The 71,908-nt window shown below is 40.7% G+C and overlaps 2 protein-coding genes, 1 non-coding gene and 1 pseudogene across 8 annotated transcripts; 2 read left to right on the forward strand and 2 right to left on the reverse strand.

The window, feature by feature from the left end:
• Nucleotides 1–9,487: 9,487 nt before the first annotated feature.
• Nucleotides 9,488–13,104, forward strand: PNRC2 (proline rich nuclear receptor coactivator 2). Its single transcript, XM_032495475.1, has 3 exons — nucleotides 9,488–9,629; nucleotides 10,555–10,760; nucleotides 11,056–13,104. Exon 3 carries the CDS (start codon nucleotides 11,074–11,076, stop codon nucleotides 11,491–11,493), a length of 420 nt encoding a protein of 139 aa, XP_032351366.1. The 5' UTR covers nucleotides 9,488–9,629; nucleotides 10,555–10,760; nucleotides 11,056–11,073; the 3' UTR covers nucleotides 11,494–13,104.
• Nucleotides 13,105–15,410: 2,306 nt separating this feature from the next.
• On the reverse strand, nucleotides 15,411–27,533 carry SRSF10 (serine and arginine rich splicing factor 10). Of its 6 annotated transcripts, XM_032495470.1 has the most exons (7): nucleotides 27,317–27,526; nucleotides 25,750–25,854; nucleotides 22,026–22,129; nucleotides 20,570–20,732; nucleotides 20,279–20,332; nucleotides 20,044–20,145; nucleotides 15,411–16,712 (listed from the first exon to the last, which is right to left on the reverse strand). In XM_032495470.1, exons 1-7 carry the CDS (start codon nucleotides 27,379–27,381, stop codon nucleotides 16,652–16,654), a joined length of 654 nt encoding a protein of 217 aa, XP_032351361.1. In that variant the 5' UTR covers nucleotides 27,382–27,526; the 3' UTR covers nucleotides 15,411–16,651. The 6 variants fall into 6 exon arrangements, with proteins under 6 accessions (XP_032351361.1, XP_032351364.1, XP_032351363.1 ...); XM_032495473.1 differs by lacking the exon at nucleotides 20,044–20,145 and having other exon boundaries at nucleotides 20,279–20,329; nucleotides 27,317–27,525; XM_032495472.1 differs by lacking the exon at nucleotides 20,044–20,145 and having other exon boundaries at nucleotides 27,317–27,519.
• Nucleotides 27,534–45,531: 17,998 nt separating this feature from the next.
• On the reverse strand, nucleotides 45,532–46,808 carry LOC102519300 (annotated as a pseudogene).
• A 21,178-nt stretch (nucleotides 46,809–67,986) lies between these two features.
• Nucleotides 67,987–68,092, forward strand: LOC116668372. Its single transcript, XR_004325542.1, has one exon. It is a non-coding gene; the product is annotated as a U6 spliceosomal RNA (small nuclear RNA).
• Nucleotides 68,093–71,908: the final 3,816 nt, after the last annotated feature.

The raw sequence follows: 71,908 nt of genomic DNA on the forward strand, positions 1-71,908 counted from the left end.
TTGTAGAATTGGTAGTAATGTCTTCACTTTCATTCCTGATTTTTGTAATTTGAACCCTCTCTTTTTTTCTGAGTCTATATAGCAAATTTGTCAATTTTGTTGAATTTTTTTTCCCCAAAGAACCAACTTTTGGTTTTGTTCATTTTCTCTAGTGTTTTTCTATTTTCTATTTCATTTATCTCTGCTTTAATCTTTATTAGTTCCTTTCTTCTACTCGCTTTGTGTTTAGTTTGTTTTTCTTTTTCTAGTTCCTTAAGTTGTTCAGCTTGATTGTTGATTTGAGGTCTTTCTTGTTTTTTAATATATGTTTACATCCACATTTCTCCCTTAGTACTGCTTTGGCTGGGTTGCAAAAGTTTTGGTATGTTGTGCTTTCATTTTCATTTGATTTAAAATGCTTTCTAATTTCTCTTGTGATACATTTGATCCATTGATTGTTTAAGAGTGTGTTGTTTAATTTCCACATTTTGGTGAATTTTCCAGTTTTCCTTCTGTTATTGACTTCTGATGTTATCCTGTTGGGATCAGATAAGATATTTTGAAAGACATCCATGTTTTTAAAAATACTGAGAGTTAATCTGCGACTTAAAATATGGTCTATGCTGGAGAATGTACCATGTGCACTTGAGAAGAATGTGTATGCTGCTGTTGTCGGGTAGAGCGTCCTGTCTGTGTCTGTTAGATCTGGTTGGTTTATTGTGTTGTTTAAGTCCTCTATTTCTTTACTTATCTTCTGTCTGGTTGTTCTGTCTTTCATTGAGAGTGGGGTATTAAAGTCTCCAACTATCATTGTAGAAATCTCTATTTCTCCCTTCAGTTCCATCAATTTTCATTTCATACATGTGATGGTCTGTTATTAGGTGCATAAACTTATTCTCCTTTTAAATCTGTTTAGGTTGATAGTTCTTTTCCCGGCAATGGATGAAACACCCATTTTCATGGGGAGGTGACCTTTTTGCTGACCTCTAGGCAGGGCTGACAGTTAGCCACTATGCTCCCCATGGCCCTGCTGGCTGTCCAATTTTGATTAGTCAGATATCTGACAGGGTGTTGTCTGTGCTATTCCCATTGTTATTTTCATTATCCTTCTTTCTTTTAGGTAATAGAACTCTGTGGTAACTTTAAATTTTGAACTCAATTTTGACTCAGTAATTAAAATTGGCCAGTCCAGGTAATAATCAGAACTCTGAACTTGACTGAAGGTTGAAGGCTCTGTTCTTCCTTATTCCTCCTTCTGCAGCTTGTTAACTATATAATTTTTTCCTCTTTTTTAAAAACTATATAGCTTTTGACATCTCTGAGTTTTCAGCCATGGAGGAAGAAGGGTAAGGGAGAGCAAGAAATTCTTCCTCTGGACCAGAGCTCTTGTCAGATGGCTTCATGTTTCCCTGGCTTGATGGATATCTAAAGCTGCCTCTTTCTCTCATGGGCACTTTTGGGGCTTCTGCCGCAACTCCTCCTCATGGGCTCACCTGGCTGCAATTTCTTTGCGGTGGGCAATGCTCCTCCTGAGGCTGGCCACTGCAGAAGCTCCCTCAGCTCCTGCCTCTTAGCAGTACACGTCCACTGCAGGAACCATCCTTGTGGGCAGGATCCCTCTGAAAATAACCTCACGTATGGGGGCCTATAAATATTCTAGTTTTTCTTTGTTTCCTTTCTAATAGGCACTAAGAATATGTGTGCAAGTTCACTGTACTGATGGGAGCCTGGGCTCAAAAGGGTGGCTGCCCTCTATTCCAGAACAAGCTATATTCTGAGCATTCCTGAGGAATACGGACCCTGAACACTATGCCAGGACAGCAGAGTGGCTAAAAGTAGAGGTTTTGGTATCTCATTGACCCAGGTTTGAATTCTCTGTGTGTGATTTTGGGACAATCACTTAACCTATCTCTCTGAACCTCAATTTTCTCATCTGTTTAAATGAGGATACTAATATTACTTACCTTAGGAGGATTCAGTTGAGAATTAAACAAGATAATGCATGTAAATTGCTTACTTAGTACAGTGTTTTGCTCATAGTAAAGTGCTCACTATTTACTCCTATTATCTAATGAGGGGTACATCTGGAATATGCAAAAGATCATACCTTTGAATTATACAAGGTAACAGTCATAACAAAATAAAACAAAGATATATCAGTTAAAGGCAAGAAGGTGGTATAAAAATCAAGTGGTATTAAAAATGGTGAACTGGAGCCGAGAGATCAGACTGTCCTCGGCAAGTTATTTCACCTCCCAATGCATTAGAAGCGGTGGGTTTAATGGAGATTCCTTGGTGCCTAGGTAGTCACACCACACTGTCAACAGGGCCAAAGAGTTTTAATCATCTATTAAAACTATGTCACTACGTGTTTTTCTGCTGTGGCAAAACACAAGCTCTTAGGCATGGAAGCTTGACTCACACAGTCTCTTCCCAAACCCATGCTGTCAGCCAGAGAGCAAACGTCGGCCTGCGCTGAGTCAGTGGAAAATTCCAGATGTTTGTGGCTCATTGATGGCCAAATCGAAGACTATGGAGGCTGTCAAGTGTGATGAATGAGTAGACCTTATTAGCATCAGGTGCCCCTGAGGAAAGAGATATCCCACAGGCATATTTCTTAAAAGGGTCATATATAACATGTGATCTTTAAAAAACCTTTTCAGATTCTTTCCACTATTTCCCTTCTACGTAAATTCACCAACTCATTTTCAGGTCCAGTGACAGAGAAGCAGCCATTAATAAGGAGGGAGAGGCGTATCCTCAAAGCCAGAAGTCAGAGACTGGACTTTTACACTGATGGAGGAGACATAAATCAATCTTACCTATATATTTACCCTAGTAATTTCACCTCTAGGAACTTATTTAAAGGACATTTATTTAAGGAAGTGAAGATTTATCTATAAGGACATTCAACTCAGCATGTGAGAGGGAAAAATGGGAAACAACAGGAGGGGCTGGTGAAATCAACGACAGAGGTTCATAACATGGAATACTGTTAACAACGATGCAGGTATGTATATATACACAGAAACATGCTCACAATTTATTGAGTTTAAAAAGTGAAAAAAAAGTCAGGTGACAAAAGAATCTATGTCATTCATTATCATTATTATAAAAAGGAAAGAAAAAGCTCAGTGACTGAAGTCTTTCTATGTTCCGGGCATCATTCTAAGTACTTCAAAGATGTTGACTTATTTGATCCTTACACTGTTAGGTATTGTTATTATCCCCATTTTATGGATGAGGAAACTAAAGCACAGAGAGGCTAAAAAGCCAAGGCCATATGTCAGTAAGCCACAGAACTGAGATTCGAACTTGGACAGGTTTTGGAGTCGGTGCTCTCACCACTCCAAACTGCTTCTCTGTAGAGAAAAAATGCTGGGAGGACATCCTCTCAAAACCTTATCTCTGTGGTTATCTCTGGGAGGTAAGATGTTGAGTAATTTTTATTTTACTTTTTGTTTACCTGCCTTCTCTTCAGCCAACATACGTTACTTATACAACAAGACAAACTCCACTAAAAATGTTTTAAGAGAGAAGATCCTTCTTGCAGACTTGAACAAGTCCCTCTGAGCCTCAGTTTCTTGGTCTGTAGAATAACACCTCTCCTGCAGAGCTAATGGCAAGGCTGAGGGAGATAATGCTCCTGAAAGCACGCTGATGGTGTAGACTTAGAAGGCGTTAAAAGTGCTGGTGCTATGGTTCAGTGCAACAAATAGTAGAAAGCGATAAAGCAAGACGTCTGCAGGGATTCACAGACTGTCAAGCTGAGCAAACATGTTGTGGGAGCTGGAAGGGGTTCATATCTCATCTGATTCTCTTGAGAGCCTCCCACGACTTCTGAGCTGAGGATTGTGTTTCTTCCTCCTGCCCTGGGTGTGAAGAGTTGGGAGACAGGTATTGTCAGGGTCTTATATATAAATAGATGGCTCTCATTTTCCACTGTTTTTTTTTTTTTTAACATTTTTTATTGATTTATAATCATTTTACAATGTTGTGTCAAATTCCAGTGTTCAGCACAATTTTTCAGTTATTCATGGACATATACACATTCATTGTCACATTTTTTTCTCTGTGAGTTATCATAACATCTTGTGTATATTTCCCTGTGCTATACAGTGTAGTCTATTCTACAATTTTGAAATCCCAGTCTATCCCTTCCCACCCTCCACCCCCCTGGTAACCACAAGTCTGTATTCTCTGTCTGTGAGTCTATTTCTGTCCTTTATGCTTTGTTTTTGTTTGTTTGTTTTTGTTTTTGTTTTTTAGAGTCCACATATGAGCGATCTCATATGGTATTTTTCTTTCTCTTTCTGGCTTACTTCACTTAGAATGACATTCTCCAGGAGCATCCATGTTGCTGCAAATGGCATTATGTTGTCGGTTTTTATGGCTGAGTAGTATTCCATTGTATAAATATACCACATCTTCTTTATCCAGTCACCTGTTGATGGACATTTAGGCTGTTTCCATGTTTTGGCTATTGTAAATAGTGCTGCTATGAACATTGGGGTGCAGGTGTCATCCTGAAGTAGATTTCCTTCTGGATACAAGCCCAGGAGTGGGATTCCTGGGTCATATGGTAAGTCTATTCCTAGTCTTTTGAGGAATCTCCACACTGTTTTCCATAGTGGCTGCACCAAACTGCATTCCCACCAGCAGTGTAGGAGGGTTCCCCTTTCTCCACAGCCTCTCCAGCATTTGTCATTTGTGGATTTTTGAATGACGGCCATTCTGACTGGTGTGAGGTGATACCTCATTGTAGTTTTGATTTGCATTTCTCTGATAATTAGTGATATTGAGCATTTTTTCATGTGCTTTTTGATCATTTGTATGTCTTCCTTGGAGAATTGCTTGTTTAGGTCTTCTGCCCATTTTTGGATTGGGTTGTTTATTTTTTTCTTATTGAGTCGTATGAGCTGCTTATATATTCTGGAGATCAAGCCTTTGTCGGTTTCGCTTGCAAAAATTTTCTCCCATTCCGTAGGTTTTCTTCTTGTTTTATTTCTGGTTTCCTTTGCTGTGCAGAAGCTTGTAAGTTTCATTAGGTCCCATTTGTTTATTCTTGCTTTTATTTCTTCTAGGAGATGTTTTTTGTTTTTGTTTTTGTTTTTTTTCGGTGAGTATTGATGTCCCAGGTTTCCTCTTATTAACAATCTAGTTGCCAGTCTGAGCCCATTTCAGTTGCTCCTCTGAACATTGCAGCCCATCTCACTGTTGACACAGCTTCCGGCTTGCAGTACTGTGAGCTCAGCCCCTGGAGTGGACAGTTCAGATCAGCAGACTAGCAAGGAGCCTGGGAGTCCGTCCGTGAGATAAACACTTTACAGAGCTAATCAAAATAACTCTGGTTCTCCAGGAGCTAGTTTCTCACTTTTTTTTCCGGTTGTTTGGTATGATCACCACTTTTGAGGATTATGGAAGACAAAGGGGAGTCTCCTTCACACATATGTTTCCTTAGAAAAACTTGGAGCAGGAGGTGTCAACCAGAGGGAGACGTTGGAATCGGATGTACAGAACTTTATCTCCACCTTCATAAGCTCTTCAGCTGGCCCTGAGAATTACACTGACATAAAACAGACTAACAAGGTAGAAGCATTCAAGTCTATTTAATGTAAGTTTTACGTGACATGGGAGCCTTCATAGGGAAACCAAGACCCCAAGAGGTGGCAAAGCCTAAATGCTTTTCCACTAGATTGAACAAAGGGAGGCAATTGTGGAAAAGTGAAATATACAGGGAGGCTAAAGGAAGAGAAGAGTGATTTTGACAAGGTCTGTTTGTGCAGAATTCTCTGGGCCTTTGACCCCCTCTTTCTCTGGAGATAAGAATGTCTCTTTTCTCCTACTATAGGAAGGGCATCTCTTGCCTGGGAGTTTTCTCCTGTTTTTGAGAAGAAAAGGGGAGGAGGCTCAACGCAAGCTTCTTGCACCTGCTGTTTTTCGAGTGCCTTTAGCTCAAAATAATCTTTATGCCAAAGTGGCATGTTTGGGAGTAGCGTATTCTGCCACCCTTCAGTGGAACCGGAACACCCAAGTACTCGTTCTCAAAGATTCTGATCCTGGGGTGGGGGTCCAGGCATCAGAATCCTTTAAAGGTCCCAGAGATGTTGAACCTCTGGGTCAGAATCACAGGAGGTGTGGGAGTTTCCCATTGACTTCCTGTGCCCCATTTAGTAATTGGACCGAAATGGCTGTAATGGCTGAGAACTGATTTGCAACTGCTTGGGAACATGTGGGCAGCTGGGGAACGTGCGACAGATGCTTCCCCAGGAAACACGTTCACTGTGAGTGGAGGGGGGTGGGTTTTGATACCAGCTTGGCAAAGATATCAGAGCCCTGAGGCACATCAGAACATCAGGCATGTGGTCCACTTTACTCTCAGTAGGTCCCCAGAACTTGCTTCCCCCTAACCGAAATAACCATCAGCTGATAGACCTGCAAGCATTCAAAGTTGGGCTCTGAATTCATAGATGAGCTTGAGGAAGAAAAAGAACCAAAATAGCTTGTTTTGAGATAGACACACGGGGAGGTGAGTGATCCAGCCTGAAAAGTCAGTCAGTTCTCCTAGAGACTTGTTCCAAATGTTCAGCAAATGTGGGTGCTTGTCTCAGCTGCTCTGGCATCCCTGGGGTCTAAATACAGCAAGCATCAGCCTGCAGTTCGCCAGTCCTCCAAAGTCAGACTTTCAGAAACACCTTTTTGCCCCACTTCTACTTTCGGATTAGGTAGAAAATGTTTACATAAGAGGTTTCATTGATTTTAACTCCCATAGATACATGATTCATAACAGATTCTCTGGGGAAAGGATTCCAGCGAGCGTGGAAATCTTCTCGTTTTTCCTTCCATTCCACAGGGTCTGAGCACAGTCTAACCTGCACTCCTTAGGGATGTTAGTAGGTTGATTTTCGTGTTTACATACGATTGGCACTGCCTGTCCTTGACTCTCAGAGGAAGAACTGAGGAAATGAATCTCCCCAGACACCAGCTTCCCTCTCTGATTAGTAAAGGGAAAAGCTTTTGAGTTCCTTTAGGGCTAGGATGGAGCCTCATTCACTGTTGTATTTCCAGGGCTTGGTGGAGTGCCTGCCTCAAAGAAGGCACCAGATAAACCTTTGTTAAATAAATGTGTGGTATTAAACACCCACGTATTTATTATGCATTTGGCATCCAGCATTGGTGGCTGATCTACATCCTGAGAGCTGTTTGTTTACATCAACATTTCCCTATTTGAACTGAGAACCACTAATTGGATCATGTTGGTGGAACTGACTTTAAAGGGCAGCCTGAGACAGGCAGAGGCTCTATCAGATGTCCTAAAGAGGTGTGATTTTAACTTCTGCTCTCAGTTCTGAGCTGTTGTGGGCACTTGGTAAATATTAATGAAGCATGAGGCTGGAGCTATATTGTGAGGCTCCTGGGAGTCTGGAAAGTGGTAATGGCTTTCACGGTGCTAGCCAGAGGGCAGTCCAACTCTGACTTTCTGGCAGAGAACGTGACTCAACCAGATGGCAAGATAGAGGCTTCATACTGCCCAAGCTGGCTGGACAGCCCTGGCAGCAGCCAGTCAGTGTCTGCTCTGGGCAAAGCAGAGGACACCTTTGGGGAGGACACAAAAATGACTCAGACATAGATGCTGCAGGGAACCGTGGAGATCAAAATAGCACCTTCCTCGTAATTTGTGAAAATTAAATGAAATGATGTAAGCAGAACAATTTAGCACAGGGCAGAGAGAGGCAGAGTAAGTATCTAATACAACACCCGTGTGTTGATACAGATAAGGTCTGGAGAGCAATTTAATTGTTATACAATTTGGGGCCAATGAAGTGGTTTTTTTTTTTTTTTTTTTTTTTTTTTAAGTAACACAATCAGATCCATGAGGGAGGGGTGGGAGTGTAGCAGGGATGAACTTGGAAGATATTTGGATGATGATAAAAAAAAAAGAATTAGAAAAAGAACTTCATTTTACAAACTGCTATATTAAAAAATACATTGTAAGGGTCTTTTCTGAAGTCAAAGTCTTGAATCCATTAAATACAGCCTGGCTCTACTGTGGCCAGATGTCTAAACCAGTTTTTTGAATTTTAGGGAAGTAGATAACACCTTCAAGTTAAGTTAGCAGTTGTTTACTAAGAACATTATATTTGACTATAATGATTGGCACCAGAAAGTCCCATGCTCAAAAATGTCTCTTCTCTTCTACACATTTCACCAAATTAGATGAACAAACTCCTCTTTTAAAACGCAGTAGCTTAAGTGGCTTTGTTAAGAAAAGTTAAGGTCCATGGCTAGAAGAACACAGGGGTAGGGGATGATGGTAGGGGAAAACGGAAGATTAAGAAACGAATTATGTGGGACTTGTAAAAAGTATATATAAATCCATCCTGTAACACAAATGTTCGTATGTTCATAGAAGTTGGTGTTCACCTTTAAAACACCAACTCTGGGTTGCTTATCCATTTACTCCAAAGAAGTTGCCCTTTTCCTCTTCCCTGCACCTCGCTGGCATAGTCAACTGAACTTTGTCTTTTTTTCCCAGCCCCCCTTTCACTTACAAACTGGGCAGAAAGGGGAATAAGGGCGGACCCTCCACCCCCGATTCTCTCAACAAATTTTGCACCGTGCTTGGAGAAACAGAACCTGGCTTTGCCCCCTGGAGGGTTTATGTGCGGGAATGGCTGAAGAGTTAGAGCCACAAGTAGCTACAACACTGTGTGACTGAGATTAAGTACCAGTAGGACACAAAGGAGGGACCGATTAACTTGATCCGCACGTGTGTCGGAAACGCGTTCACGAGGAGGCAACTTCTGAAGAATCTCGAGGCTGGGGGCGGGGAGGACAGGAGGGGACCGCAGGGGAACAGCAAGCTTGGGGGCTGCAAAGAAGTTCCCGACTGGGGACAGAGGGATTAGCAGGACTAAGTGGGCAGGGGCCAGCCCCGAAAAGCAACTTTGTTGAGTATCCATCATCTGTAAGAAATCAGTTACACGGCTCAATGAACTTAACTCGGGAACTCAGTGCCCCTTTCGGTGACTCCCACGGCGGGGAAACCACCGGGTTCCCAGGGCCGCGGGACCTGCGAGCGGGACAGCCTGGTGGAAGCTGCTGCCCGGGCAGGCGGCTGACCCCTCTTCCCCGGCGGTGGGGGTGCGCGGGGCTCGGGCGCCGGGGTCGCCGCGAGAGGCTGGCGTTGGCTGCGTCCCGAGGTGCTGGAAGCGGCCGGGCGGGCGCCTCCCCGAAGAGGCCGGAGTTACCCGGGGTCCGGCGGAGAGGCGGCCGCTGGGGCCGCAGCAGTTGCTCCCGACATGCTCCTCTGGGGGAGGATTTCAAACCCTTGTCCACAACCACCCTCCTTCTTCCGCCCCGTCGGGCCCCAGCAACAGGCGGCGGCCCGCGTATCATTGGCCGGGCCTCGCAAAGGCGTGTTTTGATTGGCCGCCGCGCTTCCCGGCCCCGCTTCGGTGTTCGCCGCCGCCTCCATTTTGTCGGTAGAGGCAGCAGGAGGAGGTCGATCTGGACTCCGCGGTGGCCAGCAGCTATCTTGTCGGTGCTCGTGGGCTTCGCTCATTCCTGCCTCGTCGCTCCCTGGAAGGGGAGGGGGGCTTCGACGCCGAGCAGGAGTCGCAGCCGCCGAGGTCCCGAGCTCGAAGTCGGTGAGTGGCGGCGGCGCCGCGGGCGCGGCCATGTTGGCGGCCGCGCTCCCCATTGTTGGGGGAAGGAGGCGAGATCGGGAAGCCGGGCGGGCGCGGGCGGCCCGGAGGACGGGTTCCCGGGCCAGGCCCGAGGGACGTGCAGCCGCTCGGAAGCCCAGCCCCGTCAGAAGAACTGAACATTCGGGCTCGCGTAGGGAATGACTCACGATCCGGGAACTCATTTCTTTAAGGCTGTTAAAATAGTCTCGAAGGGCCTCTCACCCTTTCGAAAAGAGGAGTTATTATTTCTTTGGTAACTTGGTTTCTTGGAATGTCAAATGAAATCGTGAATGTTTGATGTTCACGATAGGGAAGCATTTTTATATATTTAAGTGTGAAACTGACTTCGGTTGTTATGGCTTCTGGAACTTATTTTAAAACGGGGAGGAGTCAGGAGTTCGTAACTAAAGGAAACACTGCATGACGTAAACATGTTGGGAGACTACTTTGTGAAAACGGATACGTGATGTGTCGAAAGATTGGGAAATTCTGGAGGGACTTTTAAAACACAGTCTCTTGAGAAAACGAATTTTAAGCCCATTTCTTGGCATGGCTGTCAGGGTGAACGCTTACGTGGTTTGAATTAATGTTTTGGTCACAAAATCCGTGTGAGAACCTGAAAGGTCCCTAGGAAAAATATACAACTTGTTGCGTGATTTGGCGGACACCCTCCCCCCCGCCCCCAACTCCTCAGGAGTTCCTGGATCTCAAGGCTTAGAAGAGTTCTTAAATGACAGTTTAGAGGTCAAAGTCATCCTTAGAGTCATTATTATCTGCCTTTTTAGTTTAGGAAGTAGCCATTCTGTAACTTTCTGTAGTAAATATAAACGATCACTTTATTCCATGTTTTGAACTGAAATAATGAAAAAAATCTTTGCTTTTCTAGCTAGGACTTCTCTTAAGTTTGTGTGCTGAGGAGACTCAGATGTTGGCCTCAGCTCCTAGGCTGAACTCAGCAGATCGGCCCATGAAAACTTCTGTATTGAGACAAAGGAAAGGATCTGTCAGAAAGCAACATCGGTTATCCTGGGCTTGGCAGCAAGGAAGAGGACAGGTAGTGGAAATCCTGCAATCTGAAAAGCAGACTGAAAGGTATAAACTTCATTTGTTATGGGGCAGACATTTTGTGATGGACTTAACCAACTTAATTGTTTTTATTTTTAAATAGAGGATTATTCAGATTTATGGGTAAGCTCATTTTCTTAGGAAGGCTGTGCATGTGATGAAGTGTGAACATTATTATGAAGTTAAAGCAGCTGCATAGCACCTATTTGAATCATCCTCAAGATTTCTGGAGTTTCAGATTGAGGCCATTGAAGTTAAAAGTTTTGAACAAAACTGTCTTAAGTGGAATTTTACTCAGTATTTTGTTTCCATTCACTTACAGGTGACAAAGAAGCTGAAGATGGGTGGCGGAGAGAGGTATAACATTCCAGCCCCTCAATCTCGAAATGTTAGTAAGAACCAACAACAGCTTAACAGACAGAAGACCAAGGATCAGAATTCTCAGATGAAGATTGTTCATAAGAAAAAGGAAAGAGGACATACTTACAATTCATCAGCAGCTGCATGGCAAGCCATGCAAAATGGGGGAAAGAACAAAAGTTTTCCAAATAGTCAAAACTGGAACTCTAGCTTATCAAGTCCCACCTTACTTTTTAAGTCTCAAACTAATCAAAACTATGCTGGAGCCAAATTTAGTGAGCCACCATCACCAAGTGTTCTTCCTAAACCACCAAGCCACTGGGTTCCTGTTTCCTTTAATCCTTCTGATAAAGAAATAATGACATTTCAACTTAAAACCTTACTCAAAGTACAAGTATAAAATAAGAAAGTACTAATGTTTAAATTTAGTCATATTTAAGGATAATTGGCAATTGTTTCAGACCAAATTCACTTGGGAATTTCTCTGTAAAACTACTAATGTAGAAAATTACACTCCACCTTTATGTGTTATGTGCACTATGATGTAACAGAATCACTGCAACTTAAAATAACTGAATTACTGATAATTGTTCTTGGTATCAATACTAAGTGTTCTGAATTGAGTAACCAAGTGAAACCATTCAAGTTTAGATTTGGAGAATGGTAAAGGAATCAACTTTTTCTATTGCTTGTTGGGGAAAAATACTAATTTAATATTATTCATGGATCAGTATATTTAGTTGTTGAAAGCTGGCGAATCTGATAAGCATCCAGTTAAGACATAACTAGGGTTGAAAACTAGTTGAATATTTGAAAGTTTAGAAACACCCAAACCAGTAATATGCTAACAACCTGATGCACTGCTAAGAGAAAATGTGAATTTTCTTTAGAGAATAGTCGTGGTTTAGTGAACTGTATGGTGAATGTGGAAAGAGCACTAGGGGCTATTTAGAATGAGAGTATATCCCCTTGGGCCCCATTTCTGACATGCAGCGGGATAGGTGTCTGCCAACAAATGCACCGAAACTATTTTTTTATAGAAACAGTATTTAGTGTTCACCGAGTAGCTTTCAAAATACATTTTTGTATTAAGGCACTGCACAAGCTATTCTGACAGTGATGTGGCTTCAGATCCCTGCAAAAGCGTGTTTAAAGTGGGGAGCTGTATAATGTGAAAGTTTTAAGTACCTAGGAAAGATCTATGTAAATATATGTAATAAACTTGTAGCATATGTAAAGTTTTGTTGGCATTTATCCTACAAAAATAGAGTATTTTAGTATGAATTTGCTGAATATAAGACACTCTTTTTATACTATGGCCTAATTTTAAAGGTCCAAAATAACTTGCTTTTAAAGTTTGCCCTTGTGCTAAAGTGCCAGTGTATGTATGTTATAATTGATCTTGCTGTAAACTATATTTCAAAGCAAATCCTAGTGTAAAGTTTTATATAACCGAAAAGGTTTTAAGCTGCTAAAACATTTCCTATTGTTGAGAGATGTGAAATGCAGTATGAGATTACTATTTTTTTTTCTTAAGCTCAAAGGTCAACTATTAAGAGGGTTCTCCAACCTTAAGAGATTCATTTTGGCTTTCAACAATTTGTGTAACCTGTGAGTACAGTGTACAATGACCGTACCGTGATTTTTTCGTCAGGGATGCAACCCAGGGGACCACTTGTTGCAAAAGATGTAATTTCTTGCATAGTACCTTGATAACATGCTTTGCCTACCTTAAAGATAAATGCTAATTATAACAGCTAACCGAATAGTAAATTAAAAGTGTGTGTGGGGGGAATCTGTTTAAAATTTGAATGTAGGTCGGTCCCTATTACATAATTTGGCAACTTTTTCTTTTTTTTTTTTGTATTTTTAAGCAGAATGGCTAAGTTTTGTTTCTCCAAATAAATTCAGGTGAGATAAAACGTCCCAAATCCTAAAGTTTATATAGTACTTAATGTACATATATGAATTTGAAGTGTGAAATTAAAAAATAAAATTGCTTTTTCCCCAGTGGCTTGCTTTTATTGATAAAAATTGTTACAACTAATATTCTTATAGCATGCACATAATTAGCCCAACTGAAATACAACAGGACTGTGGGTTTTAAGAGGCAACCGGTTTGCTTACTAACATTTGGATTAATTCAGCAGCTATACAATAGAAAAAGGCAACTAGCTGTGACTTCCTCCCAGCAGGGCTTAACAGTTAAGAGGCTATAGAATACTTTGGAAATACATGAAGTTTCTGAATTCATTTGATAAATTGAGTAAAGCAGATTTGTGTCTCCTTTTTTACTACATTATAATTTAGGTTTATAGAAAAAAAATAGCACAAAAGAATTCCTCAAGTTGACAGGAACCCTTGTGTTTTACTACTTGTTGATACGTAAAGGTACAATTTTCACAAGGGGACATGTGGTAAAAGTCACAAGAATTACACTGGCTTTCTAAAATAGGTTCCAAATGATAGGGTAGCTTAAACTTGTTCAAGAATAATCCTTTTTAGAGTTCCACACTAATTAGGCAATGAATCCCAAGCTGTATCTTCTCATGCAAATGAAGTATAAGTGACTTGGAAGAAATCAATATTTGAGCTCATTTTTTTCCTGGTGTATTCCCAGTGTATTTTCTATTACCAGTGCCAAGGATTGCCATGTTTTCTGTACTGCACTGGAATTTGACTAGATTCAACAGTCCTCATCCTGGGCATCTTTGTTAGTTTATGTATACTAAAAGATGTATTAGGTTTTTGCTTTGGGGTTGATTCAAGTGATAAAAGGGTTCAGAGAAGGGCGTAAGTAAAATTTTAATGGCTATGGGTACGTAAAAAGTTAATGGTCATAACATCTCATACCTTAAAAAGGTACTAATAAAGTTACAGCCTACAGGAAGGATGGTGACAGAATTCCCACATCTTCGTTAAGAATGAAAAAGTTGTTAGAACTCACTTATCCTGTAGGAAGTGTGAACTTAGTGTTTTAATTTAAATGTCTTATCTTTTTGATGGCAGTATATATAGTATGATGGAATCTTGAGTCCATAACCTATCCTTACACTTAAGTTCTCTTCATCCCAAAAGAAAGCACAAGGTGGAAAAAAACTCCTGGTAAGTTTTCTAGTGTTTAATTGTATTCTCATAGGCAATTACTTTGTAGAACAACTGGGACAGAGTACATCTCAAACCTCTTATACAATTATGGAAAGCCTACCCAGTCACAAATCTGTAAGGCAGAGCTAAACCTAAAAAAAAAAAAAACAAAAAAAAACCCAAAAAAAACAACCCCAAAAAACTAGCATTCAAAGAGATGTGATCTACAAAAACCAAAAAACCAACCAGACAAAGTCCTTTTACTTTACAAACTACTCTGTCAGTTATCAATAAAATGAATTTACATGCCTTGCTTTTTATTGTAAATAAAAAAATCCCATCTTTAATATATGGGTGAAACAACTGTTAGGAATACATATAAACAATGCAATGAACATAACCAACACTGTTGGAGGGGGCAAAGGAAAAAAAACCCAAGAAAAGCAGCCTTTTCCATAGGAGCTAGCTATGTCTTATAGGTGTCAGTAGTTGAAGATAAACAGGTTGTTGACTTCATTTATCAATGAGAACAGTTTATGCCTGGGACTCCTAGAAGCTCTGATAGACCTCCTAATTGAACACTTAAGATTATTCCTGAGCTAGCACTGTGCTGTCTCAGGTCACAGCCTCCCCACTTTAGAGTATCTCAGGACTTTGTAAACAGGAATATGATCAAAATGCAATGCAGTGAGACTAAAAATTGGAAAGCCAGGCTAGAAAAGTGCCTGAGTCACAACAGCTGTGAGATACTGTATTACATTTAACCTCTCCTTTTCATCCAGTAAAGTTACAAACAAAACTTTGTAATTAAATTTTTATAAATCTATTAAATCTTCCAAATGAACTCTAGATTCCCTTATATTAATTCTATTAAGTTATAAAAAAATTCCCCATTTGATTAAAATAAAAAAAAGGCAGAACAGAAGCAAAGATGAACCAAATGAAAAACCACGGACACTAATCTAGTATCTGCTACTTACTTGCTGTGTGATCTTGGGCCAGTTTGAAAATTAAAAAAATAAAACAGGTAAAAATACCTTCATTTCTCCCTTAGGTGTATTCTGCTGTATTTTCAAAATCTTTATCAAAGGCTTAACCACTTCCATATTTTTAGGTAACTTTACACAAAGTCTTAAGTGTGGTAGAAATAGGACAAAAAAATATGCAAGTGATGAAATCAATGTACAGGTAAACTTCATATCCTAATAAGGAACTAAGGAATCCAAAACATTTTGTGATACTATAAAAGTTATTTATTCACTATACACAGAACATGTCCCCTATAAAATGTACATGTAAATCACTAAAAAGTATAATTTGGTGAACATTTTCTCAATTACAGAACAAACTAAATCAGTTGGGATAACAGCTCTCTGTCTGCCTCAAAGTAATCTAATTATAGCACCCAGAGTCTCCTTTATATCTGATGCAAAGTTAAATACTTATTTTTGGGATTATCTCCTAATGTGTTTGAGGAGGCAGTTAACAATTTAATATAACTCTAGTATATTACAGTCACTGCACAATAAATCATTTATTACAGATTAACATCATTTTTTTCATTATTTGTATTAATGGGATGCAAACAAATACTGAAATACTTTTAAATGGCAAATAACCACAAAATTACTTATCTTTGATAGTATATTGGGTTTTATAATTACACAGGATAAAATGGTGTAAAGTATTGTTATGAATAATACACCTCAAACAAAACAAGGAGGCCATACTGTATTGATTCACTAGATTGTGCTCAGTAGACATTTATTGAATAAATGAATTTTATCTGTTTTTCTCCCCAATTACCCAGTACAATTTTTGCCCACAGTAAGGGCTCAGTAAATGTTTGCTGAATATACTAACTAGGAAAGAGGTGAGAAGAGATGGACCCTCTTAGCTGGATGTGAAGTATTATAATTGGAATTTACAGGGGAGAGTGTTTAAGGAAGGTGTAAACTGCATGTGGCATACAAGTAAATAAACTCAGATGCCAACAAAGCAAACCATTAAGCAGAAAACACTGGCACTGGAACGAACAAAGGCAAGATTTGCCAATAGCAAAAACACAACTGAGTTTAAGAAAAACTTTATATTGGACCATACCTTTTCTCACCCAATTCAGCTTGAGACAGACCAATAGAGGCACTGTAAGAGACTATGGCTGTCTTCCTTGATATTCAGACATCCTAGTTTCCAATAATTTAACATGGACCTGTTACCCATAAATCAATATAAACCTATGCAGACTTAGGGATTAGTTTCCACAAGTACAAAGTTGAATTTCCTTTTATTTGTCCTAAAATGCTTACTTTCAAACTTGAAGGGACTTCAATTATTCCATGTAGTTTCGATAACATTCTTTTATCTTTTCAGACCAGAGTCAAAATATTCGTACAGTATTCATACTGCAGCACCTTCCACCCACCCTTTGGTCGCTTGAACTGCCCTTCTTTGGTTCTTTTTCCGCTTTCTCAGATCTTTCTTGAAGTGTAGTAAGCAGAACTGTACTGGGTATTCCAGCTGCAGTTTGGTCTTAAATAAAAGAAGGATGTTTGTCAGTTTGGTTTTCTTTATTCTTCTCTGTGGTATACAGGATTTTGTTAGTTGAACTGGATGTAGCAGCTTACAGGGCCAAAATTTCAAGAGAATAGTATAAAAGTTCCCAGGTCTTTTCCCTGGGTTGTAACTTAACAGCTCATACTCTATGTAGCACCTTTCCTTTCTCACTGAAGCATTATCTGTCATTTTTCTTCTTGCTTACTTGGCTTCAAAAAAAAAAAAAGTGCAGAGAGATCTTAAGTAAAAAGAGAGGTGAAGTGTCAGCCCTCGCTTGAGTCTCGGTATGTCCTACTCTAATATTGAGCACAGTGCCAGACACAGTAGAAACTGAGTAATTGTAGAACTTAACTATGTAACCCCAAATTAAAGCCCTGTGTAAGGATCCTCATCAAGTAACAGCAGGATCCCAACTATCATAGGTTCAACTATGAACAGTCCCTCTGAAGCTATGTCAGTACGTCACTTGAGAAACAATATATAAGGTTCTCAAGAAAATAATCTGAGTCTAAAAATAAGTGACAAGTAAAAACAATGAAAACATCAGGCCTTAATTCTATACAGAGAATGTGAACAATTTCAATAGGCTATTTCCTCAATCTACTGTAATTATAGCTCATTTAAAAAAACCATCTTAAGGATCAGGCCTGGGCTCAAATTGTGGATCTGCCTTTTACAGTTTTTTCTGTGTCTCAATTTCCTTATTATCTGTGACATGGAGGAAATAAAAGTATCTTTCTCAGAGGGTCTTGTAACGAGCAAATGAGTTAACACATAAAGGTTTTAGAAGTGTCTGGCACATCACAAATACTCAATAAATATTAGCTATACTTGTCATTATAAAGTAGCTAGGACTCAACCACAAAACACCTAAACCAGTTCCCCAAAGTGACTATCACTTAATACTAACTGCTCACCAACATTCAATGCAAAAATACTTTAAAACATGCCACAAACATAAGGCCCAATCCATCTTGTTTAGGATAGGGAAGAGCAGCATTATTGGTCCATCCAATAATGAAAATATAAACTTACAATCAGCTGACTCAAATTTCACTTTAATGTGTATCTTAACACTATCAATAACCTCTAAGTTATTTAACCCAAGGGGCTTAATAAGCAATCATGAAACAACTTTGACATTACATAAGGAATTTTTAAGTACTATGTAAAAGATGTATCTTTCTGGCAAGTTCTATCACTTCCAAAGTAAAAGTTGTGCCTAGTGCAACACTGAGTAAAAATATTACTAAGTCTACAAAGGACTGTTTCCATTATTATTTTAGAATCTCATCCAAAACTATAATAATTCCAGTTAATCATTATTTCCTTCATTTTGTTTTTATTATAGCATGTTTGCTTAATTTACAGCAAGCAGAAAATAAGCTGGGTCTTGTTTTGATCCAAACATCGATGTTTTAAAGGTTGTACACAATATTTGTTAAAAAGAACATATAAAAATACCTTTTTAGAAGCTTCTATAAGAAAGAAAATACAAAGTTTAACCCCACAACTTTCCTCTTTGCTAGAACTGCAAACTACTGCTACAGTTTTAAATAGACTTTTTGTTGTTTAAACTATACATCCAGGAAAATCTAAAAAAATTAAAGAAACGTGCATATAAATGATTGCATAGCAGAACATGAACATTAACTGCAAACAGTAAAGAAAAGAAAGTTAGAAATACTATCAAATATACAAAGGTTCTAGAGTCAATCCTTTAAACACATTCCACAAACAGTATTTAAAAACCATCTTTTGTTCTTTACAGGCAAGGCCTAGATTACTAAAACCAAAATTGAAAAAAGTAATCCTCTAAAAAGGAATCGTTTCCTCACAACATCTCTTTCTTATACCTGTAAGCAAGCAATCTAAAAATTTTAAAGATGCTAGCTTTTATTCTGAAATGAGACTGGACACGTCAAGTCACTTTTATTGCCCCCAAACTGATCTCTCAGAGAAATGCTAGAAATTATAAATTGTTAGGGTGTTATTTTTTTATCTTCATCAGGTACTACCAGGTACTACACTGATAATCAAAAACTCAAGAGATGTGAGACTTTCTTAAAATTAATTTTTTTCCAAATTATTTTAAATTTCATGGCACCACAGAATCACTTAGAATGGGAGTGTTTGTTGTCTTTCAACTTGCCTCACATTAAATAAACTGAGGTGTGGACAAGCCTTCTTCATAAAGAGATGGGTAAATTTTGATACCAATGCACGCATGTAAGTGCTATAAGCATCAAAATTCAGTCTTTTTACTCTATGCATACACACAAACAAATCCTACTTTGAGACAATTTACTTGCTTTTAACAGCAGTAAGAAAACTAAGGATTATGGTCAACAATGCTCCTTAAAGTTTAGAGGAACTACATAAGAGCATTCTTTTCCCCTTAAAATTACTTCTGCCATCATAACCTGCCCAAATTTTAAGGTGAGTTTTTCCAACGTTTGTATGTTCCAAATCTTCACAGAAACGAGAAAAAAGCAGCGAAGGCTCCATGTTTCAGTCAAAAACTCAACCTCCCTGAAAATGCTACTTAACCTAGTTGGCATCATTCCCCAAGACAGTGAGGTTAACAGAAGAACTATTCCACACTGTGCCATAAATTACTGTCACGGGCCTAGACATCTTGACAAGATAAATAAAAGGTCCACCCTGAACCTAAATGTGTCTGGTCGGTCAGTGTTGTACTGTGGCTACAACTTCACTTTTGTATCAGTCTATCTTATTAGCAAGCTACATTTCTAGGTTAACAGTTCTACCAAATATGGATATGAAAGTTTATTTTTAATAAGACAATGTTGCAAATTATGGTCAACCAACATCTTTTCACCAATACTTCAAGCATAAAAAAATGAGAATCTTTACAAAAATATACAGAGACACCACAAATTGGTAGCTGCCCATAACATTAAACAAACTGGACTCTTAAGAGTGGCTTCTCAACAGCATATCATTTTAATTATAACCATTGCCTGGTACAGGGAAAACTGACAAGTGTATTTTTAAGCATCATTGCAACATTGTATTCCTGATAATTTAAGTAAACCAAACTATGAGTAAATGAATGATACATGCCTAAAAATATCATGGTTTATACTATCAGTGGCCACTGGACTTAGGACTAGTCCAAGACCTTGATCTAGATTTTGACCTAGACCTAGACTGTGATCTTGACTGAGATTTGGATCTAGGTGGTTCTTTTTTCCTTGATTCCTTTTCATATCTTGAGCCAGACTTATAATGTGTTTTGGAATCTGTTTTAGAGGTGCCTCTAGTTTTGGTGTGAGATGCAGACCTAGAACGTGATTTAGCCTTCATTTCTTTCTTGGGCTGGGACTTGGACCGTGATCTTGAATTGGATTTAGATCTTGAAAAAGATCGATTTCGGTGTTTGAATCTTTCAAAACAGAGGAGAGATACAATTAGAGTAAAAATTAGATTCTATATTAATCAAATTTGTTATTTTTAGAGCAAAAGTTCACTCTGAAATTGAAAAATGTACAAGTCTTTTTCAAAGCAAAGTTATTTACCTATCATTGTCGGAATGGCTTCTGCTACGCCGTGGTCTTCCAGTCGGTCTACTGCTAAAAAGTATATCAGAAAAAGCAAACAGTGACACATGTCTATTTACAAAGTCTTTTAAAGTATCTAATTAAAAAAGTGAACCATAAAACTTTTAAAATGAAGCACTAAAATATTTTAGTCTCAAATCATACAATGTACATAATTAAAAGTACACACACACACACATACACACACACACAAAGGCTAACAAACATAGATCTTTTCTGACAGCACTGTGCTACACACATCACACTTACTTTCTAGGACTATAAGATCTTCTATAGCTGTAATCAAAGGACCGACTTCTTGATCTCCTCCTTTCGTAACTTCGGCTTCTAGAACGTCTGTATCTGTCATAATCATCATACCGTGAAGAACTGTACACATTCCTCCCTTCCTTGGCTTTCATCTGATTTGGAGCTATAAAATACATAGAAAAGAAATATTTACAAACATTAAAAACTCAGTATTTAAGCCTTCAAAGTACAGGAAAAATTCCTGCATCCTCTTCTCTTATACCCCTAAATCTGTGTCAAGGTTAATTGTGAATATTAATCTTGGAAAAGTTATCAGAAGACTGTTTTATGTTAAAAATGGTACTCTCAAGTATCTCCACAACTATTATGTTTCAAGTACCTCTTGCCATCTAGCTTGTTGTCCAAAAATGTGCCAACTACTTTACATTAGGAAAATATAACATGAAAGTAATTTTTAAATTTCAAATTAAAGTATGAATGACTTCTGAACCACACACTAATTTGGAATTATCCTGTCATGGTTTCCATTCATTAGGAACACAGTTAACAATGACAAAATACTTATCGGTGGCCTATGAACGATGTGTAGTGTCAAAATACAACAATATAGTTATACATTTCTGAGAAACCACGACAAAGAAAAGCGCAAGACAACATTTATTGAATGCCTTAGACACACTCACACTATAGGACTGAATGGACAGTCCTCAATTCTTACATTATCTCATTCAACCCTATGAAGTAGATACTTTAAGTATGTGTGTAAGTATGTATAAATAGGAGTGACTACCCAGGAATCCATCACTCAACCGAAGAACTAGAGAATCACCGATAGATTGGGTCTACCTAAGGGCTCCTCCTCTCTCCAGCAGCTACTTTCATCTCTCTCTTTTAGTATCTTGCTCAAGGTAACATAATGGTTGAGCCAGAATTCAAACTCAGGTCCCTCTGATTCCAAAGTCTGTACTTCTGTGTCATCAGCATGCAGTTAATATCTGGTGTATGCCTGCTAAGTAATAAAAACCAAAGTCTAACATAAAAACTATTCTAGGTTTAATCTTAAGTCCTTCCCAGTCTAATTCTATCTGTTCATTTCTACAGCCATGCACCCACACAATTACCCATAATGATACCTTGAAGATCTTTAAGAAGGAAAATGGCTCAAGAGAATCAAAACCTTCCAAATTTTATTCCTTTTGATTCCACCCTCAGTATTATACATGCCACAACTGATAGCATTGATCTACTTTCTTAAAGAGTGCAAGCATACTGCAGTTGTTCTCAATCTTTACGTCTACCTTGAAACTGCAAAGTACTCAAGATACTCTATCTTCTCAAAAACTATCTTTTGGGATTTTGAGCAGATAGACAAATTACACAAATACTTTCAAGAGGCACTCTCAAAACAATGTCTAAAAACGATGTATTACACATAATTAGGTAAAAGGGTACTTACTCTTCCGATCCCCCTGTGCAAACTGTATTTCAATTTGGCGTCCACAAATCCATTTTCTGTCCAAATTATGTAAAGCATCTTCGGCATCACGAACATCCTCAAATGTGCTAAATGTTAAGGGGCTTGGGAAGTTTTGCAAACTTTGATAATGAAAGTTCAGTTGGTAAGTCTGGAACAATTGACAATCTCTCAATATTATTCCAGAAAATCAACCAGATCCCACTTCCTAGTTGGTTGATTCAGCTATAAACACTTTACAGTATTAAAGCACTTGTGGTTTCCTAGGCATTAAGTTTGAAAAAACACGTGAATATATATTATAAAGTTATTATTCAAGTAAGGTCTGTTATAGCTGAACTACCAAGTAATCCCATCAAAAGATTTTCCTGAGTTTTAAGAATTTTACAAAACAAAAGAAAAACAATTGCCAATTCTATTTTGTATGCAGAAATAAAAATTTCTTAAAATAAAACCAAAACTTTTTCATACTTTTGTTTCAAATGAAAAAAAGAAAATGCCAATAGTTCTTGTGTAAGCAAGCGGAATATACCTTACCTTACAAGAGATGAAAACATTAACCTCAAATTAATCTTGCTATTTTTCTCAGACAGATCTAACACGATCATTTCACGTAGTTGTCTTCCTTACAGCACTGGGAAGACTGGCACGCTAGCCACTTGTACGTATCAAGACAGAATCAAGCAATACTTAAGACATAACTATACCAAAAGCACATTACATCCATGCACAGACTATAAAAGCATGCTGTCAAGAAATAAGACCATTTCCAAATATTCCTGGATTGGAAAGCCCTAACGTGACACTAAACATACAGCTTCCTGCAAAGTGTGCTTGGGACTGGTCTCAACTTGAAAATTTCAAGATAATGTAAGTCCAAAGCAGGAACTGCTAGTACCTGTTTTAGATCTGAGAGGCTAAGCTGCCTTGCCCTCCCCTCTCAATGTAAGCTTTACAAAGTTATTCTGGCCAAATTTAGCTCCTTTCCTAAAACCACCACTCTAATGGAAGCCAAGCACATATTCAGAGCAGTTTGATATAAAAGCTTTTGAAGGGGAGCTAGGTTAGGTCTGGATTTTCTTTCAGTACTAAAATTCACTATTCTAATTTGTCCATTTCTATTTCTCAAATTTGAGAGAAGAGTGCACATCCTGAGTGCTGATTAAAAAACAAAACAAAACAAAACAAAAAACACACTCCTGAAGCAATACACTCCCTTCAAGAGTGATACTAATATTCTTTTTATTCCAGAGACTAAAAGGTCTGCCGCACTAGATTTCCCACCCCCCCCCTTTTTTTTTTGGTTCTGGAAGGACTTAAGAACCACAGCAGGGTCCCAGCTCTCTCTTCTGAGGCTATTGTGTATAGGGAAGGAGAGGTTTTCTCAAGTCCTAAATCATGAGGCTTTCATCATGAAAAGACAAATGTTGATGGGGAGTTTAGAACCTAGAATACTGTTAACTGAACACCCCTCAAGGTTAATGAAGTTGGGCTCTAAAATAATTAAAAAGAACAAGTTCACTTAGTGGGTATACTACTTCATTTGTTACTTTGAGAGAGAATAACTTCCTAAAGGATTTAGATCAAGAAGTATAAGTTATTAATGAGAGCAAATATTCCTCTGGGGCTACCCTCAAAAACAGAATCCTGGGCTGGATGAACCATGGCAAGGTTCTAAGAGAAGGCTAGCTGGGAATGGGGTCAGGTAGAAGAGGGAACCACAGCAGGGGCAGCTAAACATCATTCTGATGCCAGTTACGAAGAAAGTTGTACTCAGGGTCTTTGCAAAATCCTGATACCTGTTTCTTTTTAATTATATTAAGACCACAGAAGACTTTGTGTAAAAACAATTTCTATATATATATAATTCGCCCTTAGATTCCTTTGGATAATAACTCTTTTCTGTATTGAATATCACATACTCTTGAGTCAAACTGTGGATCCTGGTTCCCAGGCTACCCCCTAATCAGGCAAAATCAGGTCCACATTGTAAGCCAGAATGCACTGCTACTTTTTCTTTTTTTAAACCAAGCCAGATATAGCTCTTATCCTCTATGTAACAAAGCTTTGCAACCAATTCCCACAACTGTCCTTGATCACAGACCCTGAAGGAGTAGCTGATTTGGCATTTCCCTTAAGTCTCACTAGGACTCTGCTAAGTTTCAAGACATCCACTGAATTTAAGCAATTAAGAATTTTTTTCTAGCCTGAAGTCCACAGCTCAAACCTTTGCTGTCACAGGGAGATGATCTCTCTGAAGGAAGTAACGTCACTTGAAACTCTGGGACAGGGAACAATTTCCTTCCCTTAGATCTTGATTAGGTACCTATACCAAGGATAAAGGTCTTCTGCAACCCATTCTGGGCCAACTGATCATATGTGCTAAAGTAGTCAAGGCCAGCAGACTTCACAGAGCTAAGTTTCAGAAATGAGGAGTATGTGTGTGCCCCTAGCAGTCACTTTAAAATCTATAAACAGATAGTGTCTCTAGTGGGTCTGACCTTGTAAGACCACCAGAGCTGTCTCTAAGTAGTTCCCCAGTGCAGGCACCTGTCTCTCCTTTAAGCACGGCTCTGTGAGGTCAGCTTGACCCCAGAACCTCATGCTATTCCAAAAAGCACTGCTACTACCCTATGGCATCTGACCACCTGGTCCAAAACAGAAATATGCAGGGTTTAAGCTTAACAAGATTACATCCTGGTACACTTTAACTTGACAAGCTAGGAGAGAGTGCATTTATACAAGACCACATCACAACATCAAAGGCCCACATAAATCAAGTTACAGGTTTTGTCACTAGACCAAACCAGAATAATTTTGAAAATTAACTGCTTACAAAACATTAAAAAAAAAGAAAAAAGAAAAAAGAAAAAAGGAAAATAGTTATTCTGTAGGATACATCAGGTATGACTCCTTTAATCTTGGCCATCATTCAACTTCATCTTGACCTTTAACTCTTTAAGTGCTTGTCAGAAGGACTTGTCATGAGATGCTTGGCCAAATATGACAGATGGCTTTATCTTTAACTTTGAAAAACAACCTTTTCCCCCTTTTGTAGATAAAGCGAGGCTTTGTCTCCCATTAGGCTTGTCCTTCTTCCAGCTTTTCTTTATATTTTCTTTTCCCAAACTCTCCCTTCTCTTCAAGCCTGATCCTTAAGAGGTCTTTGGCTTGTCTACTTGCCTTAAGTGTTGAACTCTACTCTAAAGGTTCTTTCATGCTTTCTCTTTGGGGTCGCCATAACTGTACAGCTTTACATTCTCTGAGGTAACAACAGAGGACAGCAAATTAGGGGACAATATAAAGAAGCTTACCTCATTGTTATACAATTTGTTTTTGATCAAGTGATTCAAATTAACAAACAAGAATACCAAGCTTTAATTGCTAAGCACAAGAACATATTAACTTTTAATCTGAGTTACATTAAAGGTGGTAGCAACCAGAGTGTATTCAAATTTAAATCATATATTATAATCACTGATTTGAGTTTCAGCAGCAATGAATGGGAATTTAAATATTTTACTATTTTTGGATTAACTTTAAGAAATAGAGTAATGTGTGAGTCAGAATTAATTAAAAATTTTTTGAAGATATAAGACATTACAGGACAAAAAAAAAAAACTACTTTTTAGATGTTACCTCTTACATAAACTTGAATCTCAAACTTCAACACCCCTCACTAATCAGCCATCTGAAGAAAGGATATTGAACATATGCAAATCCTCTTGGACGGCGAGTGTAGAAATCAAGTGGAACATACACATCAACTATAGGACCATAACGACCGAATTCGCGTCGCAAATCTTCAGACCTAAAACATCATAAAAAAAACCCCAAATTTTTATGTTCACTCTCTTAAAAGTTTCTTTGTAAGAAATAGATTTCTTTCTTAATATCTCAATTAATGAAAGGGACTGCTATGTCCCTGTGTGAGCTGAAAGACAAGCTTTCTAAATTTCAACATCAAGAGCCAACTGTAAGAATACACCACAACATGCCTTTTTGAAAAAGAAAGCTAGAATCCAAGATTTTGGAAGACAAAAACGTAGTTTATAATAAAATCTATTACTATTTTACATTAACAACAGGCAAACGTTTAAGGAAACCTGATTACAACTTCTCTCTATTGTTCTTATCCACAGCCTTCATGTTTTGTAAAAGGTATAGTAGCATTAAATTGTATATAAGTATTGCTAATTTTTTTTTACAGTATCAAAGCAACTCTATTATTCTGAAAAATACCAAGCACTTATATTTTTACCCCCAAATTTTAGCGACAGGCTTACACACTTACTAGTAGGTAGATACGGTTTGAAAAATGAAAGTCACAAATATATAAAACTCCTTAATAAATGTCAAAATGACATAAAGGGGAAAGTTTCCTAGATGCTAGAGTAATTACTATTGCTTACTTTCTCACTTAAAGTTAGGAAGAAAAATATAAATCACACAAGGCTACCAAAATTTTTGGATTTTTTTCTTAGTTTAGAGTGATTATTTGTGAAAAAATAAAGTCTCATCTTGTGATAAGATCTTTTCCAAAATATTCTGCGACAACTCCAAGCAATTAAGGAAATTTCTGAGAACAAAGGCGCGGCCTGGATTAATCCAATTTAGCCATCAATTTCCTAACCGTAGAGGCTTCCTAAAGCTCCCTTTTCAAAGGGTGATCAGTATTTCTGGGAAATGGCAAGAACTAACCCGTACCGTTTAACTGGGAGAATTTTATTTCTCTGATCTCAAAATTCCCTTTCTCTAAACATCTCCAACGTTAAAAAAAAAAAATCACAAATAGAACAAAAAAAGGGTAGCAAATGCTTCGCCACACTCCCCACCCCCGATCCCGTTATTTTACTGCAAAGTAATTTTTTAACTAAGATAAAAAAAGATTTCTGGGCCGAGGGGGCGTGCACCCCAAAGAACGTGAACTTCAAGTCAATGGGGAGCAGATGTTCCGCGGAGGCGGAGGCTGGACGGCGGAGAGGAAGCGGGAAGGAAGGGCCCCCCGAACTGAGGAGGGGGAGGGGACGGAAACCCCGCCACGCGGCCCGCGCTCCCCGCCGCGGCCCGCGAAGACCAGCGGCGCCGCCCTCGCACCCACGCGGCGGTTGAGCCGGCGGCGCGGCCTAGTTTGGGCCCGAAAGCCGGTGCGGGACCCGCCATCTTCACCCCTTCCCCTCCCCCGGCCCAGGCCCAGCGCGCCGCCGCCCGGGTCCTCTCCCAGCGCCTGCGGCCTCCCTGCGTAGGCCCAGAGTGCTTCCCCTTGTACATACCTGGTGTCGTCGGCTACGTTCCTCACGAACAGAGACGTGTTGGGGGGGCGCAGGTACCGGGACATGACGGCGGCGTGAGTCTCAGCAGGGACACTAACGGGCTCAGCGAACCTTCGGCGGCTCCGGCGGCAGCTCCTCAGACACACACAGCCAGAAGGCTCCGCTACAGCAACTGCTTCTTCTCGCGAGACTTTACTCCCGCCTCCCCCCACCCCCACCTGGGCCAACGCCGGGACCTGCAACGGTTCTTTCCCGCGAGATCACCCGGCGAACGCCTGCGCATGCGGGTGGCTGGAGTACGTGCTGCAGTCTCGGTCTCATTCATTGGCTTCTGCGCTGCCTCCTTTTCTGCCCCTAGCCCGCTCTTTCTTTCTTTAGTGCCTTATTTTCCCGCCCTTTTCTGCCTTGCACAACTTTCCCCCTCCCTCCCCACCATGCCAGGAAACAGATGTTTTAACCTGTACGCCAAACTGTATATTTGTTACAAGCTGGCGTAGTTTTTCCTGTCTGATCCACGTTATGCCCTAGCTTTTATTTGATCACTGACTCGCAAGAGAAGAATTTACAGCTTCTCCTATTACACACCTGTTAGGAGTGGGTGTCTTTGCAGAGCGATAAGGCCTGCCTCTCCGGTGCTTTCTGCACGCCGCGGCCTCACTCGCTCCCTGAGCGCCTTTGCCCTGGCTGCTTCTTGGTAGTTTCCTCCACCTCTCCAGCTGTTTCTTCCTGATTAAAGGCTCTTCCCAGCCAAAATGGGAAGCAAACCTCACATCTTAGTCTCCATTGTCATCTACAGTGTCTGTTGCTAAAGGCTTCCTGGATCTGCGTCGTTCCTGTATTGCGGTGTTTCTCCAACTTTTTGTTCTCAGAACCTATTTCCGCTCTTATAAATTGTGGGAAGACCCCAAAAGACTTGTTTATGTGGGTTATTACTATTAATGTTTACTTAAAAGCACACATTCCACCACTCTTCATCACATATGAAGCCTCTGGAAAACTCCACCTTACATTTGTGAGACTGAAAGTGAAAAGGGCTTGAATAACGTTTCCATAGAAAATAAGCAAGTTAACTAATTACAGATTTGTGATTTGAAAGAGACAGTAACATGATTCTTTTTTTAAAAAACAAGGTTGCTGAACAAGTGTCTCCCAACTCCCCCTCCCAAGTTCTTTTTAGTGTCTAGAAAACAGACTCCTGTAAGTTACCTTAAGTAATGGAGGAAATTAACATAGTTTTGTGGTGCTCCAGCCAGCGTTTAATAGGGATAAAGATTCAGAACAGAGTCTGGTGCATAGTAAGTGTTCTATAAATGTTAATAGGACTGGCTACATAATTTGGGTGACTCAGTATAAAATGGAAACTTTCAGAAATTAAGATGACAATAATAGAGCACTAAGCCAAGTGCAGGATTATTACCAGTATGGGGCCCTAGGCAACTGCACAGGTGGGACGGCTATGAAGCTGGCCCTGAATGTTAGCAATTATTATTATTACTCACAATGCCTCAAGAAATAATAGAAGCAAGTGAGGTACAAATATTTACTCACTGGAATTGCTTTCTGCCTCACATACCAAGTGCTGCTTTGGTCTTTTGTGCTTTAGGATTCCAGAGTCTTGAAAAAGATGATATTGGGGAAAGTAGAGAAAGTAAGAACCTTTCAGCTGGGGCTTGAGGTGGGCAGTTTACCAAACTATAAATCTGCTGCAGGTGGTGTTGGGGACCAGGGTTGGAGCCAGAGGAGGAAGTACATCAGGAATTTTGGACCTACAACACTTCCTCACAAAAGAGCTGCCGTGTGTGATTAAGAACACTGTATTTCATTCTGACCACAATACCAGGGCTGGTAATTCTTTTGAAAGCCAAATGTTAGTCTCTGAAAACGGTCTGGCACTGCACCTCTTCTTGAAGAAGTTATGTTCTGTTGGGGGTTTATGTCAGAAAACCACTTTCTTTGAGTCCCATTCTCAGAATTGCACAATGAGACCCAAATGTAAAATATATACTTGTGAATTTCCTTGATCCTGAAACTGCTTTTGCCTGGTTTGTGGGTGATGGCCACGCTTGAGTGGGCTGTGCTACCTGCTGGAGGGAGACTCACAGGGACAAATCTGTGTGTTAAAGCCATGGATTTCTGAGCCTGTGTCCATAAGCAAAACCAAGACCTTGAGTCAGTACATCAAGCTTAATTTTATTGTTACAACTGTTTGATTCAGGCAGTTGCCTTGTTCATGCTAAGCATGCAGGATGATGCTCAGCCCTGTGTCTCTCTCTGTCTCCACCAGCAATCAGTTAGAAACCTGCCCTTAAAATGTGTTTAAATAAGAAATGCCTGTTGTTTCCTGGATGCCTTTTCACTCTAATGATTAGGCAGCAAACTACGTTCCCCAGACCGAAGAGGACTCAGTGTTCCCTTTTAGACATTCCTTACTTTTGGGTCAGAAACTTTTGGGGCACATACACATTAACACATTGTCAATTTACCTGTGTACAAACTGTTCTTTTAACCTCGAGCTCCCACTGGTTCTGCTTTGTGGGTGAATTCACCACTAATGCACATATTTGTTATTATTAGTTTTAACTTAGATGATCTATTCTAGCACATAGATTGCTACCTTGAATCTGCTAAAGGTAAAAATAACTTGTTATATCTTAGCCTTATTTTAATGTCTTAAAATAACATTTTTCCTAGGTATAAATGTCCTGTGTTTATTGTTAACTTTTAAGACATAAAACTAAGAAGACAACAAACATCATCTGTGATTGTACCACTCAGAACTAATTATTTCTAAAACTTCTCTGCGTTCCTAAGCATTTCTATAATTGTTAAAACTGGAGCCATGCCAGCTACACAATTTTATAATGTGTTTTTCTCTCACCAAACCTTTTTTAAAAATATTTTTTCTTTACATTTTCTAGGTGATATTATTTATTTGTTTTGTGTGTGTGTGTGTGGGGGGGTAATTAGGTTTATTTATTTATTTATTTATTTTTGGAGGCAGCAGTGGGGATTGAACCCAGGACCTTGTTCATGCTAAGCATGCACTCTACCATTTGAGCTATACCCCCCTACTTTTTTCTTTTTAATTGAAGTATAGTTGATTTACAATGTTGTGCTGGTTTCAGGTATACAGCAAAGAGATTCAGCTATATATATATTTTTTTTCTTTTTCTTTTTCAGGTTCTTTTCCATTATAGGTTATTACAAGATATTGAATGTGGTTCCCTGTGCTATACAGTAGGCCCTTGTTGGTTATCTATTTTATATATGTTAATCCCGAATGCCTAATTTATTGCTCCCCAACATTTTCCCCTTTGGTAACCGTAAGTTTGTTTTCTGTGTCTGTGAGTTTATTTGTTTTGTAAATAAGTTCATTTATATCATTTTTTAGAATCCACATATAAGTGATATCATATGATATTTGTCTTTTTCTGACTCACTTCACTTAGTATAATAATCTCTAGGTCCATCCATGTTGCTGCAAATGGCATTATTTCATTATTTTTTATGGCTGAGTAGTATTCCATTTTGGTATATATGCATGCATATGTGTGTGTGTGTGTGTGTGTATCACATCTTCTTTATCCAGTCATCTGTTGATGGGAATTTAGGTTAGATTCATGTCTTGGCTATCATAAATAGTGCTGTTATGTGCATTGGGGTGCATGTGTCTTTTCAGTTAGAGTTGGAGTTCTCTCTGGACATATACCTCAGGAGTGGGATTGCTGGATCATATGGTAAGTCCATTTTTAGATTTTTAAGGAACCTCCATACTATTTTCCATATTGGCTGCACCAATTTACATTCCCACCAACAGTTTACCAGGATCCCTTTTTCTCCACACCCTCTCAAGGATTATTATTTGTAGACTTTTTGATGATGGCCATTCTGACTGGTGTGAGGTGATACCTCATTGTAGTTTTGATTTGCATTTCTCTAACAATTAACAATATCAAGCATCTTTTCATGTGCCTGTTGGCCATCTGTATGTCTTCTTTGGAGAAATGTCTATTTAGATCTTCTGATTACTTTTTTGATTTTTTTTTTTTTTGATATTTAGCTGTATGAGCTGTTTCTGTATTTTGGAAATTAATCCCTTGTCAGTCCCATCATTTGCAAATATTTTCTCCTATTCTGTAGGTTGTCTTTTTGTTTTGTTTATGGTTTCCTTTGCTGTGCAAAAGCTTTTAAGTTTAATTGGTCCTATTTGTTTATTTTTGTTTTATTTCCATTTCTCTAGGAGACAGAGCCAAAAAAATATTGCTGTGATTTATGTCAAAAAGTGTTCTGCCTATGTTTTCCTCTAAGAGTTTTATAGTATCCAGTCTTACATTTAGGTCTTTAATCCATTTTAAATTTATTTTTGTATATGGTGTTAGAGAATGTTCTAATTTCATTCTTTTACATGTAGCTATCCAGTTTTCCTAACACCACTTATTGGAGAGACGGTCTTTTCTCCACTGTATATTCTTGCCTCCTTTGTTGTAGATTGGTTGACCATAGGTGCATCCCACCAAACATTTTATAAAGAATAGATTCTCTGGCCATGAGTTAGTTTTAATAAATGTAGTTTTAAATTGCTGCTGTATCGATTATAAGTTGGGTTCAATTGCCAGTAACAAAACTTGAAAAAATAATGTTGATCATTATAGCTAACACTTATTTTTGAGCATTTAAATGCCAGGCATTTTTTTTTACAAAAAAAGCAAGGGAAACAACTCAAGAAGTAGTAGAATGTTACAACCTTAGAGGTCATTCTGCTCAATTTTCAGTTAAGTCACATGTATTAACCCATTTAATCCTCACATGAAACCAATGAGATTGTTTACTATTATTCTTTCCATTTTATAGATTAGGAAACAGGTTTACAGAGTAGTCTAAACAAATTAGAAGTTCACTTATTTGTTTATTTTTTGTATAATAAGAAGTCAGAAATAGGGTGGGACTGGTATGGCAGCTTCTAGATATCCAGGCTCCTCCTCCTTTCTTTCTTCTCTGTTACCCCTACTGCTGGCTTCAATACTCAAATTACCTCATGGTCATATAATGGCTGCTGGAGCTGTAGGCATCATGTCTACATCCCAAGAAAAAAGAAACAGTAGGATGGTGTTCAAAAGGCCTTTGCTAGCTGAGTTACCTCCTATCACCAACACTTTAGGAACTAATTGTTAAGTTGGATGGAACAATTCCCACTGATACTTAATTGGCCAGAACTGAGTCTCATATCCAACCCTATCATCAAGGAAGGCTAACCACTGTTATTCTGAACAAAATCAGAGTTCTCTTTGTAAGGAAGCAGAGGGAAACAAAGGATGTTGTGGATACATAAAAAAGGTACACGTCATTGGTTGTTGCATAATTGATTTATGTAGAAATGATGGTGATGATGATGAATAACAACTAACTACATGCCAGATACTTATCATTTTATCTACATTATCTCATTTAATCTTTACTACTTTGAGGCAGGTATTATAACTCTCCCCATTATACAGATGAAGAGACTGAAACCTTGAGACACTATAAGGTTTTCTGACAATATACAAGGCTGAGGGGATAAAAGATAATTTAAGACAGTTCCTGTGTTTTCAAGGAGTTCTTAAGCCAACAAGGTACACAGTATTTGTAAAATTTAGTTTTAGGTTAGTTTTACATAGTTCATAACTGACTTGTTTTAATTTTAATCAGATTAGTTTTATATCAGCCAAGACGCCCATCAATTATTACCCAGTCCCAGAGTGCAAATGCTTGCTTAAATGTGTCTGCTTCTTTTATGAGTATCACTGAGCCTACAGTCAGAGACTGTGAAACACAACAGACAAGTAGGCAAACACAGTAAACTTAACTGGGCTTTGGGGTGCTAGACATTTGGTCAAACGTTATTCTGTGTGTGTGTGTGGAGGTGATTTGGGATGAGGTTAACATTTGAATAGGTAGACTGAGTAAAGCAGATTGTCCTCCCTAATGTGAGTGGCCTTCGTCCAATCAATGGAAGACCTGAACAGAACAAAGAGGCTGGGTAAGACGGAACTTTACCTGCCTAATTGATGGAGCTGGGACACTGGTCTTCTCCTGAATCCTGAAGGCGCTGTGGCTGAGGCTGTTAGCTTAACTTCACACACTGTGATTGGTCACTCTTTTTTTTTTTTTGATATTTTCTTTTAAATTTTTTTTTTATTTTTTGAGGGGGAGGTAATTAGGTTCATTTATTTATTTATTTTTAGAGGAGATACTGGGGATTGAACCCAAGACCTTGTGGATGCTAGGCATGCACCCTACCACTTGAACTATATGATAGGTCACTCTTGAAGGGAGATTTCAGTAGCACACTTCCATGGTGGCCAAAATCCATTCCTTGCTCCGTGCAGATCTATTACTGGGGGAGCAGGTGGCTCCCTCATGGGTCTCTCTTACTAAGGGGCAAACTTGGAAGAGGGAGGCTATTGGGATGAACTACAGCCCCGATAGCTGCACGGGGTCTTGGTCCACAGCTGGCACTCATCCTCTCCCTCCTGAGCTCTCCTCACACTCAGTGTCACTTCTTTAAATCTCGAGGGATTACCTGGTGGTGGTCTGAGCCCCTGATCACCAGGCCCTTCTCAGGCCAGGGTTGCAGCACTTGTCCATTCACAGTACAATTGTCAAGGGACATCAAGGGGGACCTGACTAGATCATCGGGGTTCCATGCACATTCCTCCCAACCCCGGTGGTAAAACAGTAACCCTACCTCTTTCTGCAGAAGGGGTCGGTTGGCCTGTCATGAGGCATTGTATCCGGGAGCTCAGCATTGATCTTTGTACCTGGCAGGTTGGCAGCAGCTGGGTTTGTCCTGGTAAGTGGGAATCTATGTCAGGTGTCAGAAAACTGCAGCCCTCGGGCCAAGTCTGGCTTGCAGCCTGTTTTTGTATGGCCTGCAAACTGAGGATGAATTTTACATTTTTAAATGATTGGAAAGAAATCAAAAGAAGATAATGTTTATTTACTTGTTTATTACAAAACTCCCTCTGAATGTCAGTTTCTTAGAAGCAGGGACTTCGTTTTATTCAAGCCAGGACAGACTCGCATTGCAAAAGCATGTAAAAAAATATTCATCTATGGAACTCTTGAGCATAGGAGTGTAAAATTTTGGTGCAGCCACTGTGGAAAAGTTTGGTGCTTCCTCAATAAATTTAACATAGAATTACTACAGAACATAAACAGAAATACCCAGCAATTTCACTCCTGGCGTATATACATCAAAGAATTGAAAACAGTGTTCAAACAAGAATTTGGACATGAATGTTCATGGTGGCACCATTCACAATAGCCAAACATAGTAACAACCCAAATGTTCATTAGCAGATGAATGGATAAATAAAATATGGTATATTCATACAATGGGATATTACTCAGCCGTATAACAGAATAAAGTACTACAACATGGATGAATCTTGAAAACATTCAGTAAATGAAATAAGCCAGACACCAAAGACCACATACAATATTGTATGATTCCGTTTATATAAAATATCCAGAGTAGGTAAAATCACAGACACGGAAAGCAGATTGCCAAGCTCTGGGGGAGGGGGAAATGGGGAGTGACTGCTCGATGGGTATGAGGTTCCATTTTGGGGTGAAGAAAATGTGCTGAAACTAGAGAAAAGTGACAGTTGCATGACATTGTGAATGTATTAAATGTCACCGGGAGGGGGAGGGTATGGCTCAAGTAGTAGAGCGCATGCTGAGCATGTATGAGGCTCTGGGTTCAATCCCCAGTACCTTCTCTAAGAATAAATAAATAAATAAACTTAATTACCTCCCCCAACCAAAAAAAAAAAAAAAAAGTCACTGAATTGCACACTTTAAAATGGTTAAAATGGTAAATTGTATGCTATGTATATTTTAGCACAATAAAAAGGTCATAAAATAGAAAAAAATTTAAAAATTTAAAAAATTCTACTACTGAATATTGGACATTTGCATTATTTCCAAGTTTTCATCATTGAAAGTAACCCTGAGATGAATATCATGGTACAGATTAGTTAGGACAAATTCCTAAGTGTTGAATTGCCGAGTCAAACAATACAAAAAATTTTAAGGACATGACATATGTAATCAAAATGCCCTCTGGAAAAGCTGTACCAATTTCACTCTTCTTATTCATTCAACAAACATAGACTAAGCGTGTGAAGAGTTTATACTCTTGTGACAGGTACGATGCTAGGACTGGGAACAGTGAGGAACAAGTTCTCAGGGTTTGAAATTTAACTGGATGATACAGTCATGTGAGTAGCCAGTAGCACTAAGGTAGAAGAGATGAAAGTTGAGGGTGACACTGAAACAGAAAGAGAACTAAATTCACCCTTGGTTAGGAAGGGAGCTGACATCTTGGAAGTCTAGGTGTTTTCTCAGCCTGGGTCAACCGCCCTCATCAATTCTGGATATTATCTTAGAAAAGAAGCTGCAATTTTTATAGATTTTTTTATACATTAAAACTTTCACTACTTAAAACTATATTTATTTGATTGCTAGTGAAGATGAAGATTTTTCTCATGTTTACTGATCATTTCTGTTTCTTCTTCAGCCTATTTTTCTATTGGGATGGAAACATTTTTCTCAGGATTTTGAAGAGTTCTTTATGTAGTGAGGATACCTCTATTCCAGTTATCTTCGTGGCAAATATATTCATCTAGTTTGTACTTTGTTTTCAAATCTTGTGTAGAGTGGTTTTTTAAGACAGCTTTATTGAGGTATAATTTACATAACACAAAGTATGCCCATAGTAAATGCACAGTTCAACAATTTTTAGTATAATTTTTAGTAAAATTTACTAAAAGCATCTAATCTAATGATTTATATACATATACATAAATTCTCTCTCTCCATATATATATATATATATATATATGTATACAAACACATATATGGCATATAAATACATAGTAATATCATAGAATTGTGCAGGGTGTTTTAAAAATATTTAAACATATCATTGTATACAGTCATAGTGTTTTTATTATTTTTAAGTTCAAACTATTGTAGAGATGAAAAATACCAGTAAACAAGTTTTTAACATTCCTTTGGGGGCCATATTTCATAATCAATGGCTATTTATTTTCATGTCTGGAACGTGAGAGGAGGCACACAGTCCCGGGGGGTTTTTCTCACATGGAGAGACCTTAGGCATGAAAAGCAAAGATGCAGAGATTTAATTGTTTAGTGCCACTGCTGCTGTGCTTGCGACTGTGTGACGTGGTTAACAGGCAGCCTGCTGGCATGGGGGAGGATCAGATGACTTGGAGCCCTCAGCGAGAAGTTGACGCTGTTACCCAATCCTGATTTAGGGCAAGATGACCTTTGTTTTAGCACTGCCCTATGTTTTGACTTTCCTCCCTCTCTTGGCTCTGTGTGCATACAGCCTCCCACTTTAAAGCATCTTTTTTTCTTTCTTTTTCCTTTCTTTAAGTCTGACTCTTTCTAGAATCTTCTTGGCTCAGTGATAACTGTTGGAGAGGAATGACTTCTGGATGATTCCCACCTTTAGTGGGCATTTCAGCTCAGGTCCTTGCCTTGATCTGAACGTGATCACCTCCAGTCATGTTCCTTACAGCTCATCCCTCTCCTGGGATTCTGTCTCCCTTGGCTCCATCCTGCCACAACCCCGAGACCGGGAGGCTAGGTCGCCTAGGTTGGCCTTTGTCTCCAGGGCTTTCAGTCTGTGAAGTCAGTGTCATTATCCCTATATTCAGTTGAGGAAGCTGAGGCTGAGAGGACAAAGAGTTTCGCCAAGGTCCCTGCCCATGCCCTGTTTGGGGAATCCTCTACTTTCCTTGGCTCAGTAAGAGGCAGTTTCCTCACAGTATAGGTGCTTGTTTGCAGTGATCTAAGGTTCACCAATCACATGCCCCTTTCCCAGACTTAGATAGCAGACTGGAGCCACACAGAAGCAGGGACCACAGAGAATTCTTCCTGGTGGCTGTGGCAGTTACAAGAGTGGCAGAGACCAGTGCCCAGCCACCATGCACCATTCCAAGACGGGCTGCTGCTCTGTTGGAAGTGATGCATAGAACCCTTGGGTTCAGACCCCAAGCATCAGTGAAGTCCTGGCAGTGAGTGAGGTCCCTGGGGCTGGGTTATGAACTGTCATCTTTTTATAGGCCACGTGGTTTTGGGTGATGAGTCTCTTACTGTCAATCTTAATAGACAGAAGGTCAGAGAAGTTTCTCCCAAATTTCAGGATTGCCTAAGTTCCCTGATACCCAAGTGCAATTCTGGTGGAAGGGGAAGGATGCCAGCCTCTCCATATAATGAAGATTATATTTTTCCCATTCAGATAGGTAAGAGTTCAGAGCCAGATATAATATGATATAGACAAACAAAAAAAGTATTATGTCTTGTATCCAAGCGTGATGGAACAGAAAATATTAGCTGTATTTGGGAAATAATTCACACATTTTAATTTTATTCAGATCTCTATTTTCCCCCACCCTCAAAATCATAGTCATAATGATTGTTCATATTAAGAAGGAAAACCTGATCTGGATCTGAAACTTTTATGGTTGCTCATTAGGACATCTTCTAGTTCTACTGAGTGATGCTGAGTCAAAAGACAGGGTCTGTGAAGGAACACAGCATCCATCCTTCCATTTCACCCACTGCTTGACCATAACTCTGACATCAGCCCTCTTTAAGTAGTACAATGCGTGATTCATTGGGAAATCCTGAAAGAGCTGGAGACATGAGAGGGAAAGAAACAAAGGCCGCTGATAATAAAAGCAAGTGTCTTAAAGCCTACAATCTATGTGGAATAAGCTCTCAGAACTGGGGTCTTGAGGATGAGGGGGAAGAAGTAACATGAGTGCCCTGAGGGAAGCACAGAGAAGCAGGGACCACAAGGAGCTCTCCTTGGTGGCTGAAGTGATCAGAAGAGGGTTTAGTTGGGGCCAAAAAGACCAACAAACTTAAAAATGCAGGGAATGCAAATGATTAAATGCTCATTGCTATAGGAATTGTTGGTAGTTAAATATCCTAAAAAAGATCCCAAGACATCACCCCTATTTGACAGATGAGAACACAGGCCCACAGAGAGGTAAGCACGTCTCTAATTAGTGACACCATCAGGATGGAAATGGGTGATGGCTGACTTCTGTCTGGTGTGATTATGTGACATCACTGCTGTTTCCAGTTAATTGAATGTTTTAATTGCACTAGTTCACTGAGATCACAAGTGTCAAGCTTGTTGGGGGATTATGGAGCACAGAGAAGGTGTCACAGATGGTGGAGTGGAAAGAGGATGAGTTTTGGGGTCAGAAGTGGCTTTGAATCCTCATCTCAGCCACTTTGTAGCTTTGTTTAGGAGCCCCAGGGGCAGTTTACTTAATCCTCTTGAGCCTCAACTTTCTCATCCAATGGTACAGATGAAAAATTGATCCCTGGTAGGGTATCATAAGGATTAACTGTAGTAATATAGGTAAAGTATCTTACACATAGTACGTGACCAATACCAATGAGTGTATTAATGTTACTATTCTCATCTCATGTCCATGATTAAAAGTTAATCAATAAGAGAGTACTTAGCTCAGTACCAGATATTAATGTAGTTTCATCTCTGCTGGTAGGGACCCAAAGGCAGGAAACAATGGGTATTAAGAAAATAAAAGGCAAAAAAGCTTAAATATTTACAAAATTGAAGAACACAGTCAAGGCTGCTATGTTTGGATGTTCAGGTTGTGCACCACTCAACACAGGGGTATGGTTTCCACAGGCTATAATGTAGATGGTGCCCTCTGGATTTGTTCAGTGTGCAATCTGAACAGTCGTATGTGGTGACTCAGGATAATAGACGATTAATATAGCCTTCAATGGATAATTGGGTGTTTTGTAAAGGGAGAGCACAGGAGCTGGCATTCCAAACCACATCTTAAAACCTCCGAAGAGAAGGAGGACTTATAACTGCTTTGCTTCTTTCCACCTTTGTCAGGAGCAAACTCAGAACGACTAAGCAGAAATTTGTTTAGTTCTGAGTCTTTGCACTTCAGTGTCCTGCAAGTTTTCTCAGGGCACACAATTCCTGTTGAGCAGCATCCACCAAAAGCATTTTATTTGCTTCTGCTTTGACTTGATATTAGCTAGCAAGCTGCGTGGTGTAGTAATACCCTCGACCAGGTTGCTAGCTTGTTAGTAATCTGAGAACAGTGACTCTGGAGGCCAACAGAACTCCTTTGAAGTTTACTGTGGAGAATTGACGAACTGCTCCGAATTATGATTCAGAATCAAACAGGCGGAGCCTTGGTGGGGCCTCTGGGAGGCTGCAGGAAACTGATATTGGGAAGTAAGTGCCTTGGGTTTCAAATTAATAGCTGGCTGTGCGTTGCCAATTGATTTTCCCTATCCTCCACCACCAGAAATCAGCCAGTAAATAGACAGGTTGGAGGCAATATGCCACTAGGTGCACTGGGAATGCCAGGAAGGCTAGCTGGTCTCTGACAGTAGCATAGGCTAGAGGAATTCAGAGACTGGCAAGAGTCCTGAGGGTGGGGGCCTTTGGTAGGGGGCTGTGTGGAGAGACTGATCTGAGCCATGCCGTGAATATTGGGTAGGCTTGGACCAAAGGAGGAAGAAAAGAAAATGAGAAGGCAAATACAATTTGGGTGGGGAAAATGACAAGCTCAAAGCCTTAGAGGGAGAAATATGCAAGGTGTGTTAGGGAAATGAAATATGGATCAATCTAATTGGAGTAGTGAAAGTTATGAAAGGAACCTTGGTCTAGCTTGGTAGGTTCTTTTTATTCTATTTTTTTATTGAAGTATAGTCAGTTTACAATATTGTATCAAGTTCTGGCATACAGCATAATGTTTTAGTCATACATATACATATATTCTTTTTCATAATAGGTTACTACAAGATATTGAATATAGTTCCCTGTGCTATACAGTAGAAACTTGCTCTTTATCTATTTTGTATATAGTAGTTAGTATCTGCAGATCTCAAACTCTCAATCTATCCCTTCCCACCCCCTTTTCCCCCTAGTAACCATAAGTTTGTTTTCTATGTCTGTGAGTCTACTTCTGTTTTGTAAGTAAGTTCACGTGTGTCTTTTTTTTTTTTTTTTTTAGATTCTACATATAAATGACATCATGTGGTCTTCTTTTTCTCTTTCTGGCTTACTTCACTTAGAATGATGATCTCCAGGTCCATCCATGTTGCTGCAAATGGCATTATTGTTTTCTTTGTTATGGCTGAGTAGTATTCCATCATATAATTATACCACATCTTCTTTATCCGCTTGTAGTTTCTTAAACTCCAAGCTATGGGGTTTGACTTTACTCTGAAGATAATAGAGAGCTATGAAAGGTTTATGAACAAGAACATTATAAGATGAAAACAGCATTGGTAAGTAACTTCAATTTGGTCTTTTAGTTTTTTACCTAAATACAGGTTGAAGAATGAGAATGGATGCTGAGTAACCAAGGGGTACGCTGTGCTGGTCACCTGCCTATTGCTCTTAGCCCTTATCTGCCCTTCTGTGCATCAGAGAGACAAATTATATTTTCCAGACTCTCGTATTAGTTGGTTTCTGTTTAGGTTTTGTCAATGAAAGGCACGGGAAGATGGAAGGAGGAGATAATTGACTACCTTTCTGACTCTGGTTTCTTGTGGAATCTTTGGCCTCAGTGACAGCAGTACAGCTGAGATGACAGCCTTTGTGGTGGTGACAGCATTGGCTCTAATGACAATGGCAGCAGTGGTGGCTGCTTAGACAATTGGGCTCCAACAGCCAACAGGAGCCTTAGGGACACAGTGCCCCTGAGCATTGGGTAAAATTTTTGCTCCTCTAGCTCAGAGTGGTGATGGTTTCCTGAAGTTAATAATCTTTGAGTAATTGCTCCTCTCCTCTTTGCTCCTCCAACTCTTCTAATACTCTTGTAGCCAATTCTTTTTATTAATTTCTTCTGTTTGAAATCCCTAGAACTTTCCTTTCTTTCTTACTTCCTTTCTTTCTTGGAGGGAGGTAATTAGGTTTACTTGTTTGTTTTTTCAATGGAGGTATTTAGGACCTTTTGCATGCTAAGCACACACTCTATCATTAAGCTATACTCCTCCCCCCTTCGTTTTCTTTTTGATTGGACCCTGATTAACACAGTATCAAGTATACTTTCTTCACTTGGTTTCTAGGACACCACACGGTTTTCTCCTCATCCTAGTGGACACCCTTTTTCAGTCTCCCTTGCTGGCAGGTTCTCCCTTTTCAACTTGACTTTTCACACTGGAGTGCCCCAGGGCATGAGAACTGTGAATAACTCTCATGTGAATAGTCAGCTTTCCAGAGATCTAACCTTATCTGCATACAGCTCACCACCCAGGAGCACAGGGATTACTTTCACTTTATAGGAGGGGAAATTGAACATTTCTTGCTGTAGGGACTATTTCATTTATACCATCTTTAAAAATTTTTTTACTTATTTAAAAAAAAAATTCTTTGGTGGGAGGTAATTAGGTTTACCTATTAATTTTTTTAATGGAGATGCTGGGGATTGAACTCAGGACCTAATTCATGCTAGCTATACACTCTACCACTGAGCTATACCCTCATTCATACCATCTTAAGAGGTGATTTCACAAATTGCTTCTACCTCTGAAACTGAGGTCCAGTCCCAGATTGTTATAGCTGAAGAAGAGTCAGGATTTGCTCACTTCTGGGTTATTTCCTCAGTAAAAAACCCACAATCCAGGCTCTGGTCATCTTCTTTGCAGATTCAGAAAGTACTTTTTTGTTGAGCCCACCCTGAAGTTAATCAAATTCAACAACATAAAGTATCCAAGTAAAATGCTTACACTTTTCATATGATAGTAATAGAAAATGTAAATCACCATTTTAAGCAATGAATGACTGATAATGGGCTTTTGTTTTAAGATAACTAAAGTATTTCAACAATACTGAGTATTACAATCTATGAACGTGATATGTCTCTCTGTTTAATTAGGTCTTCTTTGTCTTGGCAATATTCTGTCAAAGAGTTTTCAGCATCACAGTCTTGCATGTGTTTTGTTAAATTTAGGAATATGAATTATTCAATTTTACCTCTAACTTGTTTTCTTCTTAGCATTATTTCCAAAGCATTCTATCATGTCCTTTAAGGTTTTATTAACATTTGTAATGGCTGCAATCTAGAAGGCAACTTTTAAACCACTAATATTACTGGTTTTGCTTAATACCCTTTCTTAATGATAATTTTTGCACCATGTTTTATAACATCAGCTTTACTGTATTAAGCAGAAGGTCTAGTGCTGCACTGAGCCCCTTCAGTAATACAGCCCAGAGTAATTGCAGGCTCAGTTCCCAAGCCAACACTTCAAATGAAGAGAGTTTTTAGTGAAAATATCAGTTTACCTTGAATATCTTCCTAATCACATAAACAGTCTTCATTTTCTTTCTAACATTAGATATGTTAGTTCATGATCTCTTAGCTACTTCACTGTGGTTAAAAATTGTCTACATTTTGACCACATCAAACTTAAAAACCTCTGTGCATCGAAGGACACAAGAGAGAGAAATGGCAACCAATGGAATGGGAGAAATTTTTTGCAAACCATATGTCTGATTAGGGATTAATATCTTGACTAAATAAAGAATTCCTAAAACTCAACAACAAAAACCCCCAAATACTCAAATTTAAAAGTGAACAAAAGACTTGAATAAACATTTCTCCAAAGATGATATACAAGGCACCAACAAGGACATGAAAAGATGCTCAACATCACTAATCATCAGAGAAATGCAAATCAAAACCACAAAGACAAACATTAGGAAGGCTATCAAAAAAAAAAAAAAAAAAAAATCCAGAAAACCCCCCCCAGAAACTAAGAAAGGTTGATCAGGATGTGGTGAAACTGGAACCCTTGTGCACCATTGTGGAGATTGTACAATGGTACAACCACTATGGAAAACAGTATGGAAGTTCCTCAAAAATTTAAAAATAGAACCACCATGTGATCCAGCAATTCTACTTCTGAGTATGTATCCTAGAGAATTGAAAGCAGGGTTTCAAAGAGATGTTTGTACAACCATATTTATAGCAGCAGAGGCCCAGAGGCAGAAGCAACCCAAATGCCTATCAACAGATGAATGGATAAACAAAATATAGAATATACATACAATGGAATATTATTTAGCCTTAAAAAGAAAAGAAATTCTGTCATATGCTACAATATGGATGAACCTTGAGGATGTTATGCTAAACAAAATAAGCCAATCACAAAAGGATAAATACTGTACGATTCCACTTGTATGAGGTATGTAAAGTAGTCAAGTTCATAGAGACAGAAAGTGGAACGGTGGGTACCAGGTGCTGGTGGGGAGAGGGAAAAAGGGAGTTGTTTAATGAGTACAGAGTTTCAGATTTACAAGCCAAAAAATTTCTGGAGATCTGTTTCACAACAATGTGAATATACTTAACATGACTGAATGGCATCCTTAAAAATGGTTAAGATAGAAAGTCTTCTGTGAGGTGTCTTTTACTAGACACAGAAAAATAGCCTCCACTTTGCTGTATTTTGAGGATTTTGGAGGGGTGAATCCTACCGATTCAATCTTTACTCAAATCTGATCTTGAACTTAAATGTCTCTAATAATACTCTGTATTCCTAGATGGCTGTGCTAAATTCCATCACAACAGTCATTCCATCCAGTAATCATTCAATCAACAAGCATTTAGCAGGCATCCTGCTGGTATGTGCGATGGGCATCTGTTATATGCTGAGTAAACAGTTTTTGTCCACGGACTTCCGGGCTTACTCCTGTTGTGCTGTCTGATTCTGTGAGAAGCGAATCAATATAGGCCATTACTGACACATTCCTGGAGGCCTGAATCGTGTGCACTTTCGCCCTACCTCCGCTGTGTTCAACTGCTGAGAGAGTCCTGGGGACCACGTAAAACTATCACCGGTCAGTTTACCTGGATGAGACTGTCTTCAAAAGCCCAGTCAACTCAGGGGAAGACTAACTTCTTCCAGAATGCTCTGAATTTCTCCTGTCCATCAGAAGTACGCTATAACTGCTTCTATGCGAATGTGTGGCCAAACTTTCCCAAACTCTCTGATCCTTGGTTTAATGCTCAAAATGTAAACCTCCTATTATATATCTTGTTTTACACCCCCGTCTGCATTCTGCTCTGTGTGGCCTCTTCCTGCTGCACTGCTCCCCTGAAGCTTCCCACCGCTCCCCCTGGAGTCTCAAGCTACGCTAAGCAAACCCATGTAGGAGAGTGAGTTCCTCATGGAATTTTCCTCTACCTCTTGGCTAACAGAACTCCTCCAAGAGATTTCCCCGTATCTCTCTAAAAAGGATGCTACTCATTGCTCACATCTCAAATACCTGGAGTCAGGAAGTAGGTTAGGAGCCCTCCTTCCTTCCCAGGGTGACTTCTGAACTATTTCTAGTATTAAAGCCCTTGGTTCCACAACTACCACATAACCCAGTATACCAATCTCTGAACTCCCGTCTCCCCACTTCCTGGCCATCCCCTCTCATTCACTGACGAGTTTTCGAAGGTGTTATCATTAATAATGTGGACTTTGGAGTCCGATTTTCCTACGTTCCAGTCTCAGGTTTGCCACTTACTAGCTGTGTGCTCTTGGGCAAATCACTTAATGTCTGAGCTTCAATTTTCTTAGCTGTAAAATGGGATAGTGATAAAAACCTCCTCTTGGAGCGCAGTTACTGGCATTCAACACTCATTCAGCTACAAACCAAACAGAATAAAATCATAAACTGGTATATGTTCAGTGAAGGCTTTGAGACAGAGAATAAAGGAAGGCTATGATGGGGAAGGAGTTTAAGGAGGAGGTGCTTTTTAAGCTGAGACCTGAAGGAAGAGGAGGATGAAATGAGATAAAGCACGCGGAAGCACTCAGCACTGCGCTGGTCCCCTCAGCACATGGTAGTGACGGTGGTTACTTTTAGCGTTGCTGTATTTGGCACCTGGCTCTGAGCCTTCCTGTGCGTGTTAATGTCCACATAGATGACCCATTCCACATCCACACTGTCAGTTCTCTTTTCCTTTCTCCACTTTCCGGAACTTTATTAAAGAAAAAGTAATGTTGGTAAATCTCTAGACCATTATTCATTTTCTAGGACTCCCCCCTCAAAAATGTGATGTTTGATTTCCAAACACATGTCAGAGTGTACATGGTTCCCAGTTGCACTAAGTAGATGAAAAGCTGAAATCCTAAAATGTTCATCCTCTAATTTGCCCCAGTCTGTGGTCTATCTTTGGTTCAGCAAGAATCACCTAAACAGCCACTGTGGCTGCATTAATTTTTGTCTGCAGCTCTCTGAATTCTTCTCTATACAGCAGAATTTGAGCAGCTTCATTTAGAACTACATTTCCTGTGTCAAAACCAAGAATATGCTTGTCTACAGCAACAGGCAAATCTTCTGTCTGATTTGCTCCAGCAGCTGCATCCTGTGTCAGGAGCTCCTGGACCACAAAGCGAAGTGTCTTAAACATCACCACATTACCAGGTAATCACCGTGACCCTGAACCTGAATAAAGTTAGCAAAGCCTTGCAACTGGGATTATTTACATACAAATTGATCAACAGCTCTGCATTTTTAGTTGCACTGTCTGCCTGTTTTGCATTATCATGTCCCAAGTCTTTGTATTATTCAGCATTATCTCTGTATTCAAGGCTAACAGCTCAACCAAGAAGCTAGTCAATTGCTACTTGGTGAACTTGAATCTTGAAAAAACAGTTAATATCTCTGAGATACTTTTCAAAAGAACTTGGGCCAGTCACTGCTGTGAATGTTTCTTAAATTATTTCCGTCTTCAATCTCAATCATTTTCTGTCTTCGAGCCAAACAATAGTTTCTAAATTCTGTTGCAACTTTGCGGTATAGCTGGCAGGGCTGCAGTGATCATGGCTCCCGGATCTGGTCCCACAGGCTTCAGCCAGGAGAGGAGAAGGTGGTGCCAGCACTGGCAACGTGTTGAGAGCAGCCTGTTGGTTCTTTGGCCTCCTCAACTCCAGTGACTTTCACCTCTGCTCCACCTCAGGTACCCACCACTGTCATGGTCCCACCCTGGACCTCCCATCACCTAGGACTCCCTCATTTCTTAAACCTTTTTTTTTTTTTTTTTCATTTCTTAAATCTTGAATTCAGACATCTCCCTGTGACCACACCCCCACATCCTTCCACATTTTTTTCAGCCAGCTGCTCCCACTACACCTGTTTTTCAAATTTGTTAAAACTGCCAAGCCTCTGGCCTCTCTGTTGTCTCCCTTTCTATTCACCTCCTCTTTGGTAAGTTCCTCTCCTACCCAGGAAAGACTGAATGCCTTCACCACGTCTTTGCCAATCACTCCTCCTTTGCCCCATCGTCTTGTCATACCTGGATGCTTTTGGTGTTTGTGACACAACAAGGTCATGGTCTCTCTCTCAACTGCGTCTCCATTGCTGCCTGGCAATCTTTCTGTATTTTCCTGATCAGCTTTCTCTTTGGTACTTTAAATCTTCACTCTCCTTGGATGTCCCACCTATAGAAAAGAAGGGGATAGAGAACCTTTCATGTGTTAATCTCTTAATGTCCTGCCAACCCACATCTGGATAGCAGAGGCTGTCACAGCTCTCCCCATGTTGCCTCAGAGTCCTTCATTGTCTGGGGACACACCAGCTCCCTGTGTGCTGTCACTCCCCCCAGCTGTCACCTCTGTCTCTGCCTGAGGACTTCCCTCAGGCTGCCTCAATCACTGTGCCTGCACAGAGAACTGCAGGGAGCTGGAAATATACATCCCACCGCCCCCTACCACAAAGGGCAGCTCTTAACCTTTGGAAATATAAATACCCTGGCAACCTTGCCCCATGACTGGCACAACTCTGAGGTGTGAGAGCTCCCCAGGGAGCGGGCCCAAGTTAGGTACCCTTTGTGGCACTCTGCTGTCATGGCAGTCTTGCTCAGCCCCCTTCCCCTCCTGCTCTCTCTTCCCACATCCCTTCAGGCTATTCCTGGGAATGCTCCTGGGAACCCTCATCTCATCTGCACCCGGCTTTTCCTCCTTCCTCTCCCAGAGGAAGAGGTGACTTCCCTTCAATAGGTCCCCAAGTATCAGCCCTCCATCCCCTTCTCTGCCCTTCCCTTTGAATCAACACATCCTTCTTAAACAAACTTATCTAATTCCATGGCTTAATTTATCATCTGTATTTGTTTCCTAAGGCTGCTGTAACAAAACACCACGGGCTGAGTAGCTTTAGCAACAGAAATTCATTATCTTACAGTTCTGGGCCTCGAAGTCCAAGATAAAGGGATGGTGGGTTGGTTCCTTTGGAGGCCTGTGAGGGAAAATCTGTTCCACCCCTCTATCCTAGCTTCTCATGGTTTACTGGCCATCTTTGATGTTCCGCAGCTTACTGCCTTTATCTTTATATGCCATTCTCTCTGTGTCCAAATTTCCCCTTTTTCGAAGGACACCAGTCAATGTTGGAATAGGGCCCACCCTAGTGATCTCATTTTAACTTGATTACCTCTAGAAAGACCCTCTCTCCAAATAAGGACACATTCTGAGGTGCTGGAGATGAGGATATCAACATATAAACCTGAGGAAGATACAGATCAACCCACAACACCATCTCTATGCTCCCTTGCCTAGGGAGCCCTCCCGGACCGCAGACGGGCATACTCGTCGTCTATCAGATTGCTCCATTCGAGGGCCCCGCATAACCTTTCATGTTTTCAGGCTTCTCAGCACTTTCTGCTCTGTTTGGGGAATTTCCTGCCTCATGAGTCTCCTTTCCTCAGAAAGGTGTTTCCCAGTCTCCTCTGTGGTCAGGCTCAGTCTTGTGAGCTAGTCCCCGGTGCCTATATAGTAGGTTGAACAATGAGAAGCAATTGTGGAAAAGTAACTAAAATATAGGCGGAGACTAAAGGAAGGCGAGTTATTTTGACAAGATCATTTTGTCCCGATTTCTCCTGCCTCAACACCTCGCCCCGCCATCTCTGGTGGTAATAGTGTTTCTTTCCTCCTTGGCCTGTTTTTTCATAGGGGACCCATTTCGTCTCCTGGTTTCAGGAAGAAAAGTGCAGGGGGTGGGAGGTGGGTAGGGGTGATCACAGTGTCCTTTTTGGACCCGCTGTCTTTCACATGTCCTTAGCTCAAAATCATCCACATGCCAAAGTAGCATATTTGGCGTTGGCGTATTTTGCCAATCTTCATCTCTATCTGGACCAGGTCTTCTGATAAGGGTTATTCATCGAACTGAAGCAGATAGAGGAAGCCTGCCAAGATCTTGAAGATTTGGATTGTCGAGGGCCCCCAGGGCTGTTCAGCATAGACTGCAGCCCCAAGGCATTGATGGGGCCTGGTCTACATGGGCAGGAGTGTCTGCTGAAGCTGGGCAGCCTCCAGGAAGGATATTCTTCCCAGCGCCTGTCTCAGGCACAGCTGTAGGGAATATCTAACAAGGAGCATCCTTCCGGAGAACAGAACGAGGGGTGCCGGAGGGGCTAACCAACCAAAGAGTCCACTGCCAGGATAGCGGTGCTCACTGCTCATGCCCAGTGGGATTGTTTGGGCACCAAGGACCAGTGGCAACGGGGTGCTTTCCATGGTCCCCTCTTCCCAAAAAGGGTTTAAAGGAAGTGATTGATCAATGAACTAATCACCTGTATGAGTGATCACTTAAGTTATATGTATGTGTATATGTCCTGTTGGGGAGAGAAACTTGTCTTTTGGCTTATGTGTCCTTACTCAAGAGAAGCAACATCTTGACTAAACCTCTAGAGATTCTGTACTTTGTGCTGGAACCGAGACTAGACGGAATTTTGCAGCGGTATTTCTCAGAGGGGAGGGGAAATGCATTTTATTTATGGGAAGAAGGATGCATTTGAATGCTGGCTAGCTAAAGGGGTGGACTGTGACAGAAATTGTTAGTTTCCTATCCCCAATCTACTGTCTCTTTTTGTTTCTTTCTAACAGAGCCCTGATTATGTTCAAAGTGGCAACATGCCAACTAAAAGTGCTGTCCTCTTCAGTCTCCTTTGCAGGCAGGGTGGCCCGGTGACACACAGGCTTAGAATTTCTGGGATGTTGTTGGTTTTCTGACAGTTTCCTCCTGTTTTCACTTCCTCCTCTGCTGCTTGTCTGTGGTGCTGGAGTTGTACTAGCCTGTAGGTGACCGGGACACACAGACTGGAGGGTGAAGCTTTATACCACAAAGTTGGCAACTGGAAAGACAGAAGGGCCAGCTCTGGACTGTGGACCTCTGGGCTTGCTTGTGGGAAAAGGAAACCCCCATCAGTTTAAGCTAGCCTGAGGTTTTTGGTTTTTTACAGCTGAACACATTCCTAAATTGACACACCTCCAAAATGAAACTCATCACCTTCTCCCTGAAATCCACTTCCCTTCCCTTGTTTCCTACTTGGTTCATTTGACCACCATCTATCCAGACATCAACGTGCAACCCTCAACTTCTTATCCTTTATTTGCTCCTCCCTCAAGACATAATCGATCTCTTAGTCTGATTGATTCAGTTTTTAAATCTCTCCCTGTTACAAGCTGAATTGTATCCCCACCCCAACAAAAGAAAGCTATCTTAAAATCCTAGCCCCCAGAACCTCAGAATGTGACTTTTTACAGATGTAATTAGTTGAGATGAGATCACACTGAAGCAGGGTGGGTCTTTAATCCAATACAACTGGTGTCATAAGAACAAGATGTGAAGAGACAGACCCACAGGGAGAACACCATTTGACGACGGAGGCAGAAATTAGAGAGATGCACCTGCAAGCCAAGGATCACCAAGGATCGATGGCCCCACCAGAAGCCACGGAGGAGGAAGTCAGATCCTACCCAGAGTCTCAGTGCAGCCCTGCTGACACCAACATTTTGGACTTCTAGCCTCCAGAACTGTGAGAGAACACATTTCTGTTACTTAAGCCACCAAATTTGTGGTACTTTGTTATGGCAGCTTCAGGGGACTTATCCATGCCCTTAATGATTCACCCTCTACCCTAGGTCACCAGACTCTCATTTTGCTGCAGGAGCCTCTGAACTGATCCCCCAGCTTCCAGTGTTGCTTCCTTTCCATCCCTGCTCCATATAATAGCCTGAATGAGCTTCCTAAACTCAAATGACTCTCCTGTTTACACACGTTTCGATGGTTTCCCGGTACCCTAAGGATAGATTCTGAACTCCCTTACCTGCTACAAAAGACCCTGTGTGCCTTCCCAGCAGCAATAGTGCCGTGCCTTTCAGCTACATTCCCTGCCTGCAATTCCCCAATGTTCCTACCCTGTTTGACAGCGGGGCTTTAATTCCCATTAGACAGCTCTTCTCCCAAGAAGCCATCCTTGTCTCTCCCAACACTGATGGTGCCCCTGCTGTGTGCTCTCTGAAAGCTGGTTCTTACTCCAGAGCATGGACATTTATTACGACTTGTCTGTCTCCTTAGTCTGTAAGCTCCTGGGAGCAGGGACTGTGCCTTCTTCAGCGTGATAACATCAGTGACCAGCAGTGCCTGCCCCATTTCAGGGACTCAGTACATTGGATTGATGGGAACAGAGGGCTGACTGCTTTTTTTTTTTTTTTTTAATCTTTTCCTTGGATTTCAGATTTTGAAAGATTTTAACCACTAAACACAATTTATTACTTAAGTTAACCTATTTGGGCTTATCCAGGGTTCATGTTTGGTTTTCTTTTTTCCCCCCTAATATTGAAAATTGCATGAAGAACTTTCAAGCTGTTTTTTTCCTTTCTTTTAATTTATTGAAGTAGAGTTGGTGTGCAATATTATGTAAGTTACAGGTGTATAATATAGTAATTCACAATTTTTAAAGGTTATACCCCATTTATAGTTATTATAAAATATTGGCTATATTCCATGTTTTGTACAATGTATCATTGTAGCTTATTTTATACATAGTAGTTTGTATGTCTTCATCCTCTACCCCTATCTTTCCCCTCCCCTCACCCCTCTCCCCACTGGTAACCACCAGTTTGTTCTCTAAATCTGTGAGTCTGCTTTTTTTGTTATATTCACTAACTTGTTGTATTTTTTAGATTCCACATATAATGATATCATACAGTACTTGTCTTTCTCTGTCTGATTTATTTCACTTAGCATAATACCCTCCAGGTCCATTCATGTTTTTGCAAATGGCAAAATCTCATTCTTTGTTATGGCTGAGTAGTATCCCACTGTGTGTGTGTGTGTGTGTGATTTTTTTTTTTTTTTGCAGATGAACACATTCCTAAATTGATACACATACAAAATGAGACTCACCACCTTCTCCCTGAAATCCACTTCCCTTCCTGTAATCTACTTCCCTTCCTGTGTTCCCTACTTGGCTCATTTGACCATCTTCTTTATCCATTCATCTGTTGATGGATACTTAGGTTGCTTCCACATCTTGGCAATTTTAAGTAATCAGGCTGTTTTCTTCATGAGGAATAACTCGGAACCTCACAATCCTGACTTTATATCTATAGTTAATCTCCCTCCATTTAATAGAAAAGGAAACTGAGGCCCAGAGAGGTGAGATGACTCATCTAAGTTGAAGTGAGCTGGTAATGTCGCCGGGCTAAAACTCAAGTTTTCTGACTTCTATCCAGAATTCTTTCTGCTCTTTCACAATAGCTAAGCCAGTTGTGTGTTGATGCAATGTTTAACAACCAGGTCTCTAGAGGGAAAAAAAGAGCCTTGATTTGCAGCATTTCTTGGTTTATGCCATATACTTTCACCTTGGCTAATTTCAAGCTACCTACATGAAGTCACTGAACACGAGAGTTGGTTTAAGCAGAGTCTGAATTCCACGCTCTCTGCTTTTATAAAGGTTTATGGTGTTGGAGGCTCTAGCCCCTCTGAAAGTTGCTGTTGCCAGAACATGCTAAGTTCTGGCAACGAACTGATGTAAAAGGCTATAAATAAAAATAAAGGATCCCAAAGGAGTGTCCTGCTGAAAATATGACAAGATGGAAAACTCATATGAATAGAAAGTGCCGTTCATTGTCACATGTTGGAACCAAAAGCCAATCCGCAAAGATGAGTTAATGAAACAGAAATACAAGTCCCAATGCAATCCCACCTCCTCACTGTAGCCTTTCTGATTATTTCTGGCAGAAATAATTCCTCCTTCTTTAGTAGTTTAAATATGTATTTATATTCAGTTGCTTTTTTTTATTTTTAGAATTGGCTACAGGATGTATCCAAAGTCCCTAGCTTGGCAAAGAGGCCTTTTACCAAATGAGTTTTCAAAGGAGGTGGGGGTGGGACCGCAGGAAGAACACATACTGTGGGGCTTGACAACTCTGGGTTCAGCTCCTGCCCCATGACTTAATGCTCTGAGCCCTCAGGCCAGTGTCCTGAGGTCAGTTTCCTCATTCTTAGATGCCTTCCTTGTAAGGCTGACATGGATGAAAAAACATCAAGATGTGTCAGGTGCCTTACACGCCACCTGGCACATTTTTGGGAGGCAAGAAATAACCTGTTTTCTTCGTTTACAGGTTAAACATTTCCTTCCTGTACAAATGGTCTGTACAGTTTTTAAGACTTTTCTTTTCTAAGAGTGAATTCATTCATTTGCTCAGTCTCCTGAAAATTTTTTTTAATTTTGAAAAATTTTCCTAGCAAATATTTAGAGAAAGAAAAATGCCTCTGTGGATGGAATCGCTGATTCCATAGTCTTTAATATCTAGCGGTTTTGCAGAACGAGGACACAAGTAAGTTCTTGGACTCCGGGGTCAGGGTGGCAAGGTAAGAGCCCAGGAAAGTTGTTCTTAAAAGCGGACCAAAGTGTGGAAGGGTGGTCACGAGGGTCCTGCTCAGGATCAAGCCTCACCAAACAAAGGTTGTAACTGTGAGTTGCACTAGTGCCCCCACTAAGGGCTGGGCACCAAACTCACAGCCTTAAACCCACTCCTTTAACCCTCATGTGAACCCTCTAGGGATAGAATTATTCCCATTTTGCTGATGAGGAAATGGATGTTCAGAGAAGTCCATGCTCTGTAATGTTTCTTGTGCACCTACTATATGCCAGACACTGTTCTAGGCATTGGGGAGAGAGCAGAGATGAATAGACCAAGATCTCTGCCTTGTGGAACTGACATTAACAAGGCAACAAACCAGATGAATAAGTAAAATATATCATATGTCAGGTGGTGCTAAATGCTGAAAAATAAAGCAGAGCAGGAGTTTGGGGCAATGGAGGCTGCAATTTGATGTAAGGTTATCAGGAAAGATCTCATGGAGAAGCTGACCTCTGTGCAAAGATGTGGAGGAGGGGAGGAAGTGGGCCAAATGGACAGCTAGTTCAGAAACTTGCCCGAGGTCACTAGGAAGTGTCACTGAGCACAGGAATGGCTGTTTGTCAGGCTCTAAAGCTAGGGCTCTCATTTCATCAAGCCTCTTTTTCAATAAGCAGCATTGTTGTCCTCCAAGCAGGATATGAGTGTGTGTGTGTGTGTGTCTATGAATGTGTTATATTTCCCTGGGTTGATCCTGTGAGGGGCCCCAGCTCCCCCACTGGCAGCTCCCAGGGCGAGAGACCTCACATTATTGGTTTTCATGGAAACTTGGCAACTTTCTCTCCACTCCGCCCTTTGCCCCACACCACATTCCAATGGCTTTATTTGTGTGCCTTGGAGCCTGGCCAGGGCTGGGCCTGGGACAGGTTGCCATGGTGATCTCCCACTCCTTCCAGATAGAACTTCTCAAGGATGTTGCCCTTGGGCCTGAAATAGTTCAGGCCTGCTCTCAGCTGCAGCCGGAGGAACTGAGTTAGAAAACCTCTTTCAATCAGCTTCTGAACTTGTACAAATCGAACCCTGGGTGGGAAAGACTTCTGGGCGTGGGTGGGTGGGGGTAGGGTGTTCTCCAGGGCACCCTAGATTTGGGATTGGGGATGGTTTCCCTTGGGACACTAGGATAACTCCTTTCAATTGTTTGGTTCCAGATGTTATATTTAGAGTCTGCCTCCGAGAGCCCCACAGAAACAGAATGGTTTTTTAAAAGCTGACTTTACTAAGGAATTTGCATACAATAAAATACACCCATTTTAGCTGTACAGTTCAATGAGTTTTGACAATGGGTTTTGACTTGGGTAAGGACCATTAAAATTAACAAAACTTTTTCATCAACTCCCAAAGTTTCTTCCTGCTGCTTTGCAGTTATGCTCCCCACCCCCCACCCCCATGCCTGGCTCCAGGCAGCCACTGATCAGCTGTCTGTCACCATGGATTCATTTTGCTTTTTCTTGTTCATGTAGATGGAATCATCTAGTACATGCACTTTTGTGGCAGGCTTTTTTTTGGTTTGGCATAAGGTTTTTGAGATTCATCGGTGGGGTTGCCTGTTTGTGCTTTTTTATTGCTAGTGCTACTGTACGGAATGAATGTAACAGGGAACAACCTGACTCCATCTATTCTGTAACTCTAACTCTTGGGCTGTGTTGCCTGCACTTAGTGACCTGGGCTCTGCACCTTTGTAAAACAGTGTTGCCTATAGATTGAAATATGCAGCACAGCCCATTCTCAAGTCTCTGACCTTTAAAGATGTAACACTTTTCCATCCATATAGAGGTAAAAAGTTGCAGAACAGAGACTAACATTTGTGTTGTTGGAAGTTTATAGGAGCACTGTGGACAGCTGCAAGTACAAAGGGTTCCAGTAGGAAGAAGTTTGCAACAGTCAGCCACATCCCCTTCCCTTTTAGTATATAAGAAGCCTGAATTCTAACTTGGGTAAGATGGCTCTTTGGGACGCTAGCTCACCATCTTCTCAGTCTGCTGGCTTTCTGAATAAAGTAGCTATTCCTTGCCTCAATAACTCCTCTCTCGATTTGTTGGCCTGTGGTGTGGTGAGCAGTACAAGCTTGGACTCAGTAACATGACCATAGCTTGTCTCTTCTCTTGTTGATAGACATCTGGGTTGCTTTCCATCTTCAGTTATTGCAAATAAAGTTGCTATGTACACTTGTGCGCAAATCTTTGTGTGAACATATACTTCCATTTCTCTTGGGTAATACCAGGAGAGGAATGGCTGTGTCATGTGGTAAATCCGTATTAAACTTTAGAAGAAACTGCCACAAAGCATGATTTGAGGCAGCCCTGACTGGGTGTGATTGGTTTTTGCTCACAGGAACCAGAGCTACTGAAACCCAGCTCCCCTAAAACTGCATTCCCCTGCCAAGTTTATGATTAACCTCTCTGTCCAAAATGATATTCCCTTTGTTGTCCCACTCTGTCCCCTCAGGATTGAGGAAAAGGGGAGATTGAAATTGAGTAGGACTCTGCCTTTCCAAGTATAAAAGCCCCTCTGTGTCCCGCATTTCCTGTTTGTAGAAAAAGGCTTTAGTCTCCCAGCCCTTCCCTGAGTTCCAAAGAGCAGACTCAAGCAGTTCTTAACTAAGGAAGTGAAGAAATGCAGAAACAAATGAAAAGCAGTCAAGAAACAATAGTTCAGCCAATAAAACAGAATCCAAGTGCCTCCTCAAGGAATATACATAACAATCTGACACAGATCTTTGAATTGTTCTGTAGAATTGTTCCACTCAGATGGAAGATGTTGATTACATGCTGACCACAATCACGTAGACCCCAGATTGGTGGAACCAGGAGATTGATGATTAAGATTCCAGAAACATCATCCTGTTACCACACCACCAACCAATCAGAAGAAAGTCCACGAGCTGCAACCCTCACCCCAAATGTTGCCTTTACAAACCCTTCCCTGAAAGCCATCCTGGAGTTCAGGTCTTTTGAGCATAAGCTTCCCATTCTACTTGCTTGGCCCCCTGCAATAAATACTGTATTTTCCTTCACCACAACCTGGTGTCAGTAGATTAGCTTTGCTGTGTGTCTGGTGAGTGAACCCAAATTGGCTTTGGTAACACTACCAATATCTTGTGAGAAGGGTAGAGTGGGGATTTCAAGGCAACAAGAAGGGGGAGCAGGGTCCTTTATCAGTGAGCAACTTGCCTGCCTATTTAGGGAAGTCTACGAACATCTACCACTAGGTAGCTAAGAACAGGTGGGGAAAGAATCAGATAAGGAAGTGACTGCAAAGAGGAATGTTTGAGGGCAGTACGGTGACGGGGTGAAGGGGGATTGTGGGGACTTTGGAAAGATGTGTGTGTGTGGGAGGGTGGGTAGAGGACTCAATCACAGACCCTAAAATCTCAGTACAAAGTCTGGTTTCCAGTGATCGACAGTTCTCCTTAGGGCAGAGTTCTTTTCTGCCCCATTCTCCACATCTGAACATCCACGACTGTCCAAGAGAAAGGAAGGCAAAAGAGGAACATATACGTGCTGAGTCTGCTCTGTTTGGGCACTAGACTTACTTTTCTCATTTAATCTTCCCAAAGACTTGGCGAGGTCTATGTTCTTCCCCCAGTTTTTGAGACCAAAAATATTTTAATGATTATTTGTAATCATCTAGAGAGGGGGTTAGGTGGAGTCACTGCTCTTCATAAGAAAAGGCTAGCTGGACTTTGAGGGTAAGGCTGGAGAGGGATCAGCAGCTGAGAGGGTGAAGAGGAGCTGGAAGGTGAGAGGCAGAGAGAGAGAGAGAGAGAGAGAAGGAGAGACAGAGGAAAAGACTGAGAGAGAAACAACTCTGGCAGCTGCTAAAGGGACAGGAACTTGAGGAAAGAGCTGAAGGGCTGCAGGACCTGCCACCCCAAAATATGACTGTAGGCATTCAGGACATGCCACATCCCAAAGTATGCTGCTTTAGAACATTATTTTGAGCTGTAAGGACTTGAGAAACAAATGCACTGAGAGGCTTTCTCTGAACTCCCTTATCTGCCGTAAGCTAAATCCTCCAAAAGAACTCGATTGTCATAAATCCCTTCCCTGGGAGTTTCATCAACCAGGGAAGACTCATTCTTATCACAGGAGAGGAGCCTGGCTGTCAATACCACACCTGGACAACTTTGTCGCCAACTATCTTACCACCCATATATTCTTCTGAGAGCATATTCATCCTTCCTAAAAATCACTACTCTCCCCTAAGCAGCCTACATCTCCTCACCTCTTTCTCTATTAAGACGATATTTAATCTTGAATTCTAAAGCCATCTCTTTGGGGTACTCATTTTTCCTGGGTTTCTCCCGTGTCTATAAGCTACCATGTTTATAAACTTCTGCTTGCTTTTCTCTTTTATGTTTTTCTCTGTCTTTTATTACAGGGGTCTCAGCTAAGAACTTGTAAGTATAAAAGGAAAATTACTTTCTTCCTCTACAAAGCCAAGATTTTTGGAGAAGTTTTGCTATGGCATATGTACTATAATTCCCTCCTGAAAACTTTTGGGAAAAACACTCATTGCTCATCTTTTGTCTTTGGAGGTGTGTGTGCATGAGTGTTTGTGTATGTTTGTGTTTTAATGTGATTATGTATGAAATTGATTTTTAGTCTTGGGTAGGTGCATGGAGGCTCAGTAACTTATAAATTATATGTAAAAGGAGAAACAGAATAATTTGGAGAATAATTTGCCCAAGATCGCATCTGGATCCAGATTTGAACTCAGTTTCCTGACTCTAGTGTTCTTTCCCATCTCGCTGCATGATTTTGCTGACCTTCTAGGAACTGGCCGTGGGTGTGTGAAGGAAAAGTCGGGCTGGGCTAACAAGCTAACTCACAAATCTAAGTGTAACAAGTGTCGGATTACTGATTTGAGATCTGCTGGGCTAACTCGTAAATCTAAGTTAATTAGTGTTGGTTTGCTGATTCCCTGTTCATGTATTTTTTGCTAGCCAGCTGGATTTTCAAAGAGACATATCTGGCCTTGAAATGTTGTTTTGCTGCCTCCCTGCCTCTACTTTTGTGATAATGATGCTGCTAAGGCTGTTTCATGCCTATTGGCCAAATATCCCAAGCTTGTAATTAACCCTATAAAACTTCATGCACACGTCTTTGAGGTGCTCAGAGCTTCGGAGCAGAAGCCCCTCTGAGCCCGCCGGCGTAATACCTCTGAGTACTCCTACCCTCCGAGTGGTGCTTGTTTCTTGGCTGGCCTGTCATTTCCGTAACAGGTGCCAGGATAAGACACTGTCCTGTTTTATAATATCTAATTTTTTTTCAGTGATTCCATCTACAGATGGGTGGATAGTCCGCATAACTTGTGAAGTAAACCAGAATATGTCAAAATACACCTTTTTAATGTAAGAATAATTTTGAGCTGAAGGCAATTAAGAAATAACAAATGTAGGGAAAGCTCTCTATATCTTCCCCCTCTCTGCCTAAAGGCAGGATATATATTTTCCTTTACTGTAAGACTCTAGACTCTTATCAGCCCAGAGGCAGCACCAAAGGAATCTGCAAACAAACCCTATTCCATTAATTTTCCCCCCATATATTTACCTTCGCACAGTTTGCTGCCCTTTAAAGTCTAAAATTTTTTCCTTTGTCCTGCCATTGCTCTACAGATTTATTATTCTTTGTTGAAGGTGCTATGTATGCCACGTAAGCCTGAGTTCTAAGCCACCTCTTTGAGTTATGCATCTCTGAGTTTCTCCCGTGTTTATATGAAATACACTTGTTAACAAAGTTCTGTTTGCTTTCCCTTGTTAATCTGTCTTGTGTTACAGAGCTCCAGCTGAGGAACTTAAGTAAGATAGTTAGAGGAAACACTTTTCTTCCCTACACCTGACCTCTGAAATTCACATATGTGGCATTTGAGTCACAGAAGACAAACCAATATTTGTCTGCAGAAGTCTGCTTAAGAGTCCTGATTACAGCTCTGTCCACATGTTGAGCTTCCCTGGATATATCAGTTTTGTAATTTTCACTGTGTGATGAATATGCTACCTGAACAGAGAGAGAGAGAAGGTGAAGGAAGGCTAGGGCTTCAGACCTGGTAGTGGTGCCCAAGATAGCTTAGCCCAATTCCCTCATTTTAGAGATGAAGATCCGAAGTCCAGAGTGGGGAAGTGTCACCCCCTCCACCCCTACTCTCAGGTCCTCCCCCACTTATTCAACCAGGATTTACTTATTTTAAAGCCCCCTCTGTGAACTTTTTCAGTCTGTCCTGGTGTGCTCATTCCCTGCCCTGCTTCGTAGGATTGTCCACTTGCTTCTTTGTGCCTTTCCGCTCTCTGTTCAGAGTGCTCTCAGTGGTCTGTTTGCATGGCTGGCACTGTTAGGCTGGGAACTTTCTGAGGGTAGGGACAGTATCTAGCTCATTTTTTGATCCTAATGCCTAGCAGAGTGCCTGGTACATAGCCAAGTGCTCAATGAATTTTCTTTTATTATAAATGTAATGCACATTTGTAAATTCTCAAACATATGGAAGTTACGCTTCCTTCTTCCACAGCTCCTCTCTCCAAACACTATTCAGTCTCTTGTGTGATCTTCCAGACATTTTCTCTGCATATAGAAAGCATACATGGGTACACCCATCTTCAAAAACATAACACTCATGGAATAGAAATGATTATGTTTTTTATTTTTCCCAGTAAGTATTTTGAGCAAATAAAGTGACTTGTCCAAATTCACTGTATCAGTGGAATTGTGTTCCAGGGAGAGCTGACAACACAGAAGAATGAATCTGGCCACGCCAGGCTTAGATATGGGGACTTGGATGGGTGCGTGCAGTGGTCCTCCGCGTAGGGTGAGGCTGTAGCTGGAACACTTTGGTGGTGGCTCCTGGTTATTCTGGAGAAGGAGAATGCTCTGGGTGTAAAACCTGAGAGAGTTGTAGCACCAGAAACCCAAGCGAAAGTTGGGTCCTTCCCCTGCCAGCAGCAGACAGGCAGGCAGCAGGGTCAGATGTATAAGTGGCAACTGGGGGTGGTGCTGTTGGCAGCTTGTGGACAAGAATTGAGGTGGGTGGCAGGCAGGTAAGTGGCAACAGCAAGGTCAGTAGCCCAAGGGTGGCATCTGGGGGATGGTAGTGAGAAATGCAAGGGCTCTTGGCACATGGTGACTGCGTCTAAACCCCTACACAAGAGACATGACCAGTCCTAGTGTGGCTTCTGGCAGCGTAAGGCATGTCCCTGAGACCTTTGAGCCTCCTTTTGAGTTCCTGCCTGGAAAAGTTCGGGGCTGTCAAAAGAATTTACTGTTTGTTTTAGCCAACACCACACCTCCCTTTCTTGGTGCATTTACTAAAAAGAGTTTATTCTCCCTCAGTTTCTTTGAGATGTATATGTATCTCCTACAACTCCAGAGTGTCTTTCCTAAGGACTTGAGAGTCATCTCTTTGAAAGGTAATCATCGGGAAGGAGAGGGCCTTCCTTTCCCAGTCTGTCCCCTCCCTACTCCCTCACTCTCCCTTTAAAATGTCCTAGTCATCTCTGTGCACAGTGGACAGATCTCAGCAATATTTCTACTGTCGGTAGTTACTGAATAAAATCTGTTTTTGCTCTTTTAACTCTGGTCCGGCTTTGTTTATCTTTGTTAGTTGCTAAGGAGTTGGCAGTGGGGGGGGGGGGATGTCAAAGCTGCAGAAGGGAAGCGGGGCGCTGGTGTCCAGGTCAGTGTGATGATGATCGATAGACTGGTGCCTCAGGCAGCAGTGGTTTGGGCGGCATTTGAGGCCACATTAGGGACTGTCACACGGGGAGACGGGAGCTTTGGTCCAAGAGGGACAACAAGATGTGCAGTTCGGAGTGGTTGGATGTGGGCAGAGAACCTGGGAGATACCTTCTGGCAGCCCCCAGAGAGATACAAGTTGGGGCCAGGAACCCTAGAAAGGAGGCAGCTGGCATCCTGCCCCTTCACACATGTTAGCTGTTGGACCACAATCTTTCTATCTGTTGATGGGACCACATTTGTGCACACAAACCACAGAAGCAAATCACTTCTTACTGTGCATTATTGTGGTAATTCTTGGAGATTCCTGTTCACCCACGAGTCTCTTTACTAAGGACCATTTCTGGAGGTCATGATCACAGACCTCTTGCTGGAAAGGAATTTTATTTTCTTTTTTCCATCAAGAGGGAAAATTTCCTTTTGAGGGGAGAAAAGAGTGAAAAGAAAATTCTAGTAAATGGAAAATGATATGAAAGGCCCCTCTTGTACTTGATAAGGAGGTGAATTGGCTCTCAGGATGAGGTCAGACTTTTGGAAAATTAAGGAAACACCATCAGGGAATAGGGCTGGAAAAAGGGCACAAAGCAGAGAACTCAGGACCGGAAGGCTCCCTGCCTGCCCCTTTAGTGACCAAGGGCGGTAATGTCAAATGTGAATTTCAAGTGATGTTCAATTTTTATTTGTGGGCTTCATATTTGCTATAGAATTTGCTGTTAATTAAGTTTCCTTCTATATTTTTGTATTAAGATGAATCATTATTCCAGATATTTTTTCCCAGATAAGTGGAATGGGGCATAAACTAAGTGAAGTGGGTTACCCCCAAAGTAAATGGTACTTACCTGACTCAAGTAGATGAGTTTAGCCATCCTACAACCTATCTTCAAAAGTAAACTTTTTTTTTTTAAGATTTCAAAATACATTTAGGGTTGCACGAAAGAAGCATGATACAAAAGGGTAATACTCTGTATGATTCCACTGATATAAAGTTCAAGAACAGGTAGAAATTAATATATGGTTGTAAAAATCAGAACCATGGTCACCTCTGAAGGGGCTTGACTGTCAAGGGTTCATGAACGTTCATGAAGGTTCATGAAGAAATCTTCTGGGTTGATAAAAATGTCCTACATCTTGTTTTAGATATTGGTATTCTTGTTTCATACATTTGTCAAAACTCATCAAACTATGCACTTAAGAGCTATGTGTTTTTTTCTGCGTGCAAATTATATTTCAACAATAATTTATAATAATTTTAGATGGTGAACTAGCTTGGATTACTAGTTCCCTTCCTTAAAATCAAGCCTGGAGAAATTATGGAAGGCAGAGGGAAACATGAATTCCAGAACCAATGGAAAATAACCACAAGGCCACCAAATTAACCATGAGTCCTCTTTGCACTGCCACCCCCACCCCCAGATGGAGGCTGTCTTGAACTTGAATTTGGGAGGTAGGTACCTGCAGCCTGGGTGGAGGAAGCCTGCAGTGGCGGTGGGGGTGGGTCTGGAGGAAAATGATTTTGCTTCCTTTTTTTTTTTTTTTTGATTTGTATGTGTGTTTGGATAACTGTTTCATCAGGACTTGTTAAGTTTGGTTTATGGGTCTGCTTTGCTTCTGCCTGCACCCTCCATGGTATCTTAGGACAAATCTTCACCTTCCTCTGAGGCAGGTACCTGGGAGGTGATGTTGGCCATACAAAAGCCCTACACCAGGGTTAGGATGCAAGCAGAAACATTTTTTATTCTTATTTTTTATTGAAGTGTAGTTGATTTACAATGTTAGTTTCACATGTACAGCAAAGAGATTCAGTTATGCATACACATATATACGTACATTTTTTTCAGATTCTTTTCCATTACAGCTCATTTCAAGAAATTGAATATAGTTCCCTGTGCTATACAGTAAGTCCTTGTTGTTTATTTGTTTAATATATAATGATGTGTATCTGTTAATCCCAAACTCCTAATCTATCCCCCTGCCCCTTTTTCCCCCTCGGTAAACACAGTTTTTCTATGTCTGTGAGTCTATTTCTGCCAGAAATATTATTTACTATTCCCTCTTTCTCCAAGCCTCAGGGCTGTGGAATCAATTTAGGAAGACTGCCTCCTCTCAGTGTTTTTTCTCTCTAGGGGGTTGAGGGACACCTTGAGCAGTGGAGCTGCTTGGTGGAGTGAGCAGTCACCAGGAACCATCCTTGGTTACCCAGGGTTACCTGGGGATGGGGTTCTCCTGGCCCTGGGGCTCATCCCTTTTCTTCTCCTTAAATTCATAAGGGCTAATGTAAATTTGGGCTTAAACTTTAACCCTTCCCACTACCTTACCTCCAGACAAATTAGTTGGTTGATATCTGATTCGATTCTGATTCCTTAGCCACAGATTGAAACTTTTTCCCATTTCATCAGTCTCACTTTTCCTTTTTTGCTTCCTGCTTAGTTTTGCCTGAATAGACCCAGCTCTTTTCTTCTATTGCATCCTTTATTTTTGGTGCTTTAAAATCATTCCCACTGTGACAATTCCTTCCAGATGCTCATGTAAAATTCTATTCCTCATTTTCTCACTGCTTTTCAAATAAATGTTATTTCTACTTTTGCTTCTTTTGTAATTGTTTGCCTGTTATGAGTGCTTTCAAGATTCTCATTGGCTTTATGTTAATTGGTTAGTATGGAGTTGATAACGGTGAAAAGTTCCTTGGGCACAAGGACGACAACAGTCAGTAATGAACAGTGTTGTTCATTGTTCAATGGAAAACAACCTTTCACTGTAGCCGGCGCCATCTGTTGGTGGAAGGAATGGTTGACATTCTTTTCTCTGGCGTTTTTACTTCTGTGAGTCTGTAAACATTGAAATTTAAGTGGAAAAGCTTCTCTATACGTATTTTTCTGTGGCTTTGAAAATAATTCATTATATATAATAGATATCTTTCTTTGTCAAAGCACATAGATCTACTTCAACTTTGTTGTTCCATTTAGTATTCCATAGTATGGGTACATCATAACTTATTCAATCATTCCCCTATGGATGGACATTTAGGTTGTTCCTAGACTTGTTTTTTTCCCACAGATAATCTTATAAAATACATTTCTTTGAGTTTAAATGTACATTTCTTTGATTTTCATTGAAGCTGAGCATATTTTTATGTGTTTATTGGCCATGTCAACAAGTAGATTTCTACTTCATAATTTTTAAGGGTCACTCAATATTACAAGATATGGCTATATTGCAACTTACCCAGGTAGCCCCTGATGTTGGACATTGTGTTGCTCCTTTACGAATCAAACGTTTTTTATATTCCTGAACTGTCCTTCGGCAGGAGTTGGGGTGGGAGGAACTTGTGTGGCTGGCCAGCTGTCTGAAAAATATCTTGCAGTTAATGAACTGGCTTTTGTCATCAACTTGGTTAGGTGGTTTCAGATGTTTATATTTTATTGTGGAGACAGAGAAGCATAATTTTTGAATTGTTTTCTCAAACACTGAGTGCCAGCCAAACTTCCACATCCTCCTTTATTATTCTAAAGAATAATGATCACATTTCTAGTTGGATAAGCACTATCTCCAAACCATTTGTTTCCTTTTTTCTTTTTGATTTATGTGTATTTGGTAAACTGCCTTTTTGATTAGGACCTGCTTTAGTTTGTCCATGGGGAGATGTACAGCCCCACCACTTGTCATGTAAGACAAAACACAGGCATAAAACTAAGAGGACAAATTTTTAGTATTTCAGGGGTTTTCCTTCTTAGTGTCCATCCAGGGCGCTTGTCCAGTTTGTGGAGCTGACTAGAATAACCTTTAAAGATTTTATGGCAGCTTGAATTTTGTTTATAATTGGTTCATTCTAATGTGTTTCTCTTGGTTGATGAAGCCACGTCATATGTGATAGATTTAAGCACAGAGTTCTCTTTGAGCAGTCAGCAGGTTATTATACACTACTTGATTTCTTACTGTTCTTCCTAAGGAAGGATGCTTGGTCCCCTCCCTTCCTCTCTTTTTCGTTTTTTCTATTAAGGGATAAGCATACATATTACAACATCCAGACCCATGACAATCTTAAATGCTTGATGGATTTTCACACATGTACACATCCATGTGACCATCACCCAGCTCAAGACAGAGAATGTTTTCAGCAACCCAGCCAGCTTCCTCGTGCCCTTCCCAGTCTGTACCAGCCCCTGCTGGAGGAGGTAACCACAGTTCTGACTTCTGTGATCATCAGTTTTGCCTGCTCTTGCATGTATGGTGTGTACTCTTGCGTGGGGCTCCTTTTGCTCAACATTTCTTTTTCTGAGATTCAGTGAAGCTGTCGAGTGTGTTACTGAACCAAACTTGAGTCTGCTTGCTTGTGTACAGTAAAGCCAGTCTACTGACACCGCGTTGTAGCGAAGTAAAGTGCGGCGTTTACTGCAGGTGCCAAGCACTAGTCCAGGTAGCTAGTGCTCAAAAAGCCTAAACTCCCCAATGGCTTTCAGGGAAAGGTTTTTAAAGACAGGGTGATGGGTGTGTGATCAGCTCGTGGACATTCTTCTGATTGGCTGGGGGTGAGGTAATTGAGGGTCAACATAATCAACCTTCTGGTTCCAACCAGTCTAGGGTCTATGTGCTTGTGGGCAGCATACAATTAACTTCTTCCACCTGCTGGGGATTTCAGTATCTGCAAAACAGCTCAAAAGATATGGCTCAGAATATTATCTATACCCCTGAGGAGGAACTAAAGTTCCTGGACTTTGTTTAATGGCTAAACTATTATTATTTTGTCTAGCTTGATTGTGCTCCTTTGCTTCTGCATTTTCTCACTTCTCTGATTGGGTTTATTCTTTGGAACTCGGGGAAGGCCTAGGAGGCTAAAGTTTTTCTACAAACAAGAGGCAGGCGGAGGGCATGGGGTGGTCTGTTCAGAAAGGCCCCCTAGGGTCCTGCTGGGTTCCAAGTGTGCAGACAGCTGCTTTGTTGTTGGTGGTGTTGAGTAGCAGCCCATTGCAGGCCTCTGCTGCAATTTACTTATCTGTTTATCATTCGATAAATTTGAATTGTTCCCAGTCATTGGCTATTACAAATCAAGCTACTAGGAACATTTCTGTGCATGTCTTTTTGTCCAGACTTTCCCTTGGGTATATACTTAGGATTGGATTGCTGAATGAGAAGGTAGCCATATATTTAACTTTAGAAAAATCTGTTCAACGGGTTTCCAAAGAGGTTGCACCACTTTATATTCCCACCAGCAAGATACGAGCATTCCAGTTGCTCCGGATCCTTGTGAACACTTGTTGACAGTCTTTCAATTCAGCTGTTCTGATGGGAGTGTTGTGGTGTCTCCTCGTGGTTCTGATTTGTATTTTAAAGGTATTTGACTCTGTGGGTCATTCCACTCAGGCTTTTACTTTTTATCAGAAAAGACCTTATATTTCATGTAGTGGAATATGCCTATGTTTAAAATGGTTTCTGATGTAACTGGACAGATTTTACCAATTTGTTTATACCCAGCCTTGGCATCTGTATTCTCATAGATTTAAGAATATCTTTGTGCGTGTGTATGTGTTTGTACCTAGTAAGTCTCTGTTTCAGAGAAGAAGCTATCTCTAGGACGTTCTTGGAATATGGAGTCATGCCAGGTGACTCTACCTGTGTTAAGTCCCTCAGATCAGGTATCTTTTCAGTATTAGGAGAGGACTTTGTAAGCCCATGTCCCTGAGAGTCAGTTTAAAGCACCTGTTTACATAGGATTAGTAAGGGAAATGTGAGAAACTGGAGCAGTTCTGTCTCTTAAATATAAATCTGGGTAAGAAAAACCTGAAGGAGTGAATTTTGCTGGTCCTGGACAGTGGCTACCTTGAGGGCACCTTGGAGAGGATCCTTGTTAGATCAGTGGCAAATCTCATCCCTCTAAGTTATAGCTCAAATATCACCTTCTCAATGAGGCCCACCCTGATCACCCTATTAAAATGTGACACCCACCCCAGCTCCTGATTCTCTTTACTTTGTTCTTTTCTTCCCCTCGTAGCCCTTATCATCTTCTAACCTAAATTATCTGTTTATTATTGTGCCAGTTACAAGCTATTTTGGCTCCAACTTACCTTCCTATATTCTTTGTGATGCTGGGGCTGGGATTCTGCAAATGATATTTCTGCTTTTCCAGCTGGTCCCTGTTAAACTCTGCATAGACAATGCCTGAAGGAGGTTGCAGGGATGGAGGGATGTTGCAGGGATGGAGGAGGGAGGTTGCAGTGATGGAGGGGGGAAATTTCAGGGATGGAGGAGGGAGAGGGGACTTGCTCCTCCCGGTTTCCCGTGAGCACCTCTCCAGCTACAGATCTTCACCCCAGCAGTGGCAGTTCCTTTCTGTAGCAGCAACCGAATCCACTCTGCAGTATTTTTAATACTTGCAGAAGCAGCTTCAGCGCACCCTCATCAGAGATACCGGCACCAGCCAAGCAGCACCCACCTCCTGTTCCCCTCCCCTCCCCCATCTCCACTACTATGGTGGCTTCATAAGGGCAGGGATTTTGTCTGCTTTGATCATGGAGCTGTTCCAAGCAATTAGTATAGTGCCTGGGGACTTTGTAAATGTTGGGTAATATTTGTGGGCTGAGTGAATGGGTGGGGGCATGGGTGGATGATTGTAGGTTTATGAATTTATTTGAATTACTTATTTGACTGAGTTTTCTATTTAGGTTTTTGTTAGTTCTGAGCCAAGCTTAACTGTGAAATGATGTTTAGTGTATTACAATATTAAAATAAATTAGAATGTCATATTCTTTTTTGAGATAGAGACAGTCACCAGAACTTGGGTGTTTTGACTTAAGGTTCATCCCGTGACGTTTTGGGGACAGCCCTGGATTGGGAGATAGAAAAGCAGGGTAAAGCTACTAATGACAGTGACAGCAGAACATTACTCTAGTCAGTGGTCAGCTCAGGAAATCAACGTATTTAACAAAACAGGCTTTGGGACAAGCTCACTCTGGACCAACGAATAACCTTGCACGCTGTTTTAGAAACTAGTATTTTACAGTCAGGGCAAGATCACTGGTAGAAGCGTCTGCGTTGTGGAGATAAGACTAGGGAACAATCTCTCTAGCAAGAAGCAACAAGAGCATGTGCGGTCATAGTGACAACTAGTCCAAACAGAATTAATGTGGTGGTTTTTCCATTTGATCAGAGAACAAGTGAGGATTGGGATCCAAATGTGTCTTGGAGTACACATACTGCTAAAATTGGATCCATACAGAGAGGATTAGCATGACCCCTGCACAAGGATGAGATGAAAATTCGTGGAGTGTTCCATATTTTTGAGCTCCCTCACCCTCTCCAAGGACACAGCAGAAGACAGCCCTCTAGGAACCAGGAAGTGGGTTCTCACCAGACACCTCTTCTGCAGACATCTTGATCTTGGATTTCACAGCCTCCAGATCTGTGGGAAATGGAAGTTTGTTGTTTAAACCCAGAACAAAACAAAGCAAACCAAAAGACACCTGCAAAGGTATCCTGGAGACAACAGTGACTCAGAAAGTCACTGTTCATTAAAATCACTTTTTATAAAACCTAAGTTTTTAGTTTATCAAACACCATTTGGATAGCACCAAATATTTGGTTTGGACCTCCAAAAATTATTTTTAAGATCTTATTGTCCATTTTTAGAGAGTTGTAAACACTGTCACAGTCTTCAGGGACCATCTAGACTGAAAATAAATGATCAGCAGTAGGGGTCATGGAGTTCCTTCTTTAAGTTTTGGCTTCCCATGAAGAAAATGAGATTATTGAGTAATTTTGATCGTTTTTTAAATGTACGTATGTGTGAAGTTTTAACTGATAGTGATGTTGCACAGAGAGGTGTTAGGTGCACTCCTTTCTATTACTAGTGTTGTTATGTTTACTAAATGCTTTAAGAAAAGAGTCTGGTCCTCCGAGTCTTTGCTTGTGGTAGATATCTTCCTGGAGGTTGACTTGCGTACCCACACCATAAAGTCCTGGGTGCTTCTCAGCAGTCTATGGACTCAGGAGAACAAGGTAAGGTCTTTTCTAGCATGAATCTGAAGAAGTTTTCATTTATGGGTCTTGAAAGTGGGTCCACCATCTGGGGTATAAATTGATGGCAGAAGCAGGGAGGGATATGTAAAATTATAAGTGCTTTTTAAGGTCTTTTTGGCTTGTTTTCATCTTTCTTATTCTTCTCCTTATTAAGTAATATGGGTGAATCAGGATTTTTAAAATATATCTTCCTCTGATAAGACGGTCCGAGTTCAGATTAGATTCCGGGCAGGAATTCCTGCAATGTTTATTAGCCAAAGGGGAGCCTTTTTGGCTACTTAATGTTTGTGGTGGCACGTATTTTAGCTACATTTGTCTTTTAGAAAAAATTTTTTAAATGCTTCTGACCTCTGGGGATCACAGAGACAATATAAACTATGTTGAATCAGGAAGAATTCTGAGATTTTTAAAAACAATCTTTCATGTGAAAAAAGCAACTCTATTGTTTGACATGGAGAGGGTAGGTCTCCAGTGGAGATTAATATCACAAAAGTGTTTCTTAGCAACAGTGGCAGAAACAATATTTGTGCATAGGAAGGCTTTAATCCTTCCAAGAAAAAACCCTGCAAAGCACTTCACTTAATGATGAAAAAGGATTGATAGAAATCAGCCTTAGGAAAATTGAATGAATGTTGTTTGGAGATGCAGGAAAGGGCCAGGAGGCACATGTCTCATTATTCACCATCTTTATGAGCTAGCCTCATGGTGGGTTTTGCAGACAGGGTAATAAAAAGTCCCAGTCCAGTCTGATATAAAAACTTCAGACTCTCAACCAATTTAAAGTTTCCCTTTCCCCAGGCTCAGAAGCCTGCAGAGGGGGCGGGGTGGAGGGTAGGCATCTTCTCTTGTTCTCCTTCCTCTTCCTCCCCACCCCCTGGCAGCTGTTTTGGGTCCCTCTAGGGCTGGGGAAAGGGGAGGAAAGGTCTTTCTTGGTGGCTTCAGTAGTAATCTGGGGTTGGTGCCTCCAGGGGTGGTGGAAGTCTAAGGATACCTGTCCTGTGAGGTGATTTTGTGGATTCTTTTGAGGTCCCCTTTCTGGGGAGCCCACCTGCAGTTCCACGCGGTGGAGGATGCCTCCTCTGGCCGGCCACCCCATCTCGCTTCTGTGTTTGATCATCTGAAATCCAGCCTTTCTGTTGATGTCATCTGACTTCTGGCAGGACACTCTCTAGGGCAGATTTCTTTGTGGGCATCTCATTCCTGGCAGCTCCCCTTCTCCTCCTCCAGATAACCACTCTCCTGGCTTCACTTATAGTTTTAGTACATACGTATGCGTCTGGTTGTTAGCATAACTGACACCATCTTGGGCCCGTTCAGTTCCTCCAGTCCGTCCGCTGACCCTACATAGGGCTGTACTGTGTTGTAAATCTCTTCTCTGTCATCGGGGGTTCTGTAGTTATAGACACCATTTAATGGTCGTTAGGTCCAGGTGCCCTCTACGCTCTGCTCAATGATGAAGTCCTTCACTGATGGATTCCTGGCGCCCGCGAGACTAGTTACTCATTCAAAAATCTTGATTTAGGAATGCATCCTGTGTTTCCGAGCACATACCCCCATACCCTAGGTTAACTATAAAATTGTCCCTGTGGTCCCTAGGTGCTGCGGAGTGCAGCTGCGAATGCTTCCAGATTGTCATCTGCCCAGTCCTACTCTGTAAGTTACCCGGTAATAAACTGATCCACTGAGTATGGGGATCTGCCTGCCTTGTGTTTCGGCCTCAAGATGCCTTCTCAGTTCAGTGGGCATTTTTCATTTCCTCTGCCTGCCAACAGTATGCATCCTCAAACAATGCAATTATGTTCTTTTAAAATTTTATATGAATACAGCCTTCCTGGATGTGTTCTTTTATAACTGATGTTTGTGAGATTCATCCATGTCATTGTGTATAGTCCTAACTCGTTGCTGTATAGTATTTCATTGTGTGATTATATAACAAACATATAATGTGTCCATTTTACTGGTGATGGACAACAGAGTTGTTCATAGTTTTTAGCTATTATGAACCATATAAATATGAATATTTTAGAACAAGTCTGCTGCACTGGGCTCCTTCAACTCCCAGAGAGCCCCTCCCTGGCTGTTGTCTCTGCCTGCAGTATCCTCCCCCCGGGACATTCCCTGCATGGTTGGCCTCTCTCACATTTGAAGTCTCAGTTCAAATGTCACCTTCTCAAAGAGACTCGCCTTGATAATGTGTCCTGAAATAGCTCCATCCTTGCCCTTAGCCTCTATCGCCTCACCCCATCCACAGGCTGCTATCTGAGATTGCTGGGTTTTTTAAATTGATTTTTTATTCTGGTAAAATATACAGAACATAAAATTGATCATTTTAACCACTTTTCAGTGTACAATTCAGTGGCATTGTACTTTCACAATGTTGTGTAACCATCTCCAGTATCTATTTCTGGAAATTGTCATCATTCCCAAACAGAAACTCTATACCCATTAAATAGTAACTCCTGTTTCCTTCCTCCTCTCAACCCTTTGTAACCTTGATACCACTTTTTGTATTTATTAATTTGCCTGGTTTTAGTTGTCCTCATAGAAATGAAATCATACCTTTGCCCTTTTGAGTATAGCTTTCAAGATTCATTTATACTGCAGCCTGTGTTAGAATTTCATTCCTCTTAAAGGCTAAATAATATTCCATCATATATACGTACTACATTTAGCTTATCTAGTCATCTGTTGATGGACACTTTGGTTGTTTCTACCTTTTGGCTATTGTGAATAATGCTGCTACGAAGTGTAGAAGTTTCTGCTGGAGTCTTTGTTTTCTGTTGTTTTGGGTATACATTTATATATATATATATGTTTCGGGAGTGGAATCAATATTCTTATTTATTTGTTCATTTGTTTATTATCTCCCTTTCATTAGACTATAGACCCCAATGCCTAGAACAGTGTTTGAATCACCGTAGGAGCTCAAAACACATTTTTTTCTGTTTACTTTGTTTTAAAATTGAAGTACAGTCAGTTACAATGTGACAATTTCTGGTGTACAGCACAATGTCCCAGTCACGCATATGTGTACATATGTTCATTTTCATATTCTTTTTCATTAAAGGTTATTACAACA

This window comes from Camelus ferus, chromosome 13 (genome assembly GCF_009834535.1).
Source record: "Camelus ferus isolate YT-003-E chromosome 13, BCGSAC_Cfer_1.0, whole genome shotgun sequence".
NCBI lineage: Eukaryota > Metazoa > Chordata > Mammalia > Artiodactyla > Camelidae > Camelus > Camelus ferus.

Coding starts and splice junctions, on each gene's coding strand:
- PNRC2 (XM_032495475.1), top strand. CDS start 11,074: ATGGGTGGCGGAGAGAGGTATAACATTCCAGCCCCTCAATCTCGAAAT.
- SRSF10 (XM_006195436.3), bottom strand. CDS start 27,381: ATGTCCCGGTACCTGCGCCCCCCCAACACGTCTCTGTTCGTGAGGAAC. Junction 20,733..22,025: donor TGCACAGGGGGATCGGAAGA/GTAAGTACCCTT, acceptor TGTATTTTATAG/CTCCAAATCAGATGAAAGCC. Junction 20,333..20,569: donor AGATCTTATAGTCCTAGAAA/GTAAGTGTGATG, acceptor TATACTTTTTAG/CAGTAGACCGACTGGAAGAC.